The sequence below is a fragment of the Amblyraja radiata genome, chromosome 24, assembly GCF_010909765.2.
Source record: "Amblyraja radiata isolate CabotCenter1 chromosome 24, sAmbRad1.1.pri, whole genome shotgun sequence".
NCBI classification, from domain to species: Eukaryota; Metazoa; Chordata; class Chondrichthyes; order Rajiformes; family Rajidae; genus Amblyraja; species Amblyraja radiata.
In genome coordinates this window covers 35,118,126-35,179,073 of record NC_045979.1, presented here as the reverse complement: position 1 = coordinate 35,179,073, position 60,948 = coordinate 35,118,126, and the positions used below count along the sequence as shown (strand labels likewise).

The following is a 60,948-nucleotide window of genomic DNA, read 5'->3' as shown; positions in this document are numbered from 1 at the left end:
TAATTAAAAACACTTGCATTGAAGGGGGAGGGGGGGGATAGTTGGCATTGGGGAAGGGTGTGGGTTTGCAGTTTGTGGGTTCGGGGGGGGGATTGTCCTCTCTCCCCATGTTTAGTGTTGAGGATTTGAGAGTGGTATTGAGGGGAGTGTTTGACCAGGTGATGGTGGGAGGCCCGGTTTCCCCTCCTTACCCCCAGGCCGTGTGTCCCCTCAGCCCGTGGTGGGGGTGGAGAGCGACGCCAAATGTGCGGGCGGGAAGCCGGACGCCGACAACCAAACCTGCTGCTGTTCGCCGACAACCAAACCTGCTGTGTGGGGGGGGGGGGCGGGGCGAGCCCCCTCCGTGATCGACGGCGCTCTCGGCCTATCAGCGCCCGGGTTGTTTTTCAAACGGGCCAATGGCGGCTCGAGCCCCGGCGGGCGGGACGGGCTTTGGGGGCGGGACCAGGCCGGCCAGCAGGTTAGGTTGCGCTGCAACGACTCCGCCCCCTTTTATCTCCCCTTCTGAGGGAATTCAGTCAAATTCACACATAGCCTCCCCCCTCCTCCTCCTCCCCCCCCAAACCAAACCCTTTCTTTTTTTTTTCCTGTCAGAAAACAGCCGCATTCGCCAACCGCCGCCCGGAAGGAAAAAAAAAACGTGATTTGTTCCCCCCCCTTCCCCTCTAGTTGGCGGCAGAAAAAGGCCGCGGAGTCGGGTTTGCGTGCGCTGGGGCCTGCGGCCTAGCTGGGTGTTTAGTTTAAAAATTAACCCCTGGGGGGGGGGGGAAGAAATAAATAAACCCCTAAGTGGAGGAGGAGGAGGAGGGGGCAAAGGATCAGATTCCTCTGGCGTTGTTCTCGGGAATACGCTGTCCTTGCCGCCGAAGAGAGATGTCGAGGCCTGTCAGGTTGGTGGTGGCGGCGGCGCGGAGGGAGGGAGAGGGAGGTGAGGGGGGGCTGCTATCCCCCCCCCCCCAGAGGCTCATCCTCACTCCAAGGGCCCGCCATCTCCTACCCCGCTCACTACGACTCCCCTCCACCCCCTCCATTGCACCTCTTACTCCCAGGGCCCGCCATCTCCCCCCATCCCAGTGCCCACTCTCTTCTCTCTCCTCCCCCCATCCTCATGCATCTATCTCCCCTAATTCCCCATCCCCACTCCTCCCCCTATTCCCTTCTTCCCTACCCCCCCTTACTATTCCCTCTAACTCCCCTCCCCTGCACCTCTTACTCCCTGGGCCCGCCATCTCCCCCCCCCCCCCCCCCTCTTCTCTCTCCTCCCCCCATCCTCATGCATCTATCTCCCCTAATTCCCCATTCCCACCACTCCCCCTAGTCCCTTCTTCCCTACCCCCCCTTACTATTCCCTCTAACTCCCCTCCCCTCCATTGCACCTCTTACTCCCTGGGCCCGCCATCTCCCCCCCCCCCCCCATCCCAGTGCCCACTCTCTTCTCTCTCTCACCCCACTCCCATCTATCTCCCCTAATTCCCCATCCCCACCACTCCCCCTATTCCCTTCTTCCTTACCCCCCTTACTATTCCCTCTAACTCCCCCTCACAACCCCCTTTTCCTGACTAACCCACTCCCCTCCACCTTGGTCCTCCAAAATATTCCAAATGGAAATGTTTCCTACCCATTTCCCCCCCGCTCTCCACATTTCCCCCGAAGGCAGGGAAGCTCCCCCCTTGTGTCTCCCCCCCTCACCCTCACCCTGCCCTAATCGCGGGCATTTCCAGACTTTATTGTCGTTTCTGGCGTGTAATAATAATACTCAGCGCGATGTAAACCTAACCTTATTTCCCTCCTCAATCCAACAACTGCGGATCCATGCATCTGCAATTCCTTGTGTATCACAGCTCATTCCTATTTGATGTCTCCAGCCCTGTGTGTGAGTGAACATCAGTTCATTTTAATCTAATTTCTCCCCCCACATCCGATTCTGTACTTGTGCAAGATTCTGTTCTTGCCCATAATCTATGGTAACCAAAATTACTTTCAATTTTTGCGCTGTTTTAAGTGTACTTTTTCACTTCCAGTTTCATGTGTACAGGAGTGTGTGTGATATGCAGTTGCGTGCACATGATCCGTATATACTTCTTGTAAGATTCAAGTGGGGCTTCTTTTTAACTCGAGCTGGGAGGGTTTTTTCCTTCCCCAGGCATTTTTTATTGAGCAAAGTCAGTATCTGTGTCTCCATTTTGAATTCTATCCTGTAAAAGACATGTGGTTTCTAGTAAGTTAGAGGGAATGGGCTCATGCTGTGAATGCATTCCAGATACTGTTCACAATCCTTTGTGAATAAGAAACTTTTGAAAGCCTAACAATTGTAATTACTAATGTAATTAGCAAAGAACAAAGTTGTTCTTTTGGCAGACTTTTGTCTTAATTAATGCACATGAAATTTGTACCTGCAGCCTTGCTTTTGGCATTAAATGTTTTGATTGGAAGGTATGTTTGGGGAGGAAAACTATTGGTATCATAATTTCAATTGCATTCATTTTTCAGTTGATGGGTGCAGAATATTAACTTTATTTTGTGATTTCAAGAAGCTATTAAATGATATATAGCAGTAATATTTTAATTTGGGTCAAGATACAGTGCCTTTCACAATGTTTGGGACAACCCATCATTTATTTATTTGCCTCTGTACTCCACAATTTGAGATTTGTAATAGAAAAAAATCACATGTGGTTAATGTGCATATTGTCAGATTTTAATAAAGTCCATTTTTTTAAAACATTTTGGTTTCACCGTGTAGAAATTACAGTTGTGTTTATACATAGCCCCCCCATTTCAGGGCACAATAATGTTTGGGGCACAGCAATGTCATGTAAATTAAAGTAGTCATGTTTAGTATTTTGTTGCATATATTTTGCATGTAATAACTGCTTGAAGTCTGCGATTCATGGACATCACCAGTTGCTGGGTTTCTTCTCTGGCGATGCTCTGCCAGGCCTGTATTGCAGCTATCTTTACCTTATGCTTGTTTTGGGGGCTAGTACCCTTCAGTTTTCTCTTCAGCAAATAAAAGGCATGCTCAATTGTGTTCAGATCAGGTGATTGACTTGGCCACTCAATAATTGACCATTTATTAACTTTTGGAAAAACTCCTTTGTTGCTTTAGCAGTATGTTTGGGATCATTGTCTTGCTGTAGAATTAACTGCCGGCCAATAAGTGTTGAGGCATTTGTTTGAACTTGAGCAGATAGGATGTGTCTATATACTTCAGATTTCATTATGCTACTACCATCAGCAGTTGTATCATCAATGAAGATAAATGAGCCAGTACCTTCAGCAGCCATACATGCACAGGCCATAACACCCCCACCACCTTGGTTCACAGATGAGGTGGTATGCTTTGGAACTTTGGCAGTTCCTTCACTCCTCCATACTTTGCTCTTGCCATATACTTTGCTTTGCTCTGATATGATAGGACTCTGCCGGAGCAACATCACCCGGCGAGATGGTTTCTCAGTCTCATAATAGCCTCTTTGATTTTCATTGGCACAACTTTTGGTTCTCGTGTTGATAAACAGCAATAAAAGTTTCCAAAGGTGATGGAAAGACTGGAGGAAAGACTAGGTGCTGAGAGCTCTCTTGTACCTGCATTAAGGAGGCAATTAAACACAAACAACTGTGAAGCCATGTGTCCCAAACATTATGGTGCCCTGAAATTGGGGGACTATGTATAAACACAGCTGTAATTTCTACATGGTGAAACCAAAATGTATAAAAATGGCTTTTAATAAAATCTGACAATATGCACTTTAATCACATGTGATTTTTTTCTATTACAAATCTCAAATTGTGGAGTACAGAGGCAAATAAATAAATGATTGATCTTTGTCCCAAACATTACGGAGGGCACTGTATATTGTGCCATGAAGCGTAATTCGTCAACTCTCCGGTTGCCCACTCCTCAGACACGTTGCCCTGCAACTGCAAGATATATAACACATGCCCCTAAACCTCCTCTAGCTTCCATCCTGGGACGCCAGCAGCCCTTCTGAATGAGACAGAAATTCCCGTGCATCTCCCAGTCTTCCAGCCTCATCTATTGCATTTGGTGCTCCTGGTGCAACACCTTTTACATTGGCGAGACAAAGCGCAGGCTAGGCTGCTGTTTCGCCATACACTTGCCGGAGCTCCCGGTTGCTGACCATTTTAATTCCCATTGTAATCTGTCTGTCCATGGCTGCCTCCATTGCCAGAGTGAAGCCATTGACAAACTGGAGAAACAACACATCATGTGCTGCTGGGTAACTTATAATGTAACAGCATGAATATTGAAGTAATACCTTCCCCTTCCTCTTCTCCATCCTAGTGTATGCACATTTCTCCCTCCACCCTGGTGACCCTGCTCCTTCGCCTCGTAAATGCATCTCCCATCATATTTCCCTTTTACCCCCATCCCCTCTCTTTCTCCTCTCCCCGTCCCCTTCCATTTGAAATGTTAGTCTGGACTTTCCTCCAAAGATAGTTGTTTAAGGAAAACTCAAAGTGCTGGAGGAACTCGAGCGTCAGGTAGTGTCTGCAGAGAGAATAAACAGATGACATTTCAGAGCGGCTGGGCTTGTACACTATGGAATTTAGAAGGATGAGGGGATCTTATTGAAACGTATAGGATTATTAAGAATTTGGACACGCTAGAGGCAGGACACTTGTTCTCGATGTTGGGGGACTCCAGAACCAGGGGCCACAGTTTAAGAATAATTGGTAAGCCATTTAGAACAGTGATGAGGAAACACTTTTTCACACAGAGAGTGGTGAGTCTGCCTCGGAGGGCGGTGGAGGCCGGTTCTCTGGATACTTTCAAGAGGGAGCTAGATAGGGCTCTTAAAGATAGCAGAGTCAGGGGATATGGTGTGAAGGCAGGGTACTGATTGGGGATGATCAGCAGTGATCACATTGAATGGCGGTGCTGGCTCGAAGGGCCGAATGGCCTGCTCTTGCACCTTTTGTCTATTGTCTATAGCAGTGGTTCTCAAATGGGGGTACGCGTACCCCTGGGGGTACGTGAAGGCACTCCAGGGGGTACGTGAGATTTTAAAATATAGGCCTACATATATGTAGGCCTATATTTTTGCGCTGGTTAGGGGGTACTTGGCTGAAAAAATATTTCACAGGGGGTACATCACTGAAAAAAGGTTGAGAACCACTGGTCTATAGCATCTGTGTTTTCTTGTCACTTCATGTCAAATAGAATTGTTGACAGAAACAAGTTTTATTTTAACTGCAACAGTTTCCATATTGTTTACTCTGGGTTCTTCTCATCCCCAATACCAAATTCCACTTCTCTCACAGCACCCGACCTGTTCCTCTGCAAATGTTATTCCAACAGGAAAGCCCAGGAAAGAACAGAATGCTTGTAGTAATCTCTATTTACCTTTTTTTATCTACTGATGATGTGGTTGTGACAGTTGTGCAATTAAAGTGACCTTCTAAATCTTAAAATGTCTCTACAAATTTCACTATTTTTAATAGGAAGTGGGCTTTTAGTAACAAACGTATCTGTTTTCTCAGGAATAGGAAGGTCATTGACTACTCACAGTTTGAAGATTCTGATGGTATGTACTGTGCATGAAATCCAGGTAATTTTAAGTAGCTTGCCTTGTGTACTTAATGAATATCCACCACAAATGTCTTGAATATTGTCCTTTTCTTATGCCACATTCGGCTCAAACGGGACATGCATTTTTCACGGTACATTTAACTTGACAAAATGTCCCAAGCTATTTCTGTCGTTATCAAACACATTTTGACACTCAACCGCATGAAGTTATTAGGACAGATGACCAGAAGTTGGTGATAAAAATTAAGGCATTGGCGACTTTTAACATTTCACCTAACAGTCTAAATTGCCATTTTAATAAAATGGAATTTGATATTCTTCTATGAAATAGATGCAGGTTGCGTCAATTTGTTTCAAATATATCTGCCGACACTGGCCTTAAAAGTTATTTGATATGATAGTCTGGACTTTCCTCTAGAGGTAGTTGTTTAAGGAAAACTCAAAGTGCTGGAGGAACTCGAGCATCAGGCAGTGTCTGCAGAGGGAATGAACGGATGACTTTTCAGAACGGGACCCATCAACAGTTTCTTGGTTCTCCTGTTGTTTTCGGAATGTTGAAGAAATGATAAGGAGAGGCCGAGAGGTGTTGGGAGGAGTCCTAGAAACATAGAAAATAGGTGCATGGGGTAGGCCATTTGGCTGTTCAATATGATCATGGCTGATCATCCAAAATCAGTGCCCCATTCGTGCTTTTTCCCCCATATCCCTTGATTCCATTAGCCCTGAGAGCTAAATCTAACTCTTGAATACGTCCAGTGAATTGGCCTCCACAGCCTTCTGTGGCAGAGAATTCCACAGATTCACAACTCTTGGGTTTAACACATCGCGGTTTTAATTTGTTGGAGTTGCAGACATTGTCATTATTGTTGGAGAATTTTAAAATCAAGGTGCCTGCTTTAGAAATGCCGTGTTGCATTCATGCCCATCTCGGTCAGCAAGGGCAGTTGTGATAGGTGAGCAAGGCAGTGCAGGAAGGATACAGTCATCAGTCACATTAATGATTATTGGCTTCAGCGGCAAGTCAACTCAGAAGGGTGGTTCCAAAGATAGACACAAAGTACTGGAGTAACTCAGCAGGTCAGGCAACATCTTTGGAGGAAAAGGATAGATGATGTTTTGGGTTTGACGATGAAGGCATCAGAGTTGTAGACAATGCCATTGGTATGTTCATTATTTTATGCTTACTTGCCAATGAATGCAGGACGGGTAACATGATAAATAACCTCCAGGTAGGAGGAGGTGGTGGAGTGTTGGAATGTGTGTTAAGCTTGGAATATTTTGAAGGCCATGTTCATGAAGGTTGAGAGTGGTAACTTTCAAGGACAGGATTCATAAATAATTTCTTGGTAGTAGCTTTGAAACTGGGGCGATCCTTGATAAGTAATGGTGACACTTTCTGCGAACGTGTTTTCTGGAAACGGAAAGTAGAATCCGATCAGATGGTGTATCGTGGAACAGATGTTGCTCAATGGGTTTTATATCCCATTACCGTGGCTCTTCTCTCCTTGAAGCCCAAATGATGCAGAGAAACTCAGGGTGCTCTAATTTCCCTACAGCAAATAACAAGATGCTGGGAATAAAATCCACGATAATCCTGCATTGAGTGGCGTAGCTTCACGTTATGTAGTGAAGATACAGAGGCATTGATTGAATTTATTTAAAGGAATTCTATCATTTGGGCATTGCAATTTAAAGGACAAGACGATGCCCGTCTATCCAGTATTTTTGCATTCGTTTTTAAGCCAAGCTCACCTGGTAGTAACCAAATAATTTCCATGGATCTTTGGATCGAGCCTACAATTTTTATGATCTAGTAAGAAGTTAGTTTATCGTTGCCAACTTATGCACAGCAAGTATCTGATGAGCAGTGCTTGACAAATCCAACTAAAATCTTCATGTGAACAATTGTACGCATGCGTTCTTGCGCCCAAGACACCTGAAAGTATATGGTAGGATTCCTATTGTAATAATCTTGCAATCGGTTTTTATACAGCCTGGTCCTATAATCAATAATGAAATAAATTAATCAGACAAAGTTAACTTTATCCTGAAAGTCAGTGGTGGAACGTGTTTCTAGCTTCAGGTTCCTGGGAGTCAACATCTCCGATGACCTCTCTTGGACCCACAATACCTCAACTCTGATCAAGAAGGCTCACCAGCGTCTTTTCTTCCTGAGGAGACTGAAGAAGGTCCAGCTGTCTCCTCAGATCCTGGTGAACTTCTACCGCTGCACCATCGAGAGCATCCTTACCAACTGCATCACAGTATGGTATGGCAACTGCTCTGTCTCCGACCGGAAGGCATTGCAGAGGGTGGTGAAAATTGCCCAACGCATCACCGGTTCCTCGCTCCCCTCCATTGAGTCTGTCCAAAGCAAGCGTTGCCTGCGGAGGGCGCTCAGCATCACCAAGGACTGCTCTCACCCCAACCATGGACTGTTTACCATCCTAGAGGCGCTACAGGTCTCTCCGTTGCCGAACCAGCAGGTCCAGGAACAGCTTCTTCCCGGCGGCTGTCACTCTACTCAACAACGTACCTCGGTGACTGCCAATCACCCCCCCCCCCCCCGGACACTTATTATTATTTATTCAAATCATTTGCTATGTCGCTCTTCCAGGGAGATGCTAAATGCATTTCGTTGTCTCTGTACTGTACACTGACAATGACAATTAAAATTGAATCTGAATCTGAATCTGAAAGTCCTGAATTACCTCTGAGCAGTTTGTCAGTCATCTGTCCGATTAAAAGTGGTCCAGTTTGGTACAGATCCCCCGGCAAGGATTTCCTCATGAAACCCAACTCTGATTGTTCGGCCTTTAAAAAACTTAAAAGAGTAGGAGTAAACGGGTCCTTTTCACAATAGCAGGCAGTGACTAGTGGGGTACCGCAAGGCTCAGTGCTGGGACCCCAGCTATTTACGATATATATTAATGATTTGGACGAGGGAATTGAATGCAACATCTCCAAATTTGCGGATGACACGAAGCTGGGGGGCAGTGTTAGCTGTGTGGAGGATGCTAGGAGGCTGCAAGGTGACTTGGATAGGTTGGGTGAGTGGGCAAATGCATGGCAGATGCAGTATAATGTGGATAAATGTGAGGTTATCCACTTGGGTGGCAAAAATAGGAAAGTAGACTTATCTGAATGGTGGCCGATTAGGAGATGCAACGAGACCTGGGTGTCATGGTACACCAGTCATTAAAAGTAGGCATGCAGGTGCAGCAGGCAGTGAAGAAGGCGAATGGTATGTTAGCATTCATAGCAAAAGGATTTGAGTATAGGAGCAGGGAGGTTCTACTGCAGTTGTACAGGGTCTTGGTGAGACCACACCTGGAGTATTGCGTACAGTTTTGGTCTCCTAATCTGAGGAAGGACATTCTTGCCATAGAGGGAGTACAGAGAAAGTTCACCAGACTGATTCCTGGGATGTCAGGACTTTCATATGAAGAAAGACTGGATAGACTCGGTTTGTACTCACTGGAATTTAGAAGATTGAGGGGGGATCTTATGGAAACTTACAAAATTCTTAAGGTGTTGGACAGGCTAGATGCAGGAATATTGTTCCCGATGTTGGGGAAGTCCAGAACAAGGGGTCACAGTTTAAGGATAAGGGGGAAATCTTTTAGGACCGAGATGAGGAAAACATTTTTCCCACAGAGAGTGGTGAATCTCTGGAATTCTCTGCCACAGAAGGTAGTTGAGGCCAGTTCATTGGCTATATTTAAGAGGGAGTTAAATGTGGCCCTTGTGGCTAAAGGGATCAGGGGGTATGGAGAGAAGGCAGGTACAGGATACTGAGTTGGATGATCAGCCATGATCATATTGAAATGCGGTGCAGGCTCGAAGGGCCGAATGGCCTACTCCTGCACCTATTTTCTATGTTTCTAAATCCGAAAGAAATGCCTTGTTGACCAATTGAACCAGATCCTAGGCTAAACCAGCTTGAACACTTATCAATGGCCTACTCCTGCACCTATTTTCTATGAATGCTTATCAATATTGGCAATTTTAAATAGCGTAACAAAATATAAAACAAAAGCATAGAAAATACACAAAATGCTGGAGTAACTTAGCGGGTCAGCCAGCATTCGTGGAGAACATGGATTGGTGACATTTTGTTTCAGGGCCCAGCACAATCAGTCCATAAAAGGTTCCCGGCCGGAAACATAATCTATCTATGTTCTCTACAGATGCTGCCTGGCCTGCTGATTTACTCCCAACATTTTGTGTCTAACCTTGTTAAACCAGCATCTGCAGTTCCTTGTTTCTACAACTACAGTACATAAGTAGATTAAACAACTTAAAAGCAAGTAAATTATTTTTCAAAATATGCCTTTATCTCTCTGGAGAAACAAAGTACTGCAGATGCTGGTTCATTTAAAAAAAAAAAAAAAAAAAAGAAAAGGTGCTGAAGTAACTCAGCGTGTCAGGTAGCATCTCTGGAGAACATGGAAGAAGGGTTCTGACCCGAAACATCGCCTACCCATCTTCTCCAAGGATGCTGCCTGACCCGCTGAGTTAATCCAGCACTTTGTGTCATTATCTCTCTACTGTCCATTGAAGTAATTGGAGTCACAGAACCTGCACCAAATCTAAGATGATGAAAACAGTGTAGTTCAGACTCCACCGGTGTCGACAGGCAATAGATTTGGCTGCAGCAATCAATCATGTTGAAGATTGGGTCTTCTGCTTTTGAAAGGAACAATTGTTTAATCATTATATAACAGCAGCTGTTGTGGATTGTACAAGTATAATACCTAGCAAATTGTTTTAAGTCTCCCAGAAAAGATCACAACACTGCGACAGTCCCTAATTATGGTACAGAATTTTAAGATGAGATTGTGTGTTCGGGACATGAACTTTAATCCACCACCATCTAACAGAAATGAAAGTACCATCATGATGTCCACTGACATAATGTTGGAAATCAATGTTGTGTCTATTGTTAATATAGCTTGTGTTTAATATTAGGCAGTCTGTTTATTTATAGGTTAATGGCACCATCCCATTCCTATATTCCCATGATTCAAAAATTTGTTGGGGTTTTCCATTGGAGAGGTAAAAATAAGGGAAGTGAAATGACTGATTCTTCAACAAATAATACTTAGAATATACCATTCAGGTGAACAGGCAATTTAATGCTTAGGGGCCCCTTTGACAGTGCATCCCTGCTTATGTACTACACAGAAGCATCAGAAAAAAGATTAAAAGTATAGAAATGTTAAGTATCTTTAACAATTAATGGGATCTTCACACCTTCAGAGGTATTATGTTTGTGTTTAATGGTAGACTTAAGAGTTGCTAGTTATGCAGAGGTATCATTATTAATTATTTAGGTACCTAGTCTGTGGAATTCTCTGCCTCAGAGGCAGGTTCTCTGGATGCTTTCAAGAGAGAGCTAGATAGGGCTCTTAAAAATAGCGGAGTCAGGGGATATGGGGAGAAGGCAGGAACGGGGTACTGATTCGGGATGATCAGCCATGATCACATTGAATGGCGGTGCTGACTCGAAGGGCCGAATGGCCTAGTCCTGCACCTGTTGTCTAGTGGGTATATTCAGGAGCCTCGTGCCCTTCATTATTTCGGTGTCCAATCCAGGAGCATTGTTTCAAGGAGGTTTATGGTGTTATGTAGATTAGAGAAATCCTGATTTCTGTTCTTTTTACTCTACATGATTGTTATTGTCTGATTTACTCCATTTTAATCAGAAATGTTGATAGAAATATGGACCACTGGAAAATCTGGACTGGTGTATTTATTCCTCGGGTTGCACATGTCAAAGTTCACGGGTTAAGTCCCTGGCTTTTACTGTGCTGAGTGATCTGTGGTCGCAACAGAGTTGTTTATCTCTGCAACTCTTGGCTTCCACACTTGAGAAGGTAAAAGTTACCCAGGATCCTTTGATTCTATTACTATGCAACCTCTTCACAGAACATGCATGGAAAAGGAGTTTAATTCATGTTTGACAAGCTCTTTTGGTTTGGCACCTTGCCAATATTTAATTATCCTGATTCGTACATTGTGTGGTTACTTATTGAGGTTATAAGGAGCTTTGCTGCCTGGTGAATCTTATCTCAGTTGAATCCAATGCCCTCAGTGGTAGGTGTGGGATATCTTACTAGATAGGATGTAATTGTTTATTCATTTTCAAACAATATTAGACAGCAGCTTCTTATATTGTAACACTGATCACACAGCATTAACTGTAAAGTGTCGTGGGAGCCTGGATTTTGTGAAAAGCACTTAGTGAACACTAGTCTGCTTTATTTTCACAAACGTCAAAAATATTCATTGGAAGTATCTTATGGCTTCACTAATTGTGGTTTAACTTAGTAATCTGTGTTGTTTACAGTACTGTGCTACTTTCAAATGTCCCTGTTGCCCACTTACATTGCCCTGGCAATTGATTGCATCTCTTCCCAGTTGGAGTTTTTTTTCTAATTCTAAAAAGTCACACAGCATGGAAACTGGCCCTTCGGTCCACCTAGTCCGCGCTGGTCATTAGACTCACAGTAATCCAGACCCCCCGTCACCAAGTCATCCCAAAGGATTTTTTCCACATCAATATATTATGGGCTTTTTTACTTGGGTAATTAACCTGCCAATTCAATGTCTTTGCGATGTGGAAGGAAACCAGAGCACCCAACTGAAACCCATGTGATCACGGAGACCATGCAAGCTCCACAAACGGCATCTGAGGTCAGGATTGAACTCTGGTCACAGGGGCTGTGAGGCAGTAGCTTTGCTATCTCTGCCCTTGCTGGGTAATATTAATTTGCCTTCATTGGATGACTTATTTTCTTTCACTTTACCTATTTGTGTTAGCCCTTTTGTAGTTTCATAATTGGGTGTAAGCAGTGGGTTCTGTAAGACTGAGCAACCAACATTCACCTTTAGTACTTCCTACTCGATGTATTGACAGCACCAAGTATGTTTTGACATTGAAGGCGATTTATGGAAGAGTAACCCAGAAATGCAATTTTAAAAAAAGGACACAAATTATTATTGCAATCTTGATATTTTAATTATACGGTTTATTTTTGCATCCATGTTACCATTACTGTATTTAGTTTTTTGCAGAGGCATGTTTATAAAAATACTATGGATTGGGGCTAATATGGTCTGAATCTTGTTTGCCTTTCAATTGGAACCGTGGTTTGGATATTATCTTGTATTCCTCTTTCAGAATGGGGAAGTGAATCATGCTCTTTCTGGTGTTTCTTGGGCTTTGGAAGAATAACAGTATTAACCTGGATTTCTGCTTGTAGATGAAGCCTATGGAAGAGATTCACCCCCTCCGGCTAAGAAAGCACGAGCATCTCCCAGGGAAGGAAAAAACAAACGAAAGTCTGCGAAAAATGCGCGAGACGAAAGGTAGCTTTTATGGGAACTCTTCATTTTCCTGGTTCTTTCTTCAAAAGCCTATCTTATGTTGATACATTTCTGATCCTTTTTGTTGGCGTAGGTGTATAAATGTGCTTTTAATTTCTCACTTCCAATTCATTTTGTGTACAGATAGCGGTTTGTGTTTGGGTTAAACATGCTGTTTGTATTCTGAAGCACACGTTTAAATTCAACTATGGATGCCAAAATGATAGAAATAGTTTCTAGAGGCAAAAGAACAAAGTGCTGGTTGAACTTAGTAGGTCAGGCAACATCTGTGGAGGAATCCACAGACTATGTTTTGACTGGTTAGGACAGATGCTGCTTGATCCGCTGAGTTTATAGAATCATAGAGTGATACATTGTGGAAGCAGGCCCTTCGGCCCAACTTGCCCACACCAGCCAACATGTCCCACCTGCCAGCATTTGGTCCATATCCCTACAAACCTGACCTATCCATGTACCTGTCTAACTGCTTCTTAAATGTTGGGATTGTCCCTGCCTCAACTACCTCCTCTGGCAGCATGTTTCATACATCCAAAAGTTACCCCTCAGATTCCTATTAAATCTCTCCCCCTTCACCTTGAACCTATGTCCTCTGGTCCTCTGTTCGCCTACTCTGGGCAAGAGACTCTGTGCATCTAATGCTTCACTAGTGCTTTGTTTTTTTGCACACGATTCAGCAGTCTCTTGAATCCTGAAATGGTTTCTTGGCTGATTTGTTGTTAGTGAACCCTTGCCTACAAAAGAGACCACCCAGGTTATACAGACTAATTTAATGAGCAAGCAGCAATTAGACTTTGACAGTTTAAAACCCCATTCAGCACAGCTTCATTACCAGAACTGAAACTTGTTTCTCTGATGTGATGCATCATTGTCAAAGTTAGAATAAGTTATGGCACATTATATTTATGTAGTATAAGTTTTTGGATTGGCACGTGTTCTTATTTATTTGGCAGTGAGGAATCAGACGACAAGCTTTATGAGAAGGACCTGAAGGCTGCCATTGCATTGTCCAAGAAGGAGACATCCCATTCACCTGGTGGGTTTACATTAAACTGTATGGTACAGGTTAAAAGTCAGACCGAAGGAAGCAACCTAATGTAAGTGTAGGTGTCTGTCTCATTGCTCTGCATTTGTAGGTTTGGATTATTCCTGGCGGTAAATGTGCCACCTTTTTATGATTGACATAAATTCCTAGAGATGGGTCTTTTGGAGAGAGAATACATTTTTGAATACACCAATATCTTGGCAGCTAATTGAGCTAAGGCAATGTGTCATTCCAAGCTAATCCTTTTTAAGTAAATAACTGTGGGCAAAAAATTATATGTGGGGCTTTTACATATGGCACATTTTTCAGTTTCCTGACTTGCATAGGAAACAAACTTTTAAAAATCAGAATAAACATTTTGCAACAAAGAACAAGCTGATTTGTAGTTAGAGAGATCTGAAATGACATGGCTCGCTGTGCTTGAAATTCAGGTTCACCTAAAACGTGTAGTCACTTGCTGCACTTATATTTAACATCTTTGGGGTACCTTGGTCCCTAGCAATATATTGTACTAGTTCTTTAATTTCATTACGCGACGCGAGAGCTGCTGATGTGGAGCCTTGGCGAGTAACTGCAGAGCATGTTATATGTAGATGATACATTCTATAGACAAATGGTGGAGTGATAAGCAAACAAGCTGCCTTATTAGAGTCATATAGTATGGAAACAGGCCCTTCGACCCAATGCGCCCAGACCGACCAACATGCCCCACCTACACTAGTCCCACCTGACAGCGTTTGGCCCATATTCCTCTAAACTTATCCTATCCATATACATGTACAAATGTGTTTTAAACGTTGTGATGGTACCTGCCTCAGCGACCTCCTCTGGCAGCTCGTTCCAAATACCCACCATCCTTTGTATTTATTAAAAAACGGTGCCCTTCAGCTTCTTATTAAATCTTTATCCCCTCATTTTAAACCTATAGTTCTTGATTCCCCTACTCTGGGAAATAGAAAATTGATTTACCCTATCTATTCCTCTATTCTGGATGGTGTGAACATATAATAATAATATCTTGTAACGAATAATATCTTGTAACATCAGTGCAATGAGATTTAGTATGCAGCTTCCAACCGATGTAAAAAGAAAAAGAAAATTAAATAAATAAACTGCGACGTGACCATCCGAGGGAGACAGTCCAGGTGGGATGGGGGGCACTCAGCAGGGCCGGTTCAGAGCCGCTATAGCTCTGGGAATAAAGCTGTTTCTGAGTCTGGAGGTTCGGGCGGAGGTGACTTATTATTATTATTATTATTATTATTGTATCAGCATTTCTCCAGGCAAGTGGAAAGTATTCCATCACGTTCCAAACTTGTTCCTTTTGCCCGCTTTGAGGTTTCTAAATGTATGCCCCCTTGTTCTTTGTTTCTCTACTAAGGAAATATCCTCCCATCATATACCTTGACAGGCTGCCTCAGAGTTTTGTGTTTCAGTATGATTACCTTTTCATCCTTACAAGCTCCGGCTTATGCAATCTTTTCCCAATGAACCTTCGAAGTGTAAACAGTTATCTGTGTGCAGTCTAGTCAGAGACTGTAGGAAGACTGCCCTACTTTGACCCAGAGACCACCTTTCCATTTGTCTCAGTGTTAACCTGTTCTTTCTTTATGTCAATATTGTTTATATGTACAAGTACATCCAAATTAAGTGTAATAGGTTTCTATCTCTAAACGATATTCTGCTTTTCTATTTTGTTATCAAAATGGATAACTTCACATTTCTGGACATGATACTCCTCTCCCAAAATTTTGCCCGCTTAACCTGTCTATATCCTTTTAAAAATTTGTGCTCACAACTTGCTTTCTCATTTATCCGTGTATTATCAGCAAAATACACTTGGTCTCGTCATCCAAGTCCTTAAATATAGATTGTAAATAGTTGCAGCTCAGCATTGATTCCTGTGGCAATGCCGTTGTTACAGCTTGTCAACCGGAAAGCTAACATTTATAGCAGCTGTTTTCTGTTAGTTTGTGTTTCAGTACAATTACCTTTCATCAATCCACTATCCATGTTAATGTATTTCCCCCAATGTCATAAGCTCTCAACCAGTGCAGCAATCTTTATGTGCTACTCTATTGAATTACTTTTGGAAATGTAAATACATTGGTTCTCCTTTATCCATTCCTAAAGACTGCTAATCATTTTATAAAAAAGTGATTTCCCATTCATCAGGCCAATAAAATCTGCTTGTGTCATGATTAAATGTTCTTCAGCATTTCCCCAACAGTGCATTCCAGCTTTTCCTCACTGATGGCCTGTTTTCCTGCTTGCCTTCGATTATTGAATCGGAGAGTAACTTCTGCAATTTTCCAAAACTATTGGGACTTCTCAAGAATCTTTTTCTAGTTTGTAATCAATACATCCGCTATCTTTGCAGCTTTTCGATTTAGACAATGATAGAAAAGGCCACCAGATTTACATGGCTTGTACATTAATTCAATTGATTTGTCCAATACTTCTCCAGTAACTACCTTTTGAACATTTTCCTTCTCTGCCGATATTGTTATTACTATGATGCTTTTACAGTGATGCTGTACAAAATATTTGTTCATATCTCTGCCAGTTCATTGTTTCCCTGTCTCATTCTACAATATTTACCAAAGCTACTGCTTCCCTTGGATCCCTCTATCTGCCTTGCTCATAGACCCTGGCCCTTTTCAGAGCTACAGTGTGTAACCCCACAGAAAATGTTTTGCTTTCCTTAGTGCATAGCCCTGTTTGAAGCAGTAGCCCTGCCTCGTCAATTGTGATCCGATGCTTCTCTAACTGTAGACAGTTGCTACACCTGCAGCTTAGAACGGTGTGATAATTTGAAATTAGTTGGTGATTGTTTTCAGTTGGCTATTGATAATTTTTAGTTACGAATTAGTCTAGTCAATATCGTTTCAAGGTATAAAGTATCTACGTCTTTTTGTGAGAGGTTATAAAATGGAGGAGGAGAAAAAGTGCCTGACAATTACGTTCCTGCCTTGCTATGATGTCCTATTTCGTCCTTCCTGATTTTCAAAATTTAGCAGTTGTGGTCAATGATACTCATTAAATTTAAATCTTTGGAGGGTAGGGGAGGCTTTTAGCTGCAAACATGACCCCCCCTCCCCAAAATCCTGAGTTTATACTTTCCAATAGTAGCACTGTTGAATTCAGCTCTGTTTTAGCCAAAGTTCTTGTACCTAAATGTAATTCCAAGTTGTGTACTCTGTAGAAAGGGAATGTCATATGTGTTTACCCTTTCGCTTGCAAGAACAAGGGAATTTTAAATATTAAAAGGCCACACTAGGACCAACAGAAAAAGCTTCCTATGACCGCAGTCACACTTTTTCAGTCTAATTTTTCGCCTTTTTGCAGGCGTATGCACTACTTAAATTTCCTAGGTGATTGTGCATGCATGTCCTGCTTTTGTTTTACCACGCATGCTTCTTACGCTTATGCATCCTATGCACTCTAGAGCGATTTAACGTGCGTTCTGAAGTGGGTAGTTTGGGACACTAATATATGGTGCAGAGTTGCAAGATTTAATTTTCTCTCCCTTTGTGATTCCAGGACTGCAAGATGGGGAAGAGGCCAAAGTGGATGTGGGCCTGGGGTAGTAGAGATAGAATGATACAGATGTTGGATACTTGGTCAAGATTATTGATTACAGCCGAATTAGTCACAGGGCTTGCTGTTCATGGCTTTTTTAACCTTAGTTTCGAGAGAGGAGTTATATACAACAGGGCTGAATGAAGTCTCTTAATCTTAGTTCTTTTCATCTTCTCAGAGAAATTGTGAATACCATTGATTTGTGTTTCATTTGTCAATGCAGCTGAGACATTCTCTAGGTTTTGTCACTAAATTACCTGGTGTATTTGTCAAAATAGTAATTGGTCCAGTTTGCCTTTGTAAGAATTTTCTTCAATTTGCTTTCAGATGAGGACATGGGGAGTGAAGAAGATCGGGATCACGGCGACAGTGATTATGAAGCTTCAAAGAAAAAGGGCAAAAAAGGAAAAAGGGTTAAAGCAGATAAGAAAGAGAAAAGGACACCCAAAAAACCCAGGAAATCAGCTGAAGGTATGCTTTTAGATGAGGAGGATACTGGTGCTTGGTGCTCCCATGGAGTAAGGAATACTGGATATGATTATAACTCTTGCAGTAAAACAGAAATTATATGCACTATCAGACCTGCAAATGACCCACAAGAGGCCTGCAAATGAGAACTAGATCTCGGCCCTTCGAACCTGGCAACACAGTTTCAAACAGGAAGTCTTAAGTATGACCTCCGAGGCCATCAAAAAGGCTGAAAGGGACTTGCTCTAAATTGGAGAGTGAGACGGGCATTCAGCAACTGTGACAGGGCTTGCACCCATTTACTTCCTAAAAGATGAATCAAGTGGCAGATCTAGCGTCAGCGAGACGTCACTCCCAGATGAGCTCAATGCGTTCTACTCAAACTTCGGAAGGGAGATCACTGATGTGCCCTCTCGGTACCCCATAGGCATTGTAATCTCAGACGCCGAGGCCAACGGAGAAGATTCTTTGTGAGGATGAACCCTAAGTGCGCCTGGATCTGATGGTGTACCTGGTCGTGTTCTCTCAACAAACACGGACCAACTGGGTGGAGTTTTTACAAACACCTGGAAAATGAACTACATCTTGGCATATAACGCCATCATCCTTTCCAAAGTTGTTACCAAGCTCGGCAAACTGGGTCTCTGCGCATCTCTTTTCAACTGGATGCTTGACTTTCCCAATAACAAGCCACATCCCAACCAGTGTGCCAGAGGAAATAATTTGCCTTGGCTGTGAAGCACCAATGAGGACCTTTTCTCCTAAAGAATGATAATTAAGGTGATGTGCAATGCTGCCATTTATTTCCTGCAAAGTTTGGTATCTTGGAAGAACATTGGTAAGGATAGTGGCATTCCAATGTTAGCATTTGGAGAAATGTAAGGTGTTCATTTTATCTTACATAAAATGAACATGTCTACATCACTGCAAACCTGTTTGTAAGAAACATTTAGACGGGTCAGTGGATAGGGTAGATTCAGAGGGATATGGCCCTAAAGCAGGCAGGTAGAATGAGTGTAGATGGGGCATATTGGTCGGCGTGTGCAGGCTGGGCCGAAGGGCCTATTTTCATGCTGCATGACTGTACGCCTGTCTAACTTCGTATGAAAAATCCTATTACTGTAGACCTCTAAGTTGACGCAGTATCAATTCCAATTGTGTAAGAAGGAACTGCAGATGCTGGTTTAAACCGGAGATAGACACAAAAAGCTGGAGTAACAGGCAGCATCTCTGGAGAGAAGGAATGGGTGACGTTTTGCGTCGAGGCCCTTGAATTGGTATACATTTTCTATGCCTTGCACCATCTTTTATGGTCTTGATGTCAACATCACAACTTCATAAAGGTGCAAGCGTTTGTTGCTGGTATTTGTCACGTCTTCCAGTGGCATGAATTTGTGATCCTAAATTTTAATCCTGCCTACTTGCATCTTTCAGCAGGCGACGATGAGAGTGAAGATGAAAAAGGCCAGAAAGATGGTCGTCAGAAAAGGCAAGCTGCGTCCAAAGCTGCAAGCAAACAGAGAGAAATCCTGTTGGATGATGGTGGAAGCGAAGAGGAACATGAAGATGATGAAGAGGCTGTTCAGGAAAGTGAGTGATTTAATTTGTGCAGCCTAAAATTATGTTAAGAATAATAAAATATTGTGGTTTTAGTCCTGATTGAAGCATATACAGTGCCCTCTATAATGTTTGGGACATAGACCCAAAATTTATTTATTTGCCTCTGTACTCCACAATTTGAGATTTGTAAACTTCAGTGCCGCAGTTTTTAAATTACCTGATGGGTGGAAGTAGAATGCATTACTTTCTGTTGATACCTGTTCCTTAATGGCTTGTGATACTTATCATCCAGTTTTTGCGGTCTGCGTGAGTCAATTGAATTTGGGCGGCTGCTTGCTGTACATCAGATGTACTAAGTTCATTTGCTGGTTTAATTAAAAAGATGTAACATCTACTTAATTGCTATTGAGGGAGTGCAGTGTAGGTTCACAAGGTTAATTCCCGGGATGGCGGGACTGTCATATGTTGATAGAATGGAGCGGCTGGGCTTGTATACTCTGGAATTTAGAAGGATGAGAGGATATCTTATTGAAACATAAGATTATTAAGGGTTTGGACACGCTAGAGGCAGGAAACATGTTCCCGATGTTGGGGGAGTCCAGAACCAGGGGGCCACAGTTTAAGAATAAGGATTAAGCCATTTAGAACAGAGATGAGGAAACACTTTTTCTCACAGAGAGTTGTGAGTCTGTGGAATTCTCTGCCTCAGAGGGCGGTGGAGGCCGGTTCTCTGGATGCTTTCAAGAGAGAGTTAGATAGAGCTCTTGAAGATAGCGGAGTCAAGTGATCTGGGGAGATGGCAGGAACGGGGTACTGGTTGGGGATGATCAGCCATGATCGAAGGGCCAAATGACCTCCTCCTGCACCTGTTGTCTATTAACTGAGGTTTGAATTAAGAGTTATTCAATGATACTTCATTGTCGCATGTACCTAGGTACAGTGAAAGTCTTTGTTTTGCATACAATGCACAAAGTACACAGGTCTTAAATACCTAGTAATTTTAATTGTTTTTCTACGACCATATGGTATTCGTATCAGTTGTTAAATAAGCTTTCACATGGTGAGCTGAGGTTAGATGAGTTTTGTTTAAAACTTGGTGCGTGTCACTAGAATACATGTAGAGTAATTTCATTTTGGCTACTGTGTATTGGATGAGTAAAGGACAAAGGATCATAGCTAATCCTTTAAAATTGATATAGTTTTATTGCTGAATGTTGAAAATGGTCATGTATGGCCTCCTTCATGTTGCTGAGTAGGTCAGTCAGTTTTGTGGCTTATCCTGGTGGCCTTTGAATTTGTAGACTATTTCTTGACCAGAACTGTCACTGTTTTGCCACCATGTAATGTGGTGTGCATCATTTGTGTTAGCGTCGTCAAGGAGCCCCAAATGGTTATTAATTCCCAAAAAACAATACAGATCCAAAAAATTCTTAATAGTGCTTGATCAGATCAAAATTAAAATAAATGATTGTATGGCTGAAATTCACAGTTGTACAATGTTATTGCAGAAGGGGATTCTGGAAGCGATGCCGACTTCTATGTGGAGGAGGATGATGACAGCGACTATGAGAGTTCTTTGAAGAAAAGCAAAAAAGGAAGGAAAACTAAAACGGTACCTGAGAAAAGGGAAAAGAAGACACCTAAGCCGAGACTCAGCGCTACAGGTAAGCTGATCACGGAAAAGCTAAATGAAAAGGTTGTCTCGTGTTTCCTTAAACTGAAGTAAAGACAGACATATGATCGGGTAGTTCAGAATCAGTGGGTCCAAAGGAGAAGGCTAGATACTTGGTTTGTGAAGTTGGGTTCATAAGATGTGGAGGTTAACTTAAGTTTTCATTCCTTATAAGTGTGTTGGTATGTCTTGGGGCCTGAGCAAAAGTCAAAGGATGATTGTATCTCAACTGTATCTGCGACCGAGAAAAATGACGGGCCTTTTTCATTGTTATTTTAGCCTCAGCATTTTGAAAAGTTCTCATGATTTAACTACTCCTTGATTGACAAACAACTTTCTGAAAGAGTGGGGAGTTTTATTTTTTCCACCTTGGCTGAGAGTTGAAGGAAATGAGCAGGATTAGTGTAACGGTTTCACAACATAGAATTGGCTATAACGCGAGTGATGAATTATGGAACAATATTTGCACTACAGTAAAGGGCAACAAGTTTGGGGGTTTTTTGCTACCAGTTAGCTGAGCATTTAATTGTTTTAGTTTAAAGATGCAGTGCGGAAGCAGGCCTTTTGGTCCACCGAGTCGGTGTTGAGCAGCAATCCCTGTTACACTACGCTGCACTCCCTGTTGCTATTGAGGGAGTGCAGCGTGGGTTTACAAGGTTAATTCCCAGGATGACTGGACTGTCGTATGCTTAGAGAATGGAGCGGTTGGGCTTGTATACTCTGGAGTTTAGAAGGATGAGAGAGGATCTTATTGAAACATATAAGATTATTAAAGGTTGGCAGTCTTTTCCATAAACACACAGGGACCTAAAACACCCTTTGTCAATGGTGCCTTATTTAGTGAAATAAATTAGTGTTAATGAGAGGGGATCTCATTGAAACATATAAGATTATTAAGGGTTTGGACACACTAGAAGCAGGAAACATGTTCCCGATGTTGGGGGAGTCCAGAACCAGGGGCCACAGTTTAAGAATAAGTGGTAAGCCATTTAGAACGGAGACGAGGAAACACTTTTTCTCACAGAGTTGTGAGTCTGGAATTCTCTGCCTCAGAGGGCAGTGGAGGCCGGTTCTCTGGATGCTTTCAAGAGAGAGCTAGATAGGGCTCTTAAAGATAGCGGAGTCAGGGGATATGGGGAGAAGGCAGGAACGGGGTACTGATTGGGAATGATCAGCATTGATCACATTGAATGGCGGTGCTGGCTGAATGGCCTACTCCTGCACCTATTGTCTATTGTCGCACACTACCGTCAATTTACAAGTTTTACCAAAGCCAATAACCTACAAACCTGTCCATCTTTGGAGTGTGGGAAGAAACCGGAGCACTCGGTGAGTCACAGGGAGAAAGTACAAACTCCATGCAGACAGCACCCGTAGTCGGATCAAACCTGTCCCCAGCACTGTAAGACAGCAGCTCTACCACTGCGCCACTATACTGCCCCTTGTTGTATCAAAGTTATTCTTGTACCAATAATCTGTCAATCTTAAGTGTGTATTGAATTATTTTGAATATAAATGATTTGTGTTGCATTAGCGAACGTGCTTAATGACTGAATTGTGCCTCTTTTTAAATTATTTCTAAGTCACCCCTGCAACCCCCAGTCCGGTAAAAGGCAAAGGAAAAGGACGGGTTGCTGCCACAAAGGCATCACCACCTTCTAAGGGGCAACCACCTGAAAGTCCTGCTAAAGAATCAAAGAAGGAGAAGAGCCCTCCACCAGAAACAAACGAGGAAGAAGAGCCAGAAGATGATGAGGAGGAGGAAGAGGAAGAAGATGAGGAGGAGGAAGAGGAGGAAGTTAATTCTGGGGATGACTGAACAATACAAGGGGATATTTTTTATATAAGTAGACTTAGAATACAACTTCACTGACAGCTTGGTTCACAAGGTTTAGACACGGGACGTGTGTGTGTGTGTGTGCGCTGTTTTTAAAAGGCTGTGTCCCTTTTTGTATCCTGCAGTTCGTGACAAAATCAAATTTTAAATTTGGCTTGCTATTTTATAGGAGTTGCTTTGATCTTTTCAAAATTAGAATCTGCAGTCGGTAGAAACTGCCCGTGTTTTTGGCAAATTACTTTGACTGTTCAATGACAATTTCAAATGAAAAGTCGTACCAAGCTACAAAAATATTTTAACAACAGCAGGAACACCCTGCTTATGTTCAGGCAAACCTCTCTGCTTGTTTGATCTCGGCCTTTCCAGGAAGTTAACACAACTTCCCAATTATAGCATCCAATTGGGTACAAAAAAAAGGACAAAATGGATTAAACTTGTTTATTTTATAAAACATGACATTCATTCATGTTGTCAGCAAAATGGTATAATTTTCCTCGTTCTCTTGTTGCATTGCCCATCGAATAAATCATTCCTGTGGATTCCCTTGTTTGAAATGTCTGATAACAAACAACAAGATCAAAGGCTCCTGTAGATATATAACATTAGCTTAACTATCTCAACCTTGTAAAATTTAAATGCTGTAAATACAAATAGCGAAATGAACAACAAATTATAAATGTAGCTTCACTAAAAGCAGGTGTAGTTTTTGGACATGGCCTCAATGAAATGTGATAACAGACCAAATGAAAGTGTCTGTGGCATCTTAAGGATCGGCATCTGTCACGAGCAGCGATGCTGACTGATTGCCCTCCGTACCTCAGTATATTACCCAAGGAATTTTCTAAAATTCATCTCAAATATTTTAGTCATTTGTAGCCAGTTATCTCGTGATTTGAATACTCTTCTTGAACCGAACCATCCATTTAAATTGAGAATGTGAACCGCATGGCATTTTTCCAGCATAACTAAAGATCAAATGATAACATGTAACCCCCAGTCAGCTGCTACAGTCTCATTTGAGATGTGTAAATTTGCAAGGAAAATTATTGTATGTTCAATTTAAAAAAATAAAAAATAAAAAATACGGTTAGTTTCAGCCAATACTTGTTTTTAAACTACTGGGATCTAAAAGGGCTCGGTGTTCTGCAGTTCAAATCTAGCCGGTTCACAAAAAGGAAATCCTCCAGTGCAGCTGATGATTGGATTTAAAATATTATGGTCAAGTTGCTCAAGTAAATGAGTGATGGTGTGGGTTGCGATAATCCTGTAACACTACTACACGGTTCTCATTGCTACTTTTACCGTAAACACTTAGGTGTTTAATATTGAAAGGGGGGGAGGGGGGGGGGGAGAAACGGCTATGCACCACCAACAATCACTTAGTCATCAGGTCTGATCTTGTGAACTGAATTGTTTGTTTTTTTTTTGCAGATTGAAACATTTAAAAATGAATGTGATCGAATCCTGAAAAAACTGCGCATTTGTTTGTCTTTATCAGCATTTTGTCAAAGCAGCCATATCTTTGTAAGTTACAGAAAGAAAAACTTGTACAGCCAATTCTTAATGTTGACATTCAATTCAAGTGGGCTTTCAATTTCTTTTGTTTTTATTTTCGCTACAGAACATTAAATGTCTGCTGATGTAAAATGGTTTCTTTGCTCAATTATTTTGAAGGCTGCTTTAAAAAAAAAAAAAAGATTTATATAGGTACGAAAGAAGATTTTTTTTTAAATGGGTCATTAGTATAGTACACTTATAACTTTGAGAGTAGCTTAGAATTCTTGGCCTGTGCTGAGGTCTGTTTAAAAAAAACCCATTATAGTTTTATTTCAAGATTTGTATCCTAGAATATTTTGGGTGTTTGTGCTTTCTGTTCTGTAATAGGTTGAAAAATATGGATAGTCTTCTCCTATACCCCAGTTGCATTCCACATTTCCAGTCAATTAAAAAAAAAAATAAGGATCATGTCCTATGATGTGCAAAGTGAAATTTTAATATATCAGCAAGTGGTTTATATTATATCTCCCCCCCCCACACCAAATTTTTTTTTTTAACTTAAAAAAACACAATCTACTCTAGTATATCGTAATAGTAAGCCAGATTTTTTTTGTCTAGACTTTTAAAGTTTTTAAGATAGCTATTGTATTTGGGTGAATACAATATTGTACCATCCAATAGACTGAAGTCATCTGCACTCGTAGGGTTTTGATCAGGTGTTTCTAACAATAGAGTTTGGGTTAGAAAATGGTTGCATCTTGGTAAGAGTAGTTATGAAGAGCCACATATTGCTGCCTTATCTATTGATGAATATGCTTTCGAACTTTACCTGGAGTATAGTAATATTCTAAACTCTAAAATAATTTGGCAGTCTGTAAATTTAACTTGTACCAGTGGCCCATGTGAAGGACGGGTTGAGATTCCTATATGATAAATGTGCTGTTTCTACTCAAAAAGAAAAAAGTTTTTTTCATGTTTGATTTCGTTAGCACTAATGGATATCTCCCCTTTATGATGTCCAATTTATATTATGGTATCCATTTTACTTGGATATGACAGTCGATGGTTATAAACAACAAGCTCGATGTCCCTTGGGATATTTTAAGAATTGTTCATTGTTTTTTTTCATATGAATATTTGAAAAAAAGAATCCATGCTGAAATTAATATGAATTTCATAATTATATTTTTGTAATTTTTTGGAAGCACCAGTATTCAAATTTAACTTCATTATTATTTCAGCAGCATTTGCCAATCTTGCCTCCTTATCCACTATCCCTTCTGATCCAATAATCTGTTGTGTTTTTTATTTTAAACACCAACATTGTTGCAATGATTTACTACAGATTCATTTTATGATTCAATTTGGAATAAATTATATATCATAACATCAGTATAAAGTATGATGTGAGTTAAAAAATATTTGTGAACTCGTTTGGTGAGGGAGCACAGTAAAAATGTTAAAGTTTATTTGCACGCCGCATGAGGCAATAGATTTAAAGATTAAGAGTATTAGCTGTACATTTTATATAAAAATAGACAGCTCAGACAATTTCAAACTGCTCTATTCTAACTCGCACGCTTTGAATAGAGTTGCTATACAAGAACATATATCTAGTTTGTTTTCTACATATCCTTACGGTTATATGCAAGCTGTCTCCTAGCAATCGATTTGTGCAACAGAGCCACAGGAGATGGGGACAAGCCTCCAAGGATGGAGAAATTGAGAACCAAAGATACTGTCCCGCCTAAATATATCACACTTATTCTTATTGCATTTGAATGAATCAATACTCTTCGCTGCAATTTTTTTCCCCAGAAATTCGGTCCCAAAGTAATTCTGTGAGCAAATAATTAAATCTGTTTCCATAGCCAGACTTGGGTTTGATTTTTTTGTTTTTTGCATTTACCTCTTTTCAGCCAGGAATTGTGAATTTTGGTTCTGTGTTTCCTGTCCGTGGTACTTTTAATGTGCACACTACGTTTATCTCCTGGTTTGTATGTAAAAGGGAGAAAGTAACATTTTTTTTCAAACTTTACACTGTATCCAGAAAGGATAAAATCATTTTGCATTTAAAAAATAAATTTTCCAAAATTGGTTTGAGATCCATTGTTACAAACCCGCTTTGATCACCACAAGAACTTGATTAAATGGGGGGAAAAACTCTTTATTTGCGGACCAATTACATTTATGCTTCGAATTGGCTTCGCCCGACATTGGACGAGGATGATGTACTAAACCTGATTTTTAAAGGTGAAAAATGCTTTGGGATAAATACTTTGATGAATTCTGACACCCTTATTAATTTTAACAGGTGTTTGCAATATCATTTGTTAAATGCCATGTAGGATAAGTGGTGAGCATGAACATGTTGGTAATACGGCAGAGGTTCACTTGCACCTCCTTCAACTTCATCTACTGTATCCGCTATCGTGTCAACTTCTCTACATCGGCGAGACCAAGCGCAGGCTCGGCGATCGTTTCGCTGACTAACTCCGCTCAGTCCGTCTTAACCTACCTGATCTCCCAGTGGCTCAGCACTTCAACTCCCCCTCCCAATCCCAATCTGACCTTTCTGTCCCGGGCCTCCTCCATTGTCAGAGTGAGGCCCAGCGCAAATTGGAGGGACGGCACTTCATATTTCGCATGGGTAGTTTACACCCCAGTGGTATGAACATTCTCTAACTTCAGACAGCCCTTGCTTTCCCTCTGTATCCCCATCCCCCTTCCCAGTTCTCCCACTAGTCTTACTGTCTCCTACTACATTCTATCTTTGTCCCACCCCCTCCCCTGACATCAGTCTGAAGAAAGGTCTCGACCCGAAACGTCACCCATTCTCCTCAGAGATGCTGCTTGACCTGCTGAGTTACTCCAGCATTTTGTCTACCTTTGGTAATATACTATAGTTCGGATACCACAGTCTGAGAATTTCACTACTTGGGATTGTATTTTGACTTGCTAAGCTAGTGGTTTTTTATCAATTCACTATTTTTTGTGGATTTCGTGAAATGTCAGGAGTTTTTGATTGCATGGATGTGACCATAATCTTGCCGTTTATCGAAATACAAATAATACCAGGTCTATTTTCACTTTGACAGATTAGTAGTTTGTTTTAAAACTGAAGTGTTACTGGTTATGGGAATGACTCAGATACTGTGTAGTGCTGCCATCGACCAGTTATCGGCTGGTTCAGACAGACAATAACACTTTTACCTCCTAATAAAATACCACTGTATTCTCTTGTAACAAGGGCTGATTTGGGTTTCTCCGAAAACAAATAAATTGATGAATTGTAGATAATTTAAAATTGATGCTGAGAGCTTCTGAAACATTTTGAAACTTAACAGCACAGGTGATTCTGCATCTTTTGCCAAAAAAAAAACGTGGACTTGCAGAAGCTGGGAAAGATCCAGGAGCTTTGCAAGAGACTTTCTTCTTGGGGCCATTTGGACAAAACGAAGGTCCCTGCGACAAGAATCCTGACGTGTTGCTATTTTGGAACCTTTGGAGCTTCCAGCTTTAAGAAAACTCCTCCAAACCGAATGTTGTTGTAAGTGAAACACCTGTGTACAGTTTAGTATTTTTAGTGTAGTGCTAGTTATTTACAATCATCAGCAGTTGCTATACATGTACGCAAAAGGATTTGATTCTGTGCAGCTAAGAAAAACCAGTGTGGAATTAAGAGTGGTGGAGGTTGAGATGCAATGATATTGAGAGTGGACAAAGTATATCAGTAAAATCATCAGCTTAACGAGTCACATTGCACGTTTCCATAGTAAACACTAAATAAATGTTTCCACAGTAATTACTAAAGAAAATTGAGCAGATTATTTTACTGGGTGATGTGAATAAAAGAGTTTTGAATTTATTTAACACCCCACAGTATTTTTGTTTGCAATAACTAAATAATTATGCAAGCTTTTAAGCTTTCAAGTACTAGAGTCCTCCTCTTCCTGAGAAGTGGACAAAACAAACTTTATCTTTTGTCTGAAGAAGGGTCTCGACCCGAAACGTCGCCTATTTCCTTCGCTCCATAGATGCTGCCTCACCCGCTGAGTTTCTCCAGCATTTTCGTCGACCTTTTATCTTTTGCATCTCTCTTTTAGATAGTGACGTAAAATGGCCAACTGGTAATTCAGACTGGACAAACGGTTTTATACACAGACTGGAGTGATTCAGTGTGCAACAAGGCTGCAGCACTCTTGGGAAAGTGTTCGTGTGTACATTAGAATTTAATGTTTTCTGTCTGTTACAAGAAATCCTAAACAACTGGTTTCTGCACTGGCTTGTCATGGAAGTCAATGATTTTAGACAATAGGTGCAGGAGTAGGCCATTCGGCCCTTCGAGCCAGCACTGCCATTCAATGTGATCATGGCTGATCATCCCCAATCAGTACCCCGTTCCTGCCTCCTCCCCATATCCCCTGACTCCGCTATCTTTAAGAGCACTATCTAGCTCTCTCTTGAAATCATCCAGAGAACCTGCCTCCACCGCCCTCTGAGGCAGAGAATTCCACAGATTTTGTGAGGGTATATCACCATATGAAGTGTTGATACTTTGCCTGTGGATCTGAACACCGCTTCTAAAATCTTCAAGACAGAACAGTTTGTATTTTGCTGCCAATTGGAAAATGAAGATGTTTTTTGCGATGAATGTCCAAATTTCCCCTCAGTTGTACGAAAACTGATTTTTATTTTCCCTCAAAAGTTGGGAACAGATGTTTGCATTTCAGTGCTTTTTCATTTGTAAGTGTTGAGTGTAACTCTATTTTTAATTTAGACATTATAAATCTGAATATATTCAGCATTTCTTTGAAGATTGGATCATTACAGTGATGGGATTCATTTTGAGTAACCACTCCCATTTATATTTGTTAAAGATCTACTTTTATATTAAGATTTTTTTCCCTACTCTACATATTGCTTTGACCTGTTTAATTTAAACCCATTTACCACCCTGCTGTGTATCAAACTGCCTTATTTTGATTTCTGCAGATAGAAGCATTTGGGAGAATGAAAAGTTCAGTTGTTGAAGTTATGCAGACTGGAGTGCAAATAGATACTAATCTTATGACATTCCTGGCACCATAAACCCCTTTCAAAAAAGCATCTGGTAGGTGGAAGGCATTTAATTTAAAGACTTGTGGATAAATAAATAGCTGAGTTGGTGTCAAATGGACTAAAAGCTACTTTGAGAGGTCTTGGAAAATTTGACTTGGGTACACATCACTACTTTAACACTTAATACTAAGATTTATGTGCAGATAAAAATCGGGCATTTTGCCGGTTCTGACATTTAACTTAAGGAAGGTTTAATTTAGTTTAGTTTATTGTCACGGGTACCAAAGTCCAGTGAAAAGCTTTTTGTTGCATGCTAGCCAGTTAACGGAATGACTATACATGATTACAATCGAGCCGTCCACATTGTACAGATACATGATAAAGGGAATTATGTTTAGTGATTTAGTCAGGTTTAAAGATAGTCCAAAGGTCTCCAATGAGGTTGATAGTAGCTCAGGACTGCTTTCTAGTCATTGATAGGGTGGTTTAGTTGCCTGATAACAGCTGGGAAGAAACTGTCCCTGAACCTGGTAAGCATACAAAGTTTCATAATTGAGCTTCGGGGCTCAGTCAAACAATTTACATCCATGTTATTCAAAGTTTAAACTCGTTGAAATAATACTTAATATACTTAAATATCATTTCTTAAATATCCTATTTAATTTTGTCCCAGACCCTATATTACCTGTTGGGTTTTTTTCACATTGGAGTCTTTTTCACAAGAAGTGAAGAAATCTAGTGTTCTAGAAATATAAAAACTAGGTCAATTGGTTTAAGATTATTCAATATCCTTTGGATGTTCCAGAACCTTGTGCAATATCTGGTTAATTATCACTGCCCATTTTTCCATGATTTCCCCATACGCTAACACTATCCTACACACTAGGGACAATTTTACCTAAGCCAATTAACCTACAAACCTGCACGTCTTTGGAATGTGGGAGGAAACCGGAGCATCCAAAGAAAACCCACGCGGTCACGGGGAGAACGTACAAACTCCGTACCGACAGCACCTGCCGTCAGGATCGAACCTGGGTCTCGGGCGCAGCGCCACCGTGCCGCCCAGATGTATCATATGAAAAGCACATCAACATTTCTGAACTTTATGGTGTGGTAGTAAAGAAACAATTGTCTGTTGCATGTAAAGCGCACACCTTTACACACCTTACCAGACGTCCTGAGTGCAACCAAAGACAGTCCATTAAATTGATAAGTAATCTTTGCTACCTGCAGCTAGTCTCCAACATTGCAATGGGAAGATATGAAGACAATAGGTGCAGGAGTAGACCATTCGATGTGATCATAGCTGATCATCCCCAATCAGTACCTTGTTCCTGCCTTCTCCCCATATCCCCTGACTCTGCTATCTTTAGGCCAGTCCCATTTAGGCAAGTGCAGGAGACTGCGCTCGCCTCATGGTCACCATATGTTCGCTGGTGGTCTCGGGTGAGTCTCCTTCATGGACGTGAGGAGTTCCCGCATTCTGGGAACTAGTCGCGGCCTCAGTATGGTCGCAGCAAATGTTGAAAATTGGTCGCAATGGGGAAAATCAATACTTTTATAGTCGTAGGCGCAGTGGTAGTGGGGTTGCCATGTCGTTGTAGGTAGTCGTAGGCAGTTCTAGTTAATCTCCTTTGTTGACTGGGCATTTTCATAGGCTCATTGGGGAAAAAAAGTAAGCACAAGTTTTCAGAACCAAGGAAAACTGACCGGTAATGTTAAATGCCCGCTAAACGTGGGACGACAGATGGCACAATGGGCTAAGTGTTCGGTTGGCGACCGGAAGGTGGCCGGTTCGAATCCCGCTTGGAGTGCATACTGTCGTTGTGTCCTTGGGCAAGACACTTCACCCACCTTTGCCTGTGTGTGAATGTGTGTGAGTGATTGGTGGTGGTCGGAGGGGCCGTAGGCGCAGAATGGCAGCCACGCTTCCGTCAGTCTGCCCCAGGGCAGCTGTGGCTACAGAAGTAGCTTACCACCACCGAGTGTGACTGAGGAGTGAATGAATAATGCGATGTAAAGCGCCTTGAGTATTAGAAAGGCGCTATATAAATCCCATCCATTATTATTACTATTATTAAACATCACAGCTGAAGAAGGGTCTCGACCCGAAACGTCACCTATTCCTTCGCTCCATAGATGCTGCCTCACCCGCTGAGTTTCTCCAGCATTTTTATCTACCTTCGATTTTTCCAGAATGAATTGATTAATAGATATTTGGTCTATACCTATAGAATACACCCTATAAGCAATTATATATATTTTTTAATTATTCTAGGTGCCCAACAAACCTTACAGCTGTGATGAACTGGAATGTTCCCAAATTAAATATAGCTGTTCACAATCGGAGTTGCACAAAAAGTCTGCAATCTTAATAAGCATTCAATTGGCAGCAACTGCAACTAATAGGAAACTTGAAAATGCATGGCTCGAAACCAAATGAGCAGAGGTGCAGAAAATACTCAGAAGGGAGAAAAAAAAGCAACATTTGCAGAGAGAGAAATGGTTGATATTTTAGGTGAGTGAACCTTCTTCAGAACTTCCTTCTCGAAGGGAAGGATGTTGGGGAGTTTGATCTACAGGTGCCGACTGACAAAGGGTGGGACTGGCAAGTAATGGATGATTGGGAGATTTTTATTTAAATTGTTGGAAACAGCAGGTCTGGCATCCGCTGCGGAAAGAAGCAGAATGAATGTTTTGGGTCTGCCTTTCAAATTCTCAACAACAGCAATTTTTAATTTTCATTCAAGTATGAACATATCTTACACTAAACGTTATACAACTTCATCCTGTATCTGCAGTCTGTGGCCAGCTTTATTGTAATCATGTGTAGTCTTTCCACTGACTGGATAAAAATGTTTTTCACTGTACCTTGGTACACGTGACAATAAATTAACAAAACTAATCTTTTTCTTGTCGAGTCCAAACACACGATTAAAAGTTGATCAGCCAGAGCTGGACACACTTGTCAGCATCTGCATACAATGGTGTCTGTCTTGTCGCTTCTTGTGCGTGCTGGTGGAAAGATTGGTGGAAACGGGGCCACGACATGAACGCCCTTTCCTTGACCCCAACAAAACAAATTATTTAATATTTAATTAATGTGCCAGCAGAGGAAATCAGTTAACTCAGTCTCACTGAAATTCGATACACACACTAATCACAGCAAATCCATTCTTGCATCTTACTTGTTTGTATTATTGTGCGGTCCAGTTATAAGCCTCACATGGGTATAGTCTATTCACCGACTGGATAGCATGCAACAACAGTTCGCACCGCATCGCGGTACACGTCACTATAATAAACGAAGCTAACTAAAGGAGTGGTGTAAATAAAATGGCCAGTGAAATTTCAAGTTTACCAGGAGAGAGAGGCAGTGAATGCTGGAGATGTGTACAAGGATTATTATCGAAATTGAATTTGGTGCTATAATTGGGAGGTTAGTGCATGTTCAGGACCCCTCTCACCCTGGCCACAAACTCTTTGAATCACTTCCCTCTGGAAGGCAGCTGCCACAGCCAGACATAAAAACAGTTTTTATCCACGAGTAGTTACTCTACTCAACAGCCACGAATCTGTAGCCTCCCTTTGATCTGGTATTTTGTTGGTTCACATGCTTGATCAATGGTGTTTTATCATTAATGTTTTATCATTATTAATGTTTTCTGAGTCATTTGTAACTGTCACTGTATGTCATGTTGTTACTTGTGGGCGGAGCACCAAGGCAAATTCCTTGTATGTGAATACTTGGCCAATAAACTTACTTACTTAAAGTGCTGATGCTGGGAAAGATTAGGGGGAGTGCAGTAGATAGCATTTTATCATGATGCATCGCAGCATGGTTTGGAAACCGCTCCATCCAAGACTGCAAGAAATCGCAGAGAATTGTGGACACAGTCCATCACACAAACCAACCTCCCTCCCACTGCCTCCATCTACACCTCACGCTGTCTCGGCAAGGCCAGCAGCACAATCAAGGACCAGTCTCACCCCGGACACTCCCTCCTCTCCCCTCTCCCATTGGGCAAGAGGTACAGAAGTGTGCAAACGCACACCTCCAGATTCAGGGACAGTTTCTTCCCGGCTGTTATCGGGCAACTGAACCATCCCATCACCCACTGGAGAACGGCCCTGACGTACCATTGGAGACCATCAGACTATCTGTAATCAGATTTTACTGAACTTCATCTTAAACTAAAAGTGATTCCCTTGATCCTGTATCTGTACACTGTGGACTGACTGCTTGATTGTAATCACCTATCATGTAATCATGTATAGTCTTTCTGCTGACTGGATAGCATGCAACAAAACAGCGTTTCACTCTACCTCCATGCATGTGACAATTAACTATACAGAAATTTGGGAAGACAAATTTCAACAAGAAATGAAATGAAAGGCACAGTAAGAGGGTGAAAGGCGAAAATATCGATTTTCTGGTGTGGAACAGCTCACAGTTTAGTTTATTGTCACATGTACCGAGGTCGGCAGAAAAAACAATACATGATTACAACCAATCCAACTACAGGGTACAGATACATGATAAGGGAATAACGCTTAGAGCAAAGTAGAGCCAGCAAAGTCCGGTCAAGGTTAGTCCGAGGGATAGTTCATAGTAGATAGTAGCATGCAGGTTTTTCATATTTCATTTGGTGGGGGATATGTGCATTATTGCCAGGCTTGTATTACGAGTCTGGGAGCAAAGGGCCCAAGCGAGGCCCTAGTGGGACCACACCTGGAGTATAGTGTGCAGTTTTGGTCTCCAAATTTGAGGAAGGACATTCTTGCTATTGAGGGAGTGCTGCTTAGGTTCGCGAGGTTAATTCCCGGGATGGCGGGAATGTCATATGTTGATAGAATGGAGCGACTGGACTTGTATGCACTGGAATTTAGGAGGATGAGAGGTTATATTAATGAAACATATAAGATTATTAAGGGTTTAGAAGCAGGAAACGTGTTCCCAATGTTCCGAACCAGTGGCCACAGTTTAAGAATAAGGGATAGGCCATATAGTAAGCGAGATAATGGAAAACCTTTAGACCCAGAGAGTTGTGAGTGTGGAATTCTCTGCCTCAGAGGGCAGTGGAGGCCACTTCTCTGGATGCTTTCAAGAGAGAGTTAGATAGAGCTCTTAAAGATATCGGGGTCAAGGGATATGGGGAGAAGGCAGGAACGGAGTACTGATTGTGGGTGATCAGCCGTAATCTCAGTGAATGGCGGTGCTACCTCGAAGGGCCGAATGGCCTACTCCTGCACTTATTGTCTATTGTCTATTAGAAGCCTAATTCAGAGCCACGTGTATTGTGAGCGTGGAGTTCTCTTGTGAGTGCGAGGGCAATAGGTTTCCCTCCCTAAGGAACATTAGATAGATAGATATAGATATAATTTAATTGCCACACAACCAAGGTCAGTGGATGCTGGAATTTCGGCGAAACGATCGCCCAACCTACGCTTGGTCTCACCGATGTAAATCAGCTGACATCTAGAGCAGCGGATGCAGTAGATGAGGTTGGAGGAGATACAGGTGAACCTTTGTCGCACCTGGAACGACTGCTTGGGACCTTGAATGGAGTCGAGGGGGGAGGTGAAGGGACAGGTGTTGCATTTCTTGCGGTTGCAACGGAAAGTGCCCGGGGAGGGTGTGGTGCGGGAGGGAAGGGAAGAATTGACGAGGGAGTTGCGGAGGGAGCGGTCTTTGCGGAAGGCAGACATGGGGGGAGATGGGAAGATGTGGCGAGTGGTGGGGTCACGTTGGAGGTGGCGGAAATGGCGGAGGATTATGTGTTGTATTTGCCGGCTGGTGGGGTGAAAGGTGAGAACCAGAGGGACTCTGCCCTTGTTGCGTGTGCGGGGATGGGGAGAGAGAGCAGTGTTACGGGGTATGGATGAGACCCTGGTGTGAGCCTCATCTATGGTGGCGGAGGGGAATCCCCGTTCCCTGAAGAACGAGGACATTTCCGATGCCCTGGTATGAAATGTCTCACCCTGGGAACAGATGCGGCGTAGGCGGAGGAATTGGGAGTAGGGGATGGAGTCTTTACAGGGGGCAGGGTGGGAAGACGTGTAGTCCAGATAGCCATGTGAGTCAGTGGGTTTGTAATGTATGTCGGTCAGGAGTCTGTCCCCTGCGATGGAGATGGTGAGGTCAAGGAATGGTAGGGAAGTGTCGGAAATCGTCCAGGTGTATTGGAGTGCCGGATGGAAGTTGGTGGTGAAGTGGATGAAGGTCAGTGGAATTTGGGTTGCCAGCAGCGGTACAGTAATAAAGAACACAACCACAATAAAAAATTTACACAAACATCCACCACAGCATTCATCACTGTGGTGGAAGGCACAGAGCTTGGCCAGTCCTCCTCCATTTCCCCCCGTGGTCGGGACCTCCACCCTCCACAGCCGTTGCTGCGGGCGTCCAGATGGTAAGGGACAAAGTCAAAGTCAAGGTGAGTCCAGGATCGGCTCTTCCCAACCAGAGACCGCGGCTTCAGGCTGGTGTAGGCCGCAGGCCGGCGGTCAAAGTTTTAAAGTACCTGCCGTGCCGCAGCCGGAAGCACCGCAGTCTGCAGGGCCGGCGGTCGAAGCTCCCCTCCAGGGGAGATGGTAAGTCCATGCCGCACCCGCGGTAGAAGATGGCCGCGGGCCGGCGGTGTAAGCTTCTTCTTCCACCCGGGTCCTCCACGAGGGATCCCGGGCTGTAGACGCCGCACCAGCTGGAGTTCTGCAGACTGCGGCTTCAGGCTGCCGGCTGCCGCGGGCCAGCGTAACGGAGCGCTCCCCTCCAGCGAGGTGGATTTATACAAGAATATTGCAGTTGCGTTGTTATTCATGGAACTAACTTTTTAATTCCAGATTTATTTCAACCATTGGGCGGCAGAGTGGCGCAGCAATAGAGTTGCTACATCACAGCGTGCGTTTTCTGAGTGTCTACCCGAGTGACCTGCGTGAGGTTTCGTCGAGTGCTCCAGATTCCTCCCACATTTCAAAGATATACAGGTTTGTAGGTTAATTGGCTTTGGTAAGTTGTAAAATTGTCCCTAGTGTGTTGGATGGTGTTGGCGTATGGGGTGATTGCCGGACGGCACGGACTCGGTGGGCCGAAGGGCCTTTATCCACACTGTATCTCAAAAGCCTAAAGACTAAAACTGAATGGAATTTCTCAGCCACTCCCTATACCTCAGGCCCTCGAGTTCTGGCAACATCCTCAAATCTCTGCACCCTTTCCAGCTTGACAACATCTTTCCCACAACAGTTTTCAAGAAGATTTGTAGCAACTTACAATGCGAAATGTTTTTTTTCGCTATAAATAACCAAATGGAAAATATATCTTACAATAATGCTAGTTTTGTCATAAAGTATCACTATCTTATCATCATCTCCAGCTTCTTTCTCTGGATGTTTGCCATAAAAAGCTGCATTTGGCGATCATTTCACCTTTCTGGTTTAGTTTAAAGAAACAGCGTGGAAACAGGCCCTTCGGCCCACCGAGTCTGCGCATGACCAGTGATCCCCGCACATTAACACTATCCTACACACACGCGGGACAATTTGCACATACGCCAAGCCAATTAGCCTACATACCTGCACGTCTTTGGAGTGTTGGAGGAAACCGGAGATCTCGGAGAGAAGCCACAGGGAGAACGTGCAAACTCCGTATAGACAGCACCCCTAGTCAGGATCGAACCCGGGTCTCCGGCGCTGTAAGGCAGCAACTCTACCCACACGCACTTTTCTTTTTTATAAAACGTTTAAACTTTTGTTACGCCTGCTTATGGGGGCTTGGTAGCTTCAGTGGGTGATGTGGAAGACTCGAGCAGATGGGGAATTGAGGATAACGGCTGATATTAAATAGCGAGTTGGATCCAGAGTAAAACAAAAGTACGATGACAGTTGTAATGATCAATGTGAGTGTGTAGGAAGGAACTGCAGATGCTGGTTTACTCCAAGGATAGACACAAAAAGTTGGAGTAACTCAGCGGGCCAGGCAGCATCTCTGGAGAAACAGATTAGGTGACGTTTCGGGACAGGTCTCTCTTCTTCTGCATTTCTGAAGTCAGACTAAGGGTCTTGACCCGAAAAGTCATAGGGGGATAACGGGCGGGTGCAGGCCCTTCGGCCCCAACTTGCCCACACTGGCTAGCATGTCCCAGCTACACTGGTCCCACCTGCCTGTGTTTGGTCCATATCTCTCCATATCCATGTACCTGTCGAACTGTTTCTTAAATATTGGGATAGTCCCAGCCTCAACCACTTCCTCTGGCAGCTTGCTCCATACACCCACCACCCCTTTGTGTGAAAAAGTTACCCCTCAGATTCCTATTAAACTTTTTCCCCTTCACCTTGAACCTATGTCCTCTGGTCCTCGATTCCTCTACTCTGAGTAAGAGACTATGTGCATCTATTCCGTCTAATCCTCTCATGATCTTATACACCACCTATTCCTTTTATATGTCTCAACCCAAAATGTTTTTCTCCAGAGATGCTGCCAGACCCGCTGAATTACGCCAGCATTTTGTCTATCTTCAGTGTGAGTCTGTATCCTGTCTGTAGTAATAGGTTTTAAAATACCATGTTGGCAGCAGAAGCATTATTTGCACCTTGGAATCTGGTTAATGTGTATCTGAACCAACAGTTCAAATGATTTTTGGAAGTATGGTTTTAATTCGCATTTTGTTTCACTTAATGTATAACAGTTTGTTCGAATTCAAAGTCAAAGTCTATTTTATTCGTCACATGCACCCGAAGGTGCAGTGAAATGAATTTGCCAGCAGTGACACACTTAAAAAAAGAACACACACAATACACAATAGAAACATAGGTGCAGGAGTAGGCCATTCGGCCCTTCGAGCCTGCACCGCCATTCAATATGATCATGGCTGATCATTCAACTCAGTATCCTGTACCTGCCTTCTCTCCATACCCCCTGATCCCTTTAGCCACAAGGGCCACATCTAACTCCCTCTTAAATATAGTTTGTGTTAAATAGAATTTAACACAAACATCCACCACAGCATTCGTCACTGTGGTGGAAGGCAACAAAGTTCAGCCAGTCCTCCTCCTTTGTTCACCCGTGGTCAGGGCCATGAACCCTCCGTAGTCGCTGCTGCGGACGGCCCGATGTACAGGCCGTCTCATTGGGATGATCTAAACTGCGATGTCGGGACGATCAAACACACTCCGCAGCTTGGAGGTCCCGAATCGGCACTTCCCTACCTGAGACCGTAGCTTCAGGATGTTATAGGCTGTGTTATAGATGTTTGGGACGACAGATGGCACAATGGGCTAAGTGTTCGGCTGGCGACCAGAAGGTAGCCGGTTCGAATCCCGCTTGGAGTGCATACTGTCGTTGTGTCCTTGGGCAAGACACTTCACCCACCTTTGCCTGTGTGTGAATGTGTGTGAATGTGTGTGAGTGATTGGTGGTGGTCGGAGGGGCCGTAGGCGCAGATTGGCAGCCACGCTTCCGTCAGTCTGCCCCAGGGCAGCTGTGGCTACAGAAGTAGCTTACCACCAACGAGTGTGACTGAGGAGTGAATGAATAATGCGATGTAAAGCGCCTTGAGTATTAGAAAGGCGCTATATAAATCCCATCCATTATTATTATTATTATAGGCCGCAGGTCGGAGGACACTACCCTGCAATATTTAGCACCTAATGCAATTCTACGTTTTTAAACTTGTATCTTAGCAGTGAAAAATCGTCGTCTATATCTCTCCCTTTTCCATGGCTTTCAGTCTGAAGAAGGGTCTCCACCCCAAACGTCTCCCATTCCTTCTCTCCGGAGATGCTGCCTGTCACGCTGAGTTACTCCAGCATTTTGTGTCTCCCTTCGGTTTAAACCAGCATCTGCAGTTCCTTCCTGCACAGTAAAAAAAAATCACACTGGTTTAGTGACGGAGGGGGGTGAAGGAAAGAGCATTCACGTCGCAGCCAATCTTTCCACCACCACGCACAAGAAGCGACAAGACAGACACCATTGTACGCAGATGCCGAGAAGTGTGTTCAGATCTGGCTGATCAACTTCTAATCTTGTATGTGGACTCGACAAGAAGAAGAAGTGATGGAGATTTGATACGAGCTGTATTTTGACAACTGCAGCCAGATTAAAACATAGGAGGTAACTTTGCTTAATTTTGGGTGTTCGATTAAATATAATGGCCCTCCCTCTTCCTCCCACACCATACCACCTCTCCTCATTTTCCATATCTGTTTTATTTGGATAGGGAAATGGACCTGTGCTGTCAATGGGCTTTTAATTCTCCGAATGGACACAAGGCGCTGGAGTAACTCAGCGGGTCAGGCAGCATCTGTGGAGAACATGGATAGGTGACGTTTCAATAGTTCAATAGAATTTTTATTGTCACATATATCCATGATGGCGCCCAACACAGGCGACTATTAGACAATAGACAATAGGTGCAGGAGTAGGCCATTCGGCCCTTCGAGCCAGCACCGCCATTCAATGTGATCATGGCTGATCATCCCCAATCAGTACACCGTTCCTGCCTTCTCCCCATATCCCCTGACTCCGCTATCTTCAAGAGCCCTATCTAGCTCTCTCTTGAAAGTTTCCAGAGAACCTGCCTCCACCGCCCTCTGAGGCAGAGAATTCCACGGACTCGCCACTCTCTGTGAGAAAAAGTGTTTCATCATCTCCGTTCTAAAAGGCTTAACCCTTATTCTTAAACTGTGGCCCCTGGTTCTGGACTCCCCCAACATCGGGAACATGTTTCCTGCCTCTAGCGTGTCCAAACCCTTAATACTCTTTTATGTTTCAATAAAATGCCCTCTCATCCTTCTAAACTCCAGAGTATACAAGCCCAGCCGCTCCATTCTCTCAGCACATGTCAGTCCCGCCATCCTGGGAATTAACCTTGTAAACCCACGCTGCACTCCCTCAATAGCAACAGGGAGTGCAGCGTAGTGTAACAGGGATTGCTGCTCAACACCGACTCGGTGGACCAAAAGGCCTGCTTCCGCACTGCATCTTTAAACAAAAACAATTAAATGCTCAGCTAACTGGTAGCAAAATGGTTGTTGCCCCTTACTGTAGTGCAAATATTGTTCCATAATTCATCACCCGCGTTCTATGTTGTGAAACCTGTACACTAATCCTGCTCATTTCCTTCAACTCTCAGCCAAAGTTGAAGGAAAAAATACTCCCCACTCTTTCAGCGATCCCTGCACACTAGCACTACCCTACACACACTAGGGACCATTTACCGAAGCCAATTAACCAACAAACCTGTACGTCTTTGGAATGCGGGAGGAAACAGGAGCAGTTGATGAAAACCCACGCAGGTCACGGGGAGAACGTACAAACTCCGTACAGACAGCACCCGTAGTCAGGATTGAACCCGGGTCTCCGGCGCTGTGAGGCAGCAACTCTACCGCTGCTGTGCCATCTCACGCAGCAGTTTGAGGTGCTTTTAGTAAAGGTGCCGCTAACCAAGTGGAGATTGTTGTTCCATTGACACTTGCTTGGAATCTTTTTTTCTTGCACTAGCCTGGGAGTGAGGAGTTGGCTGCAATGCTGGGCGCTTGAGCCAACTGTTCATCTGTGTACCATATGGTCTACACGTAGTCACTGTAGACTGAGAACACATTGTATTTGGAGCAAACAACTAACTGTAGAGGAATTTAGCGGGTCCGGCAGCAAGTGTGGAGGGACACGGAGAGAAGTCTTTCAGGTCGAGACCCAGGGCGGCACGGTGGCACAGCGGTAGAGTAGCTGCCTTACAGCGCCAGAGACCCGGGTTCGATCCTGACTACGGGTGCCCTCTGTATGGAGTTTGTATGTTCTCCCTGTGACCACGTGGGTTTTCTCCGAGTGCTCCAGTTTCCTCCCGCATTCCAAAGACGTACAGGTTTATAGGTTAATAGGTAAAAATGGTAAATTATCCCTAGTGTGTAGGATAATGCTAGTGTGCAGGGTAATCGCTGGTGACCACGGACTCAGTGAGCCGAAGGGCCAGTTTTCGCATTGTGTCTCCAAATAAAACTAAACTCCTCTTCAGGTTGTTAGAGTAGAGGGGAGATAGCTGGTTAAAAGAGGGGAAGGGGTGAGGCGAAGAGCTGGCAAGTGTTAAGCAGATAGACACAAAATGCTGGAGTAACTCATTGACACAGGCAGTATCTCTGGATAGAAGGAATGGGTGACGTTTCGGGTCATGTCTCAAGAAGGGTCTCGACCCGAATTGTCCTTCTCTCCAGAGATGCTGCCTGTCCCGCTGAGTTACTCCAGCATGTTGTGTCTATCTTCGGTGCAAACCAGCATCTGCAGTTCCTTCCTACATGAGTGTTAGGCAGATCCAGGTAAAGAGATTGAGTCAGACACAAAATGCTGGAGTAACTCAGCGGGACAGGCAGCATCTCTGGAGAGAAGGAATGGGCGACGTTTCGGGTCGAGACCCTTGATCAGTCTGAAGCAGGGTCTTGACCCGAAACGTCGCCCATTCCTTCTCTCCAGGGGTGCTGCCTCACCCTCTGAGTTACTCCAGCATTTTGTGTCTACCTTCGATTTTACCAGCATCTGCAGTTCTTTCTTACACAAGATGTTGAGTCAGATGGGGGAAGAAAAAGATGGAGATAGTTTTAAAAAACCCCCCACAGAAAACGCTGGAGTAACTCAGCGGGTCAGGCAGCATCTCTCGAGAACATAGATAGGTGATATTTCAGATCAAGATAGACACAAAGTGCTGAAGTAACTCAGTGGGTCAGGCAGCATCTTTGGAGAAAACGAAAGTGATGTTTCTGGTTGGGACCCTGCAGGTCAGGCACCTTCTTCAGACTGAAGAAAGCTGGAAGAGAGGACAAAATGTGGCATGTGATAGGTGGATACAAGTGAACAAGGATTATTAATAGACAATAGGTGCAGGAGTAGGCCATTTGGCCCTTTGAGCCAGCACCGCCATTCAATGTGATCATGGCTGATCATCCCCAATCAGTACCCCGTTCCTGCCTTCTCCCCATATCCCCTGACTCCGCTATTTTTAAGAGCCCTATCTAGCTCTCTCTTGAAAGTATCCAGAGAACCTGCCTCCACCGCACTCTGAGGCAGGGAATTCCACAGGCTCACCACTCTCTGTGAGGAAAAGTGTTTCCTCGTCTCCGTTCTAAATGGCTTCGTCCTTATCCTTATTCTCAGATGGTTAGACAAAGCCCAGCGATGAAAAAGACAAAAGCTAAGGAAAGAAGACTTGCAAATTGTGAAGCCAGAGGAATGAATGTAGGTGGATGGGGATGGGGCAGGGGAGAAATTAATGCATCCAGGTGGGACACAGGGACTTTCTGAGTATTTCTGGCTTTTTAAAAATTGTTTGTTGGTGTTGCTACCACAGTTTGGTAATACTGGGGAAATATCCTGGGCTATTCGATCTCTCACAAATGCCCTGTGAATGTGCAAGAATGTTTGTGGATAAAATGACATCAATTTCATTTTTTTTCTCAGAGACTGGGTTGCAGAATTTCTGAACAATGTTAGCTGTTTATTATAATTGTTTGGCACTGCTCCATGAAGAGGAATTTCTTTAGCCAGAGGGAGGCGAATCTGTGGAATTAATTGCCACATGCGGCTGTGGAGGCCAAGTCAATGGATATTTTTAAAGCAGAGATAGATACATTCTTGATTAATACAGGTGTCAGGGGTGATGGGGAGGAAGGAGGAGAATAGGGTTGAGAGGGAGAGATAGATCACCCATGATCGAATGCTGGAGCTGACTCGATGGGCCGAATGGCCTAATTCTGCTCCAATGTCTTTTGCGCTATTGTAGTCTTCTTTGCCTGGGGTAATCCTTGTAGGTCAATACAATGTAATACCACAAGGTGGTGCTGCTGAGCAACAGTTGACATAGTTGGTGATACAAGGAACTGCAGATGCCGTCTTACAGCATAAAAGACACAAAGTGCTGGAGTAATTCAGCCAGTCAGGCATGGATAGATAATGTTTTTGGGTTGGAATCATTGACGATATCGCTTTGCTGGAGATCTTTGGCTGTGGAGAAAAATGAATAGACACAAAATGCTGGAGTAACTGCGGAACAGGCAGCATCTCTGGATAGAAGGATTGGGTGACATTTCGGGTTGGGCCAAACCCTTCTCTCCAGAGATGCTGCCTGTCCCACTCAGTTACTCCAGCATTTTGTGTCTAACTTCAGTGTAAACCAGCATTTTTAGTTCCTTCCGACACAAAAAAGTTGAAAGGCTGGTGAATTCTTGGATGCAGAATACATCTTAGAGGTGTATTGGGTGTGCTGAACCCAGCAGAAAACTCTGGACTCCAATGCACATTTATAATGCCAGAGCCACGTATAATTCTGTGGATCGAAACGCAGAATGGTGGAAATAATCGAGACATCTGTGGTGCAGGAAGGAACTGCAGTTGCAGGTTTACACCGAAGATAGACATAAAATGCTGGAGTAACTCAGCGGGACAGGCAGCATCTCTGGAGAAAATGGAATAAGTCAGTAAGTTTCGAATCAAGACCATTCTTCAGACTGAAAGTCGAGGCCGGGAGGGAACTGGAGGTGAGAAATGGCCAGAACAAAGCAGGTGGGGCAGCAGATGACCAAGGATGGGTGGAGCCCACAATGGTCCATTGCTGGCTGGCGGTCATCAGATAGAGGCATCTCTGCTGACTGAAGGGGTGAACTTTAACATCGAGGAGCTCGCAGTCTCGGGTGGAGACCGACGTCGGGAATCTCCAAAAGCCTCACGACGTTCGACTAGCCCCGACCCGGGGTAGATCGCCTGGTGCGGGGGAACTGAGATTCCACGTGGATGTTCATGTTAAAATGTATTTTGTGTGTCTTGTTGCTTTTCATTGGTGTGACTGCACGGCAAATGGCAAATGAAATTCCTCGTGTTTTGCAAAACACACTCGGCTAATAAAGTCTGATTATGATGATGATTAGAGCGACGTCTATGATTCCTCTGGGCAGTGACGTCCTGAATGGAAACCCACAGTGGTGACTGCAGTCCTTTCATGACTTCACCGGCCTCTAGAGGTCACGGCCAGGAAAGCTCCACCCAAAGGATTAACTGCTTAGTCGTCCGAGACCCGTGATCTTTGATCTTTCAAAGAAGCCTTGGTGAGATCGCAGCTCGGTTGCTGAATAGTTTCAGACAGTTTGACAATTCCAATTCCCCCTCCCATTGAGTCACCGGGTCATAAGGTCATAAAAGTAGATTTAGGCCATTCGGCCGATCAAGTCTACTCCGCCGCTCGATCATGGCTGATCTATCTCTCCCTCCTAACCCCATTCTCCTGCCTTCTCCCCATAACCCCTGACACCCGTACTGATCAACAATCTATCTATCTCTGCCTTAAAAATATCCACCGACTTGGCCTCCACAGCCGTCTGTGGCAAAGAATTCCACAGATTCAATTGACTGAAGACATTTCTCCTCATCTCCTTCCTAAAAGAAGGTCCATGCTTGTCCACAGTAACTCAGCGGGCCGGGCAACATCTCTGGAGAAAAGGAACAGGTGACGTTTCGGGTCGAGACCCTTCTTCAGTCTGACAGTCGGGGGGAAAGGGAAACGAGAGATCTAGGCGGTGATATGGAGCGATGTGGAACAAAATGAAGGAAAGATATTTCTATATCTCTCAATGCCATCATCTATATCTCTTGTTTCCCTTTCGCCTGACTCTCAGTGAATGGATTATTGATGGTCGGTATAGACTGGGTGGGCCGAAGGGCCTATTTCCATGCTGTATCCCGATCCATCAGCATTGGATGACAAGAGGCTGAATCGGGCGATCACGGTGGCGCAGTGGCAGAGTTGCTGCCTCACAGCGCCGGTGACCCGGGTTGGATCCCGTCCATGGGTGCTGTCTGTATGGAGTTTGTACGTTCTCCCCGTGACCTGCGTGGGTTTTCTCCGAGATCTTCTGTTTTCTCCCAAACTCCAAGGACGTACGTGTTTGTAGGTTTATTGGCTTGGTGTATGTGTGAATTGCCCCTAGTGTGTGTTGGGTGGTGTAGGCGTGCGGGGTGATCGCTGGTCGGTGCGGACTCGGTGGGTCGAAGAGCCTGTTTCCGCGCCGAATTCTCTAAACTAAACTAAAGAATCGGCGATGGGCCACAGTGCTGAACTGCGTTCTCCCCACAGCCCAGCTTAAAGCACAGCCCCTTGCCCCTGGCTGCACTGGCTGAGAAATAGATGTGCTTGTGTCATGCTTTATTGCCTCTTGCTTTCAACTTGGTTAAGCAACGGTGTGATCAATGTCTCTGACAGGGGGTGGGTGCAGTAATGAAGTCATCTTTCTCTCTGTCTCCATTGAAGATGCCAAGTTGCCACTGGTGTATAAACCAATTAAGGAGTCCACATTTGGTGACCTTGTCAAAGTAATTACTTTATTTTTCATCCCAAGTGCTGACAATCCATTCTTTTTCTTGCGTTCAGCCACACTGTGGGAGTTCCCAACAATGCCAACACTACACCTCACTTCCCTGGTTGCCCTTGAGAAAGTCTCTGCACTGTTTTCGGAAAACGGGTCCTTAAAACTGTGTTCTAATAATTGGAAACTGAAAATTGGAAAGAAATTGATACTTAAATTTTGGAAAAATACAGCTATACCAACTATTAAAATGTGGATTAGGAATATGATGGACATAGCACACCTTGAAGAAATGAGACTCCGACTAATAGATAAATATGACCAATTCTTAAGGAGTTGGTCTCCTTTCATCGACTTTTTGGAATCATGTGATGTAGCGGTACTGTAAAGATTGCTGATTTCAGGTCAGGTCGTGGATAGGTCTACATCTCCGAACAAAGATTTGAAAATTTCTTTTTTAAGGGTCCTTTTCTCCTATTTCTACTTTGTATTTAAGTTTTTCACACAGAGAGTGGTGAATCTCTGGAATTCTCTCCCGCAGAAGGTAGTCGAGGCCACAGTTCATTGGCTATATTTAAGAGGGAGTTAGATGTGGCCCTTGTGGCTAAAGGGATCAGGGGGTATGGAGAGAAGGCAGGTACGGGATACTGAGTTGGATGATCAGCCATGATCATATTGAATGGCGGTGCAGGCTCGAAGAGCCGAATGGCCCTCTTGCACCTATTTTTCTATGTTTCTATTTTTTCTTTTCTTATATACACACTTCACCTTTTTCTATTTTCTACTATCTACTTTTCCTCTTTTTCTTCTCTCTATTTAAAAAATTTTTTTTTTTACTTCCTTTTCAAAAGCATAAAACTAGAGGTTGTACATAGAATGTATGACGTTATGACATAGTTGGCATCTAAAATTAGGTCCCACTGTATTGCTTTGTACTGTATTAACTTCTAATAAAATTAAAAAAAAACAAAAGAAACTATGTTCTAGAGTCATGCAGCGTGGAAAACAGGCCCTTCGGCCCAACCTGCCCATGCCAACCAACACGCCCCATCCACACTAGGCCCACCTGCCTGTGTTTGGCCCATGTCACTCCAAACCGTAGACAATAGGTGCAGGAGTAGACCATTCGGCCCTTCGAGCCAGCACCGCCATTCAATGTGATCATGGCTGATCATCCACAATCAGTACCCCGTTCCTGCCTTCTCCCCATTTGCCCTGACTCTGCTATCTTTAAGAGCCCTATCTAGCTCTCTCTTGAAAGCATCCACAGAATTGGCCTCCACTGCCTTCTGTGGCAGAGAATTCAACAGATTCACAAATCTCTGGGTAAAAAAAGTTCTTCCTCGTCTCAGTCCTAAATGGGCGACCCCTTATTCTTAAGCATGCTTATGTTCACGTGTGCATGTGCGTGCAAGTTTATGTTCATGAGCGTGTGTGTGCCTGTGTGTGCGTGCTCGTGTTTGTGTGCATGTAGGTGTGCATGCACACATGTAGGTATATATGCACACGTGTGGGTGTCAATGCACATGTGTGTGCATGTGCCAGCGTGCATGTGTGTGTCTTGGAACATCTTGGATTTCCACGCCGTAGGACCAAAGGTTTTCTCTGTGGAGTCTTCCGGTGGCTGGTGTGTGAGGGCCCAACCAACGTTAGACACTAATCACCCTCAGTGTGAAAACGCACACCTCCAGATTCAGGGACAGTTTCTTCCCAGCTGTTATCAGGCAACTGAACCATCCTACCACAACCAGAGAGCAGAGCTGTACCACTATCTACCTCATTGGTGACCCTCGGACTATCCTTGATCAGACTTTGCTGGCTTTACCTTGCACTAAATGTTATTCCCTTATCATGTATCTGTACACTATGAATGGCTCGATTGTAATCATGTATTGTCTTTTCGCTGACTGGATAGCACGCAACAAAAGCTTTTCACTGTACCTCGGTACACGTGACAGTGAACGAGGGGCTTGGTGGACCATGCCAACATTAATCCCTTCCTCGTGACGGGGCCGGGCGCCCTGCTGCTTTTTTTAAGTTTAGTTTAGTTTAGAGATACAGCGCGGAAACCAGCCCACTGAGTCCGAACCGACCAGCGATCCCAGCTCATTAACACTATCCTACACACACTAGGGACAATTTACATTTATACCAAGCCAATTAACCTACATAGAAACATGGAAAATAGGTGCAGGAGTAGGCCCTTCGGCCCTTCGAGGCTGCACTGCCATTCAATATGATCATGGCTGATCATCCAACTCAGTATCCTGTACCTGCCTTCTCTCCATACCCCCTGATCCCTTTAGCCACAAGGGCCACATCTAACTCCCTCTTAAATATAGCCAATGAACTGTGGCCTCAACTACCTTCTGTAGCAGAGAATTCCACAGATTCACCACTCTCTGTGTAAAAAATTATTTTCTCATCTCAGTCCTAAATGACTTCCCCCTTATCCTTACACTGTGACCTCTACAAACCTGTACGTCTTTGGAGTGTGGGAGGAAAGCGAAGATCTCGGGGAAAACCCACGCAGGTCACGGGCAGAACGTACAAACTCCGTACAGACAGCGCCCGTAGGCGGGATTGAACCGGGGTCTCTGGCGCTGTAAGGCAGCGACTTAACCAGGGAGCGCACTCGCTTCCTCCCCTTCCCCGTGCAGGAGGGCACGATTAAGCTAACAATCTCGCCACTGTTTGGAACCACGATTCACAAAAGACTTTTGTCTCTCAGCAGCTGTTTTGGCAACATTCTGGGCAGCGACCCAACAGTTACAGCCCTGACATTACACAGACGCATACGCTCAGCTCCACACACTCCACATTTCACCGGTTTATAGCTGTCTTTCCCCTGTCTTCATTGAAATATCCTCCTCGTGGCCAATAACTCTGCAGGATGTTCATGAGTTGATTAGGTCTAGGAGAAGAATTAGGCCATTCGGCCCATTTACTCTGCCATTCAATCGTGGCTCCTCCTAACCCCATTGTCCTGCCTTCTCTCCATGACCTCTGACACCCATGCTAATCAAGAATCTATCTCTGCCTTAAAAATATCCATCGACTTGGCCTCCACAGCCGTCTGTGGCAATGAATTTCACAGATTCACCACCCTCTGGCTAAAGAAATTCCTCCTCATCTCCTTCCTGAAGGAACGTCCTTTAATTCTGAGGCTGCGCCCTCTGGTCCTAGACTCTCCCACTAGTGGAAACATCCTCACAACATCCACTCTAACCAAGCCTTTTCGCTACTTGATGTGGTGGAATTATTTTGCTGGTGTTAAGATTCTCCGAGTGTTACTGTCTAAGAAAGCTCTTGGGCATTAACAGAGGCCCTGGGGTGGATGAGGGCAGACTTAATGATGTGGAACAATTACATAAACCATTGAGTTTGGGCACTGTACTGACATTCATCATGATGAATCTGTGCCTAAGCTCTATACTTCCTGATGCCATTACAAAAATGCATTAATCTTCCTGTGGGAATTGACATTCAACTGCAGTTGTGTGTAGGAAGGAACTGCAGATGCTGATCTGAAGAAGGGTCATGACCCAAAACGTTGCCCACCCTTTTTCTCCAGAGATGCTGCCTGTTCCGCTGAGTTACTCCAGCATTTTGTGCATTTTGCAGATGCTGGTATGAAACGATGATGGACACAAAGTGCTGGAGTAACTCAGCGGGTCATAGATACATAGATACATAGAAAATAGGTGCAGGAGTAGGCCATTCGGCCCTTTGAGCCTGCACTGCCATTCAATATGATCATGGCTGATCATCCAACTCAGTATCCTGTACCTGCCTTCTCTCCATACCCCCTGATCCCTTTAGCCACATACAACTCCCTCTTAAATAGAGCCAATAAACTGGCCTCAACTACCATATAACCATATAACAATTTACAGCACGGAAACAGGCCATCTCGACCCTTCTAGTCCGTGCCGAACACGTATTCTCCCCTAGTCCTATACACCTGCGTTCAGACCATAACCCTCCATTCCTTTCCCGTCCATATAACTATCCAATTTATTTTTAAATGATAAAAACGAACCTGCCTCCACCACCTTCCCTGGAAGCTCATTCCACACAGCCACCACTCTCTGAGTAAAGAAGTTCCCCCTCATGTTACCCCTAAACTTCTGTCCCTTAATTCTCAAGTCATGTCCCCTTGTTTGAATCTTCCCTACTCTCAGTGGGAAAAGCTTATCCACGTCAACTCTGTCTATCCCTCTCATCATTTTAAAGACCTCTATTAAGGCCCCCCTTAACCTTCTGCGCTCCAAAGAATAAAACTACCCTCTGTGGCAGAGAGTTCCAGAGATTCACCACTCTCTGTGTGGGTCAGGCAGCTTCTCTGGAGAAAAAGGGTGGGTGGGGTCGGGACAGGTAACTGAATCATCCTCTCATCAACTAGAGAGCGGTCCTGAGCTACTATCTAACTCATTGGAGACCCTCGGACTATCTTTGATTGGACTTTACTGGACTTTACCTTGCACTAAACATTATTCTCTTTATCATGTATCTGTACACTGTGGACGGCTCGATTGTAATCATGTATTGTCTTTCTACTGTCTGGTTAGCACGCAACAAAAGCTTGTCACTGTACTTCTGTACATGTGACAATAAACTAAACTCAAACTCAAAGTTTTCCTTGTATGCACATCTCCATAGATGTTGCCTGACCCGCTGAGTTAGTTTAGTTTAGAGATACAGCACGGAAACAGGCCATTCAGCCCGTCGAGTCCGCACCGACCAGCGATCCCCGCACACTAACACTACCCTACACACACAAGGGGCAATTTTACATTGATACCAAAGCCAATTAACCTACAAACCTGCACGCCTTTGGAGTGTGGGAGGAAACCGAAGATCTTGAAGGAAACCCACGCAGGTCACGGGGAGAACGTACAAACTCCGTACACCCGTAGTCGGGATCGAACCCGGGACTCTGGTGCTGTGAGGCAGCAACTCTACTGCTGCGCCTACGTGCCGCCCCAAGTGACACCAACACTTTGTCTCAAAGAATATCTTGTGCTGCATTTTGATCATCCAACAATCAGTGGCACTCCACTGGCTTCTGTCCAACCCCAGGTAAAGATTTAATGATTTCTCTATTGTGATTACTAGGAAATAATAAGAACACCGCCAGTGGTATTCAAATACAGGCCGGATTCTGACCATCGTTCTCCAGTTCAGTTTTACCCGGCCCTTCATTTCATACGGTGATGTTGACATTGAAAGAAACAGCACGGAAACAGGCCCTTCAGTCCACACCGACCACCGATCGCCCTTTCATACTAGTTCTATGTTTACCCGCTTTCACACCCACTCCCTGCACACCAGGGGAAATTTACAGAGGGCCAATTAACCTACAAACCTGCACGTCTTTGGAGTGTGGGTGGAAGCTGGAGCACCTGGAGGAAGCCCACGCAGTCCACGGGGAGAACGTGCCAACGCCACACAGACAGCACATGTGGTCGGGATCGAACCCGGGACTCTGGCGCTGCGCCTGGTACAGCGAAACGTAGGGCAGCGCGGTGACAGAAAGATTATCGATTCCAATCGAGCCGTCAACAGTGAGCAGATCTGCAGTTTCCTCCCACACTCCAAAGACGTGCAGGTTTGTAGGTTAATTGGCTTGGTTATAAATGTAAAATTGTCCCCAGTCTGTGTAGGATAGTGTTAGTGTGCGGGGATCGCTGGTCGGCGCGGACTCGGTGGGCCGAAGGGCCTGTTTCAGCGCTGTATCTCTAAACTAAACTCAAAGTAAACTTTATTCAGAACCAAGCAGTATTTGTCCTCGTACCGAATTTTCTCAATGATCTGGACGTGGGATTATCGGGATTTCACTCTTGTCGAAGATTCGGCAACTTCCACAGAATACCAAAGATAGACACAAAATGCCGGAGTAGCTCAGCGGGACAGGCAGCATCTCTGGAGAGGAGGGTTGGGTGACGTTTTGGGTCGACAGCCTTCTTCAGTCTGAAGACCCGACACGTCACCCATTCCTTCTCTCCAGAGATGCTGCCTGTCCCGGTGAATTACTCCGGCATTTTGTGTCGATCTCCCATGCACACAGACACACTCTTACGTAGACACACACTCACACTCTTATACACACTCATACGGGCACACAGACACTCTTGTGTACACACACACACACACACACACACACACACACACACACACACACACACACACACACACACACACACACACACACACACACACACATATACATACACTCAGCAAAATCAATAACCCCACTCTCACCATCGACGGCACCACTGTCTCCCCATCTCCCCAGGCCCGCAACCTTGGCGTGATCTTTGATTCCACCCTCTCCCTTGAGCCTCACATCCGCCATGTCATTAAAACCTCCTTCTTTCATCTCCGCAACATCGCCAAACTCAGACCCTCTCTCACACCGCCTGCTGCTGAAAGACTCATCCATGCCTTCAACTCCTCCCGACTGGACTACTGCAACTCACTTCTCCTTGGCATCAGCTCCACCTACATCAACCGACTCCAACTGGTCCAGAACGCAGCCGCCCGACTCATCACCCACACCAAATCCTGGCATCACATCACTCCAGTCCTCAAAAAACTACACTGGCTTCCCATCTCCCACCGGATCACCTACAAAATCCTGGTCCTCACCTACAAAGCCCTCCACCATCTGGCCCCCCCCCATATCTCACTGACCTCCTCTCCCCCTACCAACCCTCACGGTCCCTCAGATCCACATCAGCCGATCTCCTCTCCATCCACAAGTCCAACCTCCGCAGTTTTGGGGACAGAGCCTTCTCCAGGGCAGCTCCCAGGCTCTGGAACTCCCTCCCCCAACTGATCCGCAATTCCATGTCCCTCACCATCTTCCAGTCCCGCCTCAAGACCCATCTCTTCACCTCTGCCTATCCTTAGCCCCACATCCCCGTCCCTTTTCATCTGTGCATTAATTGCCTCATACTGTGTTTTGTATTGAATTCTGTCTTTACTTTGTGTACTAGTCATGTCTCTACTATTTATTTCATTCCTCTTACATGTTTTTCCTCTACATGCTCAATTTTTGTAAGGTGTCCTTGAGACTCTTGAAAGGCGCCCATAAATAAAATTTATTATTATTATTATTATTATATACACACACACACACACACACACACACACACACACACACACACACACACAGATAGCTAATTTAATTTTCCTTTCAATATTGTTCCGTACTCTGTGACTTGGCACAATTTTCATGTCAATTATGCAAACAGCATTGGGGCTGCAGGCAGTACCAGACAGGCCAACATTTGTTCAATCTTACTGGACCTATTATGCTTTAATAAAACAAATATATTTTGCTTGAATAAGCAGCATTAGTTCACCGTTAGTCTGGAGTGGGGGCCATTCCCTGTGGAACGGTGACGTGACAACGGTGGACAAGAAAGGGAGGAATAGTTCTCCCATGAGCTTGTAGTTTAGTTTAGAGATACAGCGTGGAAACAGGCCCTTTGGCCCACTGAGACCGCGCTGACCAGCGATCATTCATTTACTAGTTCTATCGCACACGCAATTTGCAGAAGCCAATTAACCTACAAACCCGCAGGTCTTTGGAATGTGTGGGGAAACCGGAGCACCCGGAGAAAACCCACGCGGTCACTGGGAGAGCGTACAAACTCCGTACATAAGGTCGTAAGGTCACAGGTGATAGGAGCAGAATTAGGCCATTCGGCCCATTGAGTCTACTCCGCCACTCAATTGTGGCCGATCTACCTCCCCCTCCTAACCCTGTTCTCCTGCCTTCTCCCCATAACCCCTGACACCAGTTCCAGCTCGATCCTGAGCACGGGTCTCCAGACAGCACCTGTAGTCAGGATCGAACCCGGGTCTCTGGCACGGTGAAGCAGCAACTTTAGAGATACAGAGGTACAGCAGGAAAAAAGGCCATTCGGCCCACCGGGTCCGCGCCGACCAGCGATCCCCGCACATTAACACTACCCTACACACACTAGGGACAATTTTTACATTTATACCAAGCCATTAACCTCCAAACCTGCACGTCTTTGGGATAGAAACATCGAAAATAGGTTCAGGAGGAGGCCATTCGGCCCTTCGAGCCAGCACCGCCATTCATTGAGATCATGGCTGATCGTCCCCAATCAATAACCCGTGCCTGCCTTCTCCCCATTTCCCTTGACTCCACTAGCCCCTAGAGCTCTATCTAACTCTCTCTGAAATCCATCCAGTGACTTGGCCTCCACTGCCCCCTGTGGGAGGAAACCGAAGATCTCGGAGAAAACCCACGCAGGTCACGGGGAAAACGTGCAAACTCCGTACAGACAGCACCCGCGGTCAGGATCGAACCCGGGTCTCCGGCGCTGCATTCGCTGTAAGGCAGCAACTCTACCGCTGCGCCACCAACACAAGGAGTTCAGGGGCTGAGAGGCATGGATTGAAAGTAACTGCTAAACAGTAAATGGGGTTGTGGGGAGGAAGAGAACTAGATGCAGAGAAGGCCAGGAGGTGGAGTATTTTCTGTGGAAACAAACTCTCAGGAAATTGGCTATCTGGTGTGGAAAAGTGAAGTGTGCGGGGCCGAGAAAAAGGAAGTTTGTTTTAGATTTCCAGCGAGGACCCGATGGGCCTAATGACTTCATCTGAGCATTACTAATTCCATATACGAATGGAATTTACACACCTGGATCCTATCTGCTCTCCTTCATTGTCAGGAAGGGGTTAAATATAGAATATGGGACGGGTAGAAACAAGGAACTGCAGATGCTGATTTACAAAAGAAGACACAGAGTGCTGGAGTAACTTGACGGGCCGGGCAGCAGATCAAGAGAAGGTGGTGGTGGACAAAAATGCTGGGGAAACTCAGCGGGTGCGGCAGCATCTATGGAGCGAAGGAAATAGGCAACGTTTCGGGACGAAACCCGGAAGGGTTTCGGCCCGAAACGTTGCCTATTTCCAGAAGGGTTTCGGGACGAAACGTTGCCTATTTCCTTCGCTCCATAGATGCTGCCGCACCCGCTGAGTTTCTCCAGCATTTTTGTCTACCTTCGATTCTCCAGCATCTGCAGTTCCTCCTTGATCGAGAGAACGTGGGTAGGCGATGCTTGGGAGGTTGGGACGTTTTGTGTTGCACTAGTTGGACTAGTTGTTGGAGAGACCGCATTAGGGCAGTCTGAAGAAGGGTCTCGACCCGAAACGTCACCTATTCCTTCTCTCCATAGATGCTGCCTCACCCGCTGAGTTACTCCAGCATTTTTGTCTACCTTGTCCACTCTGTTCAGTTTTGGTCATACACACTGCTGTAGAAAGGATGTGATTTAAGTTAGAAAGAGTGCAGAAAGGATTTACGAGGATGTTGCCTGGACTTGAGGGTCTGAGGTACAGTTCAGCTTATTGTCACGTGTACCGAGGTACAGGGAAAAGCTTTCGTAGCGTGCTCGTCAGCGGGCACACTACGAAATGACAATACACGATTACAATTGACAATAGACCATAGACAATAGGTGCAGGAGTAGGCCATTCGGCCCTTCGAACCAGCACCGTCATTCAATGTGATCATGGCTGATCATCCCCAATCAGTACCTCGTTCCTGCCTTCTCCCCATATCATATAACCATATAACAATTACAGCACGGAAACAGGCCATCTCGACCCTTCTAGTCCGTGCCGAACACGTATTCTCCCCTAGTCCCATATACCTGCGCTCAGACCATAACCCTCCATTCCTTTCCCGTCCATATAACTATCCAATTTATTTTTAAATGATAAAAACGAACCTGCCTCCACCACCTTCACTGGAAGCTCATTCCACACAGCCACCACTCTCTGAGTAAAGAAGTTCCCCCTCATGTTACCCCTAAACTTCTGTCCCTTAATTCTCAAGTCATGTCCCCTTGTTTGAATCTTCCCAACTCAATATCCCTTGACTCCACTATCTTTAAGAGCCCTATCTAGCTCTCTCTTAAATCCATCCAGTGACTTGGCCTCCACTGCCCTCTGTGGCAGGGAATTCCATAAATTCACAACTCTGGGTGAAAAAGATTTTCTCACCTCAGTCTGAAATAGCCTCCCCTTTATTCTAAGACTGTGTGGCCCCTGGTTCTGGACTCGCCCAACATTGGGAACATTTTTCCTGCATCTAGCTTGTCCAGTCCTTTTATAATTCTATATGTTTCTATAAGATATCCCCTCATCCTTCTAAACTGATTTCTAAACTAAACTTCTAAACTTGAAGATTATTGGCTTGTAATTCTCGGCAGTCGGATGCCAAGAGGTCCCAGGGATTTGTTCCTGCAGGTTGATGTTGTTCTTGGCTTGGCTCTGCTGGCCTGGACTCTTCTTATTTTGGCAGTGTCTCTTCTGCCAGTGTTTAACCCAATGGTCAACGGACCCACAGGTAGACACAAGAGTGCTGGAGTAACTAGCGGGTCGGGCAGCATCGCTGGAGAAAAGGATGGGCGCCCTTTCGGGCCGCCGACACATCGTCCGACGTGAGTGGAGGGCGGGAGGGAACTGGAGGTAAGAAAAGGCCAGACAAAGCTAGGGCCGGCAACAGGTGACAGGGAAGGGGGAGCCCACAATGGTCCATTGTTGGCTGGGGAAGAGGGTGATGTGATAGTCAAGGGATGTCGGGATGCGCATAGTGGGACTCTAGGGTGGGGGAGAGAGAGGGGACTGCAAGTGTTACTGGAGAAATGAGAGAAACAATGATTCATACCGCTGGGTTTGAAGTCGCCCAAGCGAAATATGAGGTGCGTTTCACAATTTGTGTGAGGCCTCAATGTATCCATTGCGTCCAATGTGTCCATGTGGTCGTTCCGCACAGGCTCACCACCTCAGTTGCATGGGGAACGCAAGCATCGATGAGATTCACCGCCTCGTTAGAACTTCCTTTCACTCTGGACGTCTAAATTACCGGCGGCACGGTGGCGGTGCGGGTAGAGTTGCTGCCTCACAGCGCCAGAGACCCGGGTTCGATCCTGACTCCGGGTGCTTGTCCGTACGGAGTTTGTACGTTCTCCCCGTGACCTGCGCGGGCTTTCCCCGGGATCTCCGGTTTCCTCCCACGCTCCGAAGACGTACAGGGTCCGTGGATCAATAATAATAATAATAATAATGGATGGGATTTATATAGCGCCTTTCTAATACTCAAGGCGCTTTACATCGCATTATTCATTCACTCCTCAGTCACACTCGGTGGTGGTAAGCTACTTCTGTAGCCACAGCTGCCCTGGGGCAGACTGACGGAAGCGTGGCTGCCAATCTGCGCCTACGGCCCCTCCGACCACCACCAATCACTCACACACATTCACACACAGGCAAAGGTGGGTGAAGTGTCTTGCCCAAGGACACAACGACAGTATGCACTCCAAGCGGGATTCAAACCGGCTACCTTCCGGTTGCCAGCCGAACACTTAGCCCATTGTGCCATCTGTCGTCCCAATTGGCTTTGGTATCATTGTAAATTGTCCCCTAATGCGTGCAGGATAGTGCTAGTGTACGGGGCGATCGCTGTGCCCGGCGCGGACTCGGTGGGCCGGAGGGCCTGTTTCCACGCCGCATCTCCAAAACTAATGGCCCTGTCCCACGGTGCGAGTTCATTCCAAGTGCTCTCCCGAGTTTAAAAAAAATCCAACTCGTGGTAAGCATGGAGAATAAACGTAGCGGGTATGTCGGAGCTCAGGGACGTCTCTTAGCGCTAACGGCAGGCAGCCTCGGGGCTCTCATGGACATTTTTCATCGTGTTGAAAAATCTTCACGAGTCTTCCCGCGCTTACCTGCCGTTAGAGAGTCTTCCCGAGTACCTGCCGTTAGCGAGTGGCCATTACTGTAAATCTCTGAGGGCAAACTCGGGAGAGCTCTTGGAATTAACTCGTACCTTGGGACAGGGGTTTAAGACATCAAGCAGGCTGTAAATGCTCAAGAATGTGGAACACACACACACACACTAACACCACACAAATCATTCTGCCTGGGATTGAGTTTAATTGTAACCCTAGTCCTGGAATAGTGGCGTGAATAATTGATGAAGGACTCCTACAGACCCATGTTCCCCACAAACATGTCTCCTGTTTCTGAAGCCAACGTTCTCAATCCTTCATGGGGGTAGAATTTCATGCTGAATACTATTGTTATTTTGCAGTTTTAATCGTTTCGAAACCCAATGCAGTTGCTTATAGGTTTACAAAAGAGTCTGTTGAGAAATGATGCATCATGGTTTACCTCCCCCCCCCCCCCCGACTCCATCCAAGGACCCAAGCAGTCTTTCCAGGAGCGGCAGAAGTTCACCTGCACCTCCTCCAACCTCATCTACTGCATCCGCTGCTCTAGGTGTCAGCTGCTCTACATCGGTGAGACCAAGCGTAGGCTCGGCGATCGCTTCGCCCAACACCTCCGCTCGGTTCGCAATAACCAACCTGATCTCCCGGTGGCTCAGCACTTCAACTCCCCCCTCCCATTCCGAATCCGACCTTTCTGTCCTGGGTCTCCTCCACGGCCAGAGTGAGTCCCACTGTAAATTGGAACGTTCCCCCACAACGTTGACTACACTGCGGGTCAGGTCGGGTCGGGACCGGTTACTGAAATGGATGAACAAAAGGCCCACGTTCCGCTCCGTTGCGTAATACACGTCAGCCCGTTGCATTTAGCAGGAGCGGTCTATCTTGCTCCGCTAGAGGATCTTTGCTTGCCGAGGCAGCGTGAGGTGTAGATGGAGTCAGTGGTGGGGAGGTTGGTTGTGCTGCCAGGGGTTGTGTTGGTGGTGGCGGCAGATACCATCGCCACGCACAAGAGGCTTTTGGATCGGCAGGGAATACGGATCACTTGCAGGCAGATTTGATCCGTTTATCTAGGCGTTGTGTCCAGCACAAACATTGTGGGCCGAAGGGCCTGTTCCTGTGCTGTACTCTTCCATGGTCCATGTTCGTATCCCAGTTGGTTACATTTCCTTGTAAATAATTTACACTTTGGTCGACACATTGTCCTGACATTCTTGGAACTGGATCCTCACAGGAAAAATGTATTCGGAGAAATGGCTGCGAACTTGGTCAAAAATGTTCCCCGACGAAGCTTTTAAAACTACTGTACGCAAACATCCGACAGGAATGGTGGACGGAAGCACCACGAGGGTACGCGGAACGACCCCGTGTACCTCTGCCGGTGCTGCGGTCTGTGTCTCTGCTTCCCCTCTTTGTTCCTGCAAGACTGGTCTTAACTCTTGCCAGAGATTAAGGTGGAAAGTTTTTTAAATTAAAGTGGAGCATCTGAATTCAATAAAGCAGCAAATTGTAGTGGGCCGTTAATGATTTCATAGCTGTTATGATTACAGAATAATGTGTTTGCTATAATTTCACCGCATCAAATTTCTGCAGTTAAAAAATTCTCTGTGCTAATCTTATCCATGCCTTTCTCTGTCTCATTACGACCGCCTGCTCTTACCTCCACCTCTCATGTTAAGTGCTGGAGCATAGAGTCAAAGGCCCTTCGGCCCAACTCACCCACACCGGCCTACATGTCCCAGCTCCACTAGTCCCACCTGCCAGCATTTGGTCCATATCCCTCCAAACCTGTCCTATCCATGTACCTGCCTAACTGTTTCTTAAACGTTGGGATAGTCCCAGCCTCAACTACCCTCCTCTGGCAGCTCGTTCCACACACCCACCAACCTATGTGTGAAAAAGTTACCCCTCAGATCCCTATTAAATCTTTTCCCGTTCACCTTAAATCTCGGTCCTCTGGCCCTCGAATAGCTGGCCCTGGGCAAGAGACTCCATGCAGCTATTTGGGCATCTAGGTCAGGCAACATCCGCTGAGTTTCTCCGAGATGCTGCCTGACCTGCTGAGTTACTCTGAGATCTGCCCATTTAAAACGCCACTATCGTATCTGTCACAACCACCAGCCCTGGCAGCACGTTCCAGGCACCCACCACTTGTAGGACGACTGGTGTGGGGGAGGGGGAGAGAGAGGGAATTGCAGGGGTTACGTGAAGTGGGGGTGGGGGTAGGTTTGGGGGACACGGTGGCGCAGCGGTAGAGTTGCTGCCTCAGGGCGCAGGAGACCCGGACTCAATCCCGACTACGGGTGCTGTCTGTACGGAGTTTGTACGTTCTCCCCGTGACCTGCGTGGGTTTTCTCCGAGATCCTCGGTTTCCTCCCGCACCCCAAAGACGTGTGGGTTTGTAGGTTAATTGGCTTGGTAAATGTATAAATTGTCCCCAGTGTGTGTGGGATAGTGTTAGTGTGCGCGGATCGCTGGTCGGCGCGGACCCGATGGGCCGAAGGGCCTGTTTCCGCGCTGTATCTCGAAACTAAACTGAAAAAAACGAAATCTCCTTTTAAACTTTGCTCCTCTCACCTTAAAGCTATGTCCTCTAGTGTTGAACAACTCGGAGAGTAAAAACATTCTGACTGTCTACCCTATCTATCCATCTTCTGACGGTCAGAACCTTTTCCCCTCCACCACTAGAGGGCAGAGCTATAGGCTGAGAGGGGGAAGGTTGAATGGAGTTGTGCGGGGCAGGTTTTATTTACACAGAGGGAGGTGGGTGTCTGGAACGCACTGCCAAGGGTGGTGGTGGAGGCAGATACGACAGTGGCGTTTAAGAGGCTTTTAGACAGGTGCAAGGAGGTGCATGGAATGGAAGGATATGGATCAATATGATTCCAGATCGGAATCATAATCATATTTTGGGAAAGAACTGCAGATGCTGGAAAAATCGAAGGGAGACAAAAATGTCGGAGAAACTCAGTGGGTGAGGCAGCATCTATGGAGCGAAGGACTACGTGACGTTTTGGGTCGAGACCCTTCTTCAGACTAAGGCTGTCTGACCCGCTGAGCTACTCCAGCTTTTTGTGTCTATCTTTGGTTTAAACCAGCATCTGCAGTTGCTACACATGGAGAAGGAAGCATTTAGGGATAGAACACGTGGCTTGGTTCAGGAAACAG

At 44.7% G+C, this 60,948-nt stretch overlaps 1 protein-coding gene across 2 annotated transcripts; it reads left to right on the top strand.

Moving 5' to 3' along the window:
• Positions 1 to 435: 435 nt before the first annotated feature.
• nucks1 (nuclear casein kinase and cyclin dependent kinase substrate 1) lies at positions 436 to 24,757 on the top strand. 2 transcript variants are annotated; one of them, XM_033042909.1, is made up of 8 exons: positions 436 to 890; positions 5,509 to 5,552; positions 12,826 to 12,931; positions 13,900 to 13,982; positions 17,901 to 18,044; positions 19,476 to 19,631; positions 21,110 to 21,265; positions 22,857 to 24,757. In XM_033042909.1, the coding sequence occupies exons 1-8, from the start codon at positions 874 to 876 to the stop codon at positions 23,090 to 23,092; spliced, it is 942 nt and encodes a 313-aa protein (XP_032898800.1). In that variant the 5' UTR covers positions 436 to 873; the 3' UTR covers positions 23,093 to 24,757. The 2 variants fall into 2 exon arrangements, with proteins under 2 accessions (XP_032898800.1, XP_032898798.1); XM_033042907.1 differs by lacking the exon at positions 436 to 890 and adding an exon at positions 1,798 to 1,871.
• Positions 24,758 to 60,948: the final 36,191 nt, after the last annotated feature.

Excerpts from the sequence above, each read along its gene's own strand:
- nucks1 (XM_033042907.1), top strand. The coding sequence starts at position 1,813 with ATGCATCTGCAATTCCTTGTGTATCACAGCTCATTCCTATTTGATGTC. Across the intron at positions 1,872-5,508 it reads TTTGATGTCTCCAGCCCTGT|GAATAGGAAGGTCATTGACT; the intron begins GTGTGAGTGAAC and ends CTGTTTTCTCAG. Across the intron at positions 5,553-12,825 it reads ACAGTTTGAAGATTCTGATG|ATGAAGCCTATGGAAGAGAT; the intron begins GTATGTACTGTG and ends TTCTGCTTGTAG.